The 68,593-nt window shown below is 33.6% G+C and overlaps 1 long non-coding RNA gene across 2 annotated transcripts; it reads right to left on the reverse strand.

The window, feature by feature from the left end:
- Window positions 1-30,702: 30,702 nt before the first annotated feature.
- On the reverse strand, window positions 30,703-39,109 carry LOC143231493 (uncharacterized). 2 transcript variants are annotated; one of them, XR_013016947.1, is made up of 3 exons: window positions 38,714-39,109; window positions 38,136-38,177; window positions 30,703-31,204 (listed from the first exon to the last, which is right to left on the reverse strand). It is a non-coding gene; the product is annotated as an uncharacterized LOC143231493 (long non-coding RNA). The 2 variants fall into 2 exon arrangements; XR_013016946.1 differs by lacking the exon at window positions 38,136-38,177.
- Between the last annotated feature and the right edge of the window lie 29,484 nt (window positions 39,110-68,593).

Here is a 68,593-nt window from a genome sequence, read left to right on the forward strand (position 1 = left end):
TACCAGTGTTTTGAAAGAAATAGTGAAAAAATTTGTAAATAAATAAAAAAAATATGTTAACCACACTTTTATATGAGCATCACAACTGAGGCATCAACTCACCGTAACATTATAACGCCCATACTTAAAGGGCGACCATGTTTGTTGGTACGGGAATTCGAACACATGTGTAGGTAAAGTCAATAGCTCTTCTAGAAATGAAGATTTTAATGTTTTTCATAGCAGTGCAAAAACAATTGGAACAACTTTTTCATTCACAAAGCGGTTATGAAAACAAAATCTTCAGATCCAGGCAGTCATTACGATGAGGTTGGATACGTTTCCTAGTATTTTTAACAATATACCACACAATGATTTGATATTGACAAAAGGCTGACATGTGTCCAGCCAAACTCGAAACTGTTAGCTGTTTCCAAGGGAAGGATGGCCAATGGCAAATGTTATTGATATTGCAGTTAACTACATACATGTCAAGTCTTTCTATATAGCTTTAACTGACTTTCTTGCCTTTAGTCTAATTAAATAGGGTCTTGGAAACTGATGTTCATGGATGATGAAAGGTCTTTGGAAGGTGTGTCAAGACATGATCTGAGAGCGGTCTTATCATCCTTTGCAGCAACTTATTTTGACATCGACCATTAATGTATGAATACTAATGTTCACCAGAATGAGAAAAATAAACAATCGAGAAGTTATAAAAATACAGTAGGCAATTCAGTGCAATTATACCTCAATAAAAAAATACCAATTTTGTAGTATTCATTATTCAAATAACAACTGAACTTAAATACAATGTGCGACTATTAACAGACGCTGATTTAGGTGAATAAGTTTCATATTTCAGACCATTAGATAAATTTGTTTGAATCTCGCGCTCATCTACACAAGAGCTGTCTGCACTAGCCGTTCCTAGTTGAACAGTGTAAGACTAGAGGGAAGGCAGCTAGTCAACTCTTTTACCAAGTAATAGTGGAATTAATCGTCATTTTAATACCACCCCCACGGCTTAAAGGGTGAGTATGTTTGGTGAGATTCGAACCCACGACTCTCAGATTGCGAATCGAGCGCTCTAACTACCTGGCCATACCTGGCCGCCAATTAGACAATATCTAACCGACCAAACAACAATGAATGAAAGATTCATAAAATACTACTATTTGGAGAAATGCCTCCCCCCCCAGTGGCACAGCAATATGTTTGCGGGCTCACACAGTTAAAAACCAGGTTTCGATACCCATGGTGGGCACAGCATAGATAACCTATTGTGTAGCTCTATGTTTAATTCCAAACAAACAAATAACTTTGGGGATTATGTTTTTATTAAATGCAGTCAGTTGTTTACTTTAACACTTTCTACCAAAGATTTGTTTATCATTCTAAATGAATTTATCAAATGCTTTAATGGGGTTCTTATTAACTGATCAACTGTGTAGGTGTTGATGAGTACGTGACACGACGATGATATAAATGGCGGCATCCCGAAGTAAGGTAAACGCCATCACGTAACGTACGTTGATATTTTCTGCATTAAATAAAGAATGCCATTTATTATGGTCCATAATAACGCGTACATTTGAAGTGCTATTACATTTTCAATCACTGTAATTATCACTATTCAACTACCTACGGAGTAGATAAGTACAACAGTTAATTCAACCTTCGACAATGAAATTCAACCTAGCCTTCGCTTCATAAAATTGTTGTTATAATTTATTTTCACAAGCAGACAGGTGTATGTATCACTTGGAACAGTACATCATAATTAATCTAACAAATAAGGCCACTAGATGAAAGAAATTCAAATTTTATGCACAGACTCCAAAGAGGACGCTCGAGGCACGATCATTTGTGTGAATTAGCATCCATATTTCCTATAAGAAACTTTTATCGTCTGGCAACGTGTTGCCCGCAGGTGAGCGCTTTGAAGGATCTTACAAAATGGCCGGGACTTAACAAGGGCGTTAAGGTCATCGTGTCTTAATATGTAAATATGGAGATATCTATATGCAGTTTACCTCTATAAAGTGGTTAAAATCCACCTTCTTTAATATGAAAATATTAAGGGTCATCTTTAAGTCATTTGAAAAATAATTCTGATAGAACGTTTAATTGGCTAAGCAGCTCAAGCTAAACAAAATGATTACACAAACCAAAGATCTGATATGGTTTTGTAGTTAAGGCGATTGACTTGCAACATGATAGTCTTGGGGTTGAAACCCTTCGCTGAACATGCTCGCCCTTTTAGCTGTGGTAGCATTATAATATAACAGTAACTCCCCCTCTTTATGGGACCCGACATGGCCAGGTGAATAAGGCACTTGACTCGTAATATGAGGATCGCGGGTTCGAATCTCCGTCACACTAAACATGTTTGCTCTTTAAGACGTGGGGACATTATAATGTGACGGTCAATCTCAGTATTCGTTGGTAAAAGAGTAGCCCAAGAGTTGACAGTGGATGGTGATGACCGGCTGCCATCCCTCTAGTCTTACACTGCTAAATTAGGGATAGCTAGAGCGAATAGCCCTCGTGTAACTTTGAGCGAAATTCATAAACAAACCAAACCAAACAATCTTTATTAGTAAATCAGTAGTAACCGAAGAGTTAGCGTTGAGTGGTGATGACTAGTTGTCTTCCCTCCAGACTCTCACTTCAATATTAAAGACGACTAACACAAGTAGCCCTTAAGGACTTTAGCGCAAAACTCAACAAACATACAAGTACACACCACCCAGTGGAACAGTGGCAAGAAACTTGAAATCGATATCGGTGGTGGGAAAATCACATATAGCCCCTTGCATTGCTTTGTGCTTAATTACAAACAAATAAAAATGCAAACACAGATCGAAATACTTTCAATAAGGCGATGTTCAATATTCGATGAAAATAATTACTTCTTGTTGTTAAATTTATTTAAGCGTGAAGTAAAAATTACAGAAGAGATAACATTGTTTTATAGAATTAATATATAACTCACTGACACAATAATAAATATCTGAAGTGGGAATTTTTATACGTAACGTGTTGATATAAAAATTGTAAAAAATATTTGAAGCTTGAAATAAGTATTAAAAATCAAATTTTCATTCAGCAAAATGCTCGTCATCTTTACCCTACTGACACAGCGATGAGTCTACGGATTTGCAACACTTAAAACCGTGTTTCGATACCGGTGGTGGGCGGAGCATAGATAATTCATTGTATAGCTTTGTGCTTAACTACAAACAAACAAGTTCTTCGTCTTTATGAAACAACAAAACAAAATCCATACCAAAAATGGCTGGCTGTTAATTTTTAAAAATGTTATGGAATAATTTTATTTATTATCTGGAATAAATCCACGATTTTTATTGTCAGAATTCCACTTAAAGATGAAACGCTAGTTTGTTTGTACTTAAGCACAAAGCTAAACAAAGGGTATCGAAACTCTGGTTATAGCGTTTTATGTCCAGAGATATACCACTGTGCCACTAGAGGGCTGCAATATGGGGTTACTTTGCTAAAGAACTCGTACGTATAGATATATCACAACTCATGTATTTGTTTACATATATTGTAGCCATATTTGTACAATAACATAAATATTTGTTTTGTGTTCGTTTTATTAATATATATGATGAATAAATTAATTAAAAATTAAATATTATCGAAAATACAAAGACATCATTAAAACATTCCGAATGATTTACTTGTTGTTAAGCGCATATTCACACAATGGGCTGTTTGTACTGTGCTAACCATGGGTATTGAAACCGGGGTTCTAGCGCTGTAAGCTATCAAACTTACAGCTGTGTTACTAGGAGGCCCATTTGAGGTGTTTTTGATTAATTATAATAAGTTTCTATTAATGCACACCAACAAACAACAGCAAGTAAAAAGGTGACAGTGGATAGCAACTCACATTAGTTTAAAGATAATGACCATATCTTTCAGAACAGACCTTTACTTTACAGAACCAACCAGATTCCAGATTCTTTAAAATATGTGGTAATAGTTTTCCTCTCTAAAGCATTGTTAATAGCTTCTTTATAGCGACGCCATGTAATATAGATTAACAGTTTCTTGTCATCATCCCGTGCAATCGACATAGCAGTTTCAAGCTTATTGTTAATTAACTTAATGTCACGCGACGCTAAACGCTCTTTAATTAGAATAATTTCGTAAAATTCATCATATTTGGGCTGAAAAGTTCTGAATGAATAATAACAATAACCGTCTACCAGTATGATAATTTTGAAAACTTGAGCTAGAAACTACTAATCTAGTTGCTTGACCTAACCAATTCTTATGCATGTGCACTTTTTTCATTTATAGTTTTACTGTTCTATATCAGCCGTCTTTAACCGAAATTATAGAAAAAAAACAAGCTATAAACGGTCCATTTTTACTTTCAAGTAAAGTAAACCTGGCACAACCAGTTGATTAGGATACGACTAACAATCCCAGGGCTGCTAATTTGATTTCCCATCCAATCATACATATATCGCCTTTTCAGCGGTTAGAGCATAATAACGGTCAGTTAAAAAGATTGGTAAAAGAGTAGCCCAAATTTTCGTTTTCCAGCTTACATGTTCACATTTACAAAATGTCTTATAAAAGTATTTGTGTAATTAACTAGTGTAAAAGCCCATTGAAAATGACAGGAAGACATTTAAAACCAAAACTATTTTGTATAAAACTGGCAACACGCCAAAAAAAGGAAAGAAAAGAAATTTAAAATTTCCTTTCACAGGAACTAACCACATATTGCTCCTGAATCCATTATGCATACGGCGGACATGGCTAAGTGGTTAAGGTACTAGACTACTAATCCGAGCGTCGCGGTTTCGAATCCGCGTCGCACCCAATATGCTCGCTCTTTCACTCGCGGGGGCGTTAAAATGTTACGGTCAATCCCACTATTCGTGGGTAAAAGAGTAGCCCAAGAGTTGGGGGTGGGTGGTGCAATCCCACTATTCGTGGGTAAAAGAGTAGCCCAAGAGTTGGGGGTGGGTGGTGATGACTACCTGTCTCCTCTCTAGTCTTATACTACTACTAAATTAGGAACGGCTAGCGCAGATAGCCCTCATGCACCCTTCTGCTAAATTAAACAAAAAAACAACATACATAGGTAAAGCTGCAGTAAACATGTTTGAGCGATACATGACATTTTGCATTGGCGTGATCCGTTTTTGTTAAATAGCTTCGTACACTTGTATTTGCACCAAATAAAACTCCTAATTGTAGGTTAAAGAGAGTGTACCAAATTAAAAAAGTTAAGTATGTTTTCCTATCAAATTAAGTTTTCCTACTTTTGGTGCGAAGAGAAAGAAATAGGAAGAAACCCAAACAAAACTGGAATGTTATATCATAGACATTTCTTGATGGATTGCCTTGAAACTTTGTATATTAAATAAGAGTGTGGTTGAAGAAATCCGTAGAAAATCTCTGACAATTTGGACCACAGTCTGAGATAGAGAAGGTAAAAAGTCGTTAAACTATAACCCGTTTTAATAACACAGTGTTCTGCATAAAATTGTTTTGGTCGCAAGATACAATATGACGTGTGTGTCTTAATCATAAATTAAATTTATTGAACAATCATCTCTTGTTGCTTTTTAATCTGAGCATAGGCTGTGAACTTTCTCTTTTAAAATGTCATTTTAAATGATTTGGTAAGTTAAAACAAGAATAAGTAACTCAAATCATTGTAATTTGAAATACAGTTACGCTGTTAAAAGGCCCAGCATAGCCAGAGAGTTAGGGCGCTCGTCTCGTAATATGAGGGTAGAGGGTTCAAATCTCCGCCACATCAAACATGCTCGCTCTTTCAACTGAAGCGGTGTTATATAGTTTTCAATCCCATTGGGTGCTGGTGACTAGCTGCCTTCCCTCTAGTCTTACACTGCTAGATTAGGGACGGCTGCGCAGATAGCCTTCGTGTAGGTTTGCGCGAAATTCGAAACAAATAAACAAAATACTCTGTAAAAAAATAACTAATAAATTACAACAATAAATAAAAGCTAAAATAATGTGATTTTTTTAGCAGTAAAGTAAAACAGCAGGATAAATCGATGAAAATTTTAAAATACAGACGACACTTTTAAGCTCAAATGGTCCATAGGGAAGATAAAAAAGACATATAAATCACTTGAATTTATAAATACTACGCAATAAAATACATACATTTAGTTGTATATTTGTGAATGTTTTCAGTATTACAGTCTTCATGGAATTTGTTTAGATCTAGGAAATACGAAGACACAAAATAACTTTTTTCGTCTCTTTCTCCGAAAGAATTTTAATCCTAACTAGTTCAAGGTTGGTCGGTAGTTTTGGAAACCAAGAATTTTTTCCAATTGGGTGGCTAGGTTAGACGATCACCATATAAAACAAATTGTTCAGCGACGGAGATTCGATTTGTTTATTTGTAGTTAAGAAAAAAACCTACATACAATGGGCTATTTATGCTCTGCCTATCACGGGTATCGAAATCGTGTTTCTAGTGTTGTAAGTCTGGAGACATATTTCTGTGCCACTGAGGGGGGGGGGAGGTCTGAACCATGACCTACAGATTGCGAATCTAGCACTCTACGTAGCAGGCATGGAAGACCCAAACAACGGTTTTTCCGTAATCTCGAGAAAAACATTTTATTATATGTCACTAAAATATTTAATTTTAAATTACTTAACATAGAACTGACATTATCGTAGTAGAATAAATGTTCAAAACGTAACTGAGAAGTGTATGAATAAAATTTGTACATATTAACATTTATGTAAACAAAAGTAAAGATCAGATGGCTGTTAGAGGCTATCTATAACGAATGGCCCCTGAGCACAAAAGGCATTAACCCCTGGATTCCGGCTTCAGCAGTCGACACCTCTTGGGAGGATCCCGACAATACACACTTGACAGGTGTAACGGATTGATGTATGAGAATCGAGGGATTGGGGGAATTGGTTAATGTACCATGGTTTGCTTGAATAACAGGTCCAGTTGGCATCAAGCTGTGCCAAATGTAGATTATGGAAGGAAAAGATACACTTTCGTAGACTGATAACACGTATATTTTGTGGTAATTATTCGTTTAAATAATTAAAATTTGGAAAAAGACTGAACTATTTCGTGATGACGAGAAACCAACTTGAAGTAAAAATGTAATTAAAATAAAGTGCTAATACTAATGCCAGCCGTCTTGAGAGTACAAAAACTGAACTGTTTTATTTTAGAAAACTTATACTATTATTTCACTGTAGAATTCTTTGAGTAATTAATATATATTAATAATACTTTTCCAGATATCAAATAGTTACTATCTTCGTTTTATTACTCATGTATGGAAATCTAAAAATACTAAATGCGACGGCCTGGCATGGCCAGGTGAGTTAAGGCGTTCGACTCGCAATCCAAGGGTCGCGCGTTCGAATCCCCGTCGCATCAAACATGCTTGCCCTTTCAGCCTTAGGGTGTTATAATGTGACGGTTAATCCCACTATTCGTTAGTAAGAGAGTAACCCAAGATTTGGCGGTGGGTGGTGATGACTAGCTGCCTTCCCTCTAGTCTTACACTGTTAAATTAGAGATAGCTAGCGCAGATAGCCCTCGAGCAGCTTTGCACGAAATTCAAAAAAACAAACCAACAATACTAAATGATACCAGGAGAGTTTTTAAGTACTATACAAGACAGTCTTGCTAGTATTACAATGAATTTCGTTCTAAATACCAAGCTGTAACAATCTTTCTGCTGCTGAACCCATGATAATATATTTAGATTTATATGAAATACTTAATGATCATATTTACTCTTGAAATAATTGTTGTTGTCGTTGTTGTTTTGAATTAAGTACAAAGCTACACAATGGGTTTTCTGTGTTCTGCCCATCACGGGCATCGAAACCCAGTTTTTAGCGTTGTAAGTCCGCAGACATACCGCTGAGCTACTGAGGGGCTTTGAGATAATAGTTTGATATAAAGTAAGAAACGAGCTAAGTGAAAAATGATGGTGTAAAATTAAAAAGCACTAGCTGTATATCTTAAGTGCGTGTAATTTTTGTTTCAAATGGCTTAGAGTTGAGTCTATCTTACACTCTTTTGATAAATATTAATGAAAAATGTGTACATTGAACAACATAGAAACTGAAACATTTGTAGGAATAATGAAACGAGCTTCAGGAAGTACGAGAGTTGTTTAAAAAGAAATTTTAGTTTCTTTCTACTTAACGCTCCAGATTACAAGAAAACTAACGTTCTTCAATGATGTTAAGGACGTGGATAACCAAACTTCACTGATCTGTATTTTTAATGTTACGATGTTACAAATACAACTGTTTTCAGCTATTTAATGGATACCAATGTACTGAAAGGTGCAGATCTTCCTCGATTGGGAAATATACGGGTAGTTGGTTAAGACTGTGCAATATGGAACTGTTCTGTATCTGATATTTACGTTTGTAACTGTCACAGCACATTAGTTTACCGTATAAAACATGTAAAGTGGACTTGTTAGGAACTACGAACACAATAAACCTTCTGCACCATTTGCACGTGTGTTAACTACTGGTAAAAATAAAAATGTTTCTTCCTGTAAGCACTCCATTCAATATACACACAAAGAAAACAGGCTTGGTATTTTCAATTTCATGAGAAACAAAGAACTGAAATAAATGAAACTATTTTTCAGTCTTTCTCTGTTAAACCGGTTTCGCAGTTTTAAGAAACTAATTGTTCTCAGCCTAGGAAAGCAATTTTATAGTATTGCGTGCCATGTCTCAATATAATGCGTATACGTATATATTCTACACAAGTGAATTGTTTTTATTACCTTGTTACACACAGACAGACAGATATAAACTTCAGCTAATATTCGTGAAAAGTTGGCTTACAGCCATAATAATATACTTCTCTATATAGATCTATTACATAACGATAAACGACTCAGAGGGTTTAATCCCTTTATACGATCATTTAAAACTTCTTTAAAGCCTTACTAAACGGTTCAAGTTATTACTTTTTGTAAATTTCTATTTAATTCAAAGTGTTTAATATACAGTTCAACTATGGATGAGTGCCACGAACACTCATCCATGAGCCGGTCAACAGTTTGATTATGAGACCTCCCCTTTATATTGCCTGGTTTTGATGCTAATATCCACCTCTCGGTTCTGTCAGGAAGTGATGGATAGTCCGATCACGTTACCATGGCCACAGCCCACAGGCACTAAAGACCAGAGCTCCGTGAACAGAAAAGAGGATGAATCGTCATTCTCTCCAATGTCTGTCTTCAGTTTTTTGCTGAAATCAATGTAGTGTAATGGAGTCAAATTGAAGAAAGAAAATGACAACAGAAACTTGAACCTATAGAAGTAGCTCAACCTTTTCTAACCTTCTTCCTAGTTTAGATAACTATCCTTTAAAATAGCAATTAAATGCACAATGTAAACTTGTACATGCATCAAGTACAATGACCTATGAATATGATGTATAAACAATAATGAAAATTGAGTTCTATTTTCGTCACGTATACAGTTAAATCATTCGATAGGTTATTGTGACGCCACAACACAACTTCGTACACCTGCACTATATTAATAGATGTGTGGAAAGCTTCTAATTATGTTAATTCCAGTATTTATCATGTGAAAGTTCGACCATCACTGTTTCTATCCCGCCTTCACTCGCTTTTATCTTAAGAATGTAGTGGAGTTTTCTTAAAGGTCTGTAACCTCACTAGTATGATCCCTGAGTCTGCTTCATGTACTGTATTTTCAGACGTTTGAAACAGCCAGATTACATTGTAGGCTTAACATAAAATACAGCCAGATTACATTGTAGGCTTAATATCAAATACTGCAAGATTTCATTGTAGGTTTAAATAGTTCGTTAGTTTAAGTTTAAACGTTACCAATGCCCATCACTCGCCTTTCGTTTACTGATTTATAACTTTATCTTATGTAAGTGCTTTAACATTTTGAGCCATATAATATTAAACAATGAAAGATAAAAAAAGACGCGATATATGCTATGCATTGTGTTGGAAATATGTCTAATCGAGTTCACGAGTGATGTTGTTAAACACTTATGCCGATTACTCTCAGAGCTATCCAAACACTGATAAGATTCAAGTGCGTGCTTGAGACTCCACAATCATAGGATAACTAAACCTTTTACTATGCGTACCGAAAGCTTGCTCAGCGAAATAATGAGGCACCTCCTATGTAAAAAAAATAGGAGAATTCCGACCCTAGAGAAAGAGAATCAATATAGGTGTTGATATGTAAGTTACAAATTTGAATGAGGTTGCGGATAGGGAGACAATACGTAGTCATAACTATAGAGAATTCACAAACCACACAGTTTTCTGAGTTTTCTCACACCTCAAGGTATATGGAAGTGTTTCTCAGTCACGAATGCCTCCAAGCACTGTGGAAGAGACAGGGTAAGTTACGTCATTATAGAGATATAACCTGATTTAGAGATATGTTATAACCCATAGAAAACAATATGTCATTTGTTTATTTAGACAACGAAATCAGAACATCTAGGAGTGGAGGCTTGGTATTTTATGATAAATTCAGGCAAAGAAGCTGTGTCCGTACTCAATCAGTTCACACCGTAACAGAAAATTGAGTTGGCTGACGAGGCAACCAACCGTGTAGATGTTGTGCACACTGTCATTTCCTGCCTTATTTTATGTATATTACATGCTTACTTGGCAAAGGCAGTTACGAATAGATGACAGTGAAATAAATAATTACGTTTAATAACAAAATATCACATGCGTTGAGTAACTGCATGGTTTTATCTCACTGGTATTTTTACTTTATTTTCATGCAACACCGAACATTACTGCAATGTTATATGACGTAAGACTTTGAAGTGAATCTGCGTTTAAAAACACTGGTTATGTTTATGCAGTTTGTTAGCGCTATACGTATTCTAGAATGAGCGATGTATTAATATGCAGCAATGATGAAAGAAGATCGGAAAAGTAACTGGTTCTTCCAAACCAGTCACAGGAGTACTCATTGATAGTACTGGCTCTCCTGATTCATGCATTGTAAAGAACTCTAAGTAACCCTATCTTGTAATTCTTATAGTTCTGTAGAAAAAGCTGATTGTTTGGTTGTTTATTTTAGAACAAAGCCACTTTAAGCGATCTACTATCTCTAACGTGGAGAATCGAATCCAGGAATTTAGCGTTGTAAGTCAGTAAGCTTACCAACATCCCACATGGGAATATGTGAGAGTGTTAGCTTATAAAGAGTGCCTGTAACCACGCTGGTTGCAATATGTTAACTATTTTTTGCATTGTTTTAGATTCTGTCCTCGGGTAAGGATAGATTTCTTTCTATTGATACTACTTTATACATCATTTATTTCTTTAGTGGGTAGGGATTACATGAATATATCTATTTGTTATTGGTAGTTTGTATTTATAGCATATTTCATGTTGGAAGGATAGAGAAGTACATATGTTGATCAACAGACACCACTCATCAAATGTATTACATCCTATGGAAACGGCTCGGCATGGCCAGGTAGGTTATGGCGTTCGACTCGTAATCTGAGGGTCGCGGGTTCGAATCCCCGTCGCACCAAACATGCTCACCCTTTCAGCCATGGGGGTGTTATAATATGATGGTCAATTCCACTATTCGTTGGTAAAAGAGATGCTCAAGAGTTGGCGGTGGGTGGTGATGACTAGCTGCCTTCCTTCTAGTCTTATACTGCTAAATTAGAGACGGCTAGCGCAGATAGCCCTCGAGTAGCTTTGCGCGAAATTCAAAAACAAACAACTTTATGGAAATTTTAGTATTTTAATCTATTGATTTTGATTACTTTTCTAGCTTGGGGCTGAGTGCCAGTTCAACTTACCACAGGCCATTCAACTGACAGGTTCATATGAATTCATATGCTTACTTTACACTATTCTGTCACAAACAACGACTTTTATGCTTCTCTATGCCAAGGGATAAATCTGTGTTAGAAGCGTATGAAGTGAGATATCTAAGTCAGATTATCTAGGACGACTCATGGACACCGTGCTAAGATGGGGTATTGAAATTCCTGAAAACAATAAGAAGTATGTCCTGTCAGCTCTTATGAAATAACCAAGAAAACTGACAACAAAATGCAGTGACAGGTGAACCAAGTAGCGCGTGAGAGTGTTATCAACTAGAAGTCAATTTTAGGTGATCATTTTAGACAAAACATGTTGATGGCGTCGCAAAATAAAACAAAAAAAGAAGAATGTATGTTGAGCTATTAGAAGCGATGATAATTATAGATATTCCGAATATTTCCGTTTTAAAAGTTTATTTTTACGTTTATTATTGTTGTTTTTCGTTGTGATTTTGTCGGCAAGAACAAATGCGGAAATCCGCATTTTCCAACGAAGTTAATGGTAAAATCAGGTTCATCATGAATAACCGACACGATATGCTTTACGGGTTGTTGCACAGAAAGGGAGATTTCATTCGTGCAATTTAATATGAAAATTTAGAAATATTTGTCAGTTTTATCAAACTTACTATTTGCTAGGGCCGGCATGGCCAGGTGGTTAAGGCGTTAAACTCGTAATCTGAAGGTCGGGGGTTCGAATCCCCGTTGCACCAAACATGCTTGCCCTTTCATCCATGGGAGCGTTATAATGTGACGGTCAATCCCACTGTTCGTTAGTAAAGAGTAGCCCAAGAATGGCGGTGGGTGGTGATGACTAGCTGTCTTACACTGCTAAATTAGTGACGGCTAGCGTAGATAGCCCTCATTTAGCTTTGCGCGAATTTCGAAAACAAACAAACTATTTGCTGACATCTAAGACACCTTCAAAGGCACTGTGATATATTTTGTTCTGGCTGTTTTTGTGTAATGTCTTTCGTCTACCTCGTTAGTTTTTAGTGTACTTGAAATACAAATGACTAACATGCCGGGCACTTAGTCTGAGAGTCCGTGGTTCGCTTTTCGTTCTGAAAAATCACATTCCATTCTTTGGGACCGTAAGTTCACTAGAAGTGTGGTAGTCAAATTCTATTATTCCCTCAGAGTAAGCTAATATTTGTAAAATTAATTATTGAAAACGCAAGTGACAAGTTTACAAAGTTTTCATTTGTTTATCTACTTAATAAGGCTCCCTGCTTAATTAACACTTTGCATTGGTATTATTATCAAAGGATCAGTTTAGATTTGATATGCTTTTGAGCTGCATAGCTATTTAAAAGAGCGCTTGCATTTTGTCTTAATGTATAGCACATGAATTGCCGTTGCTTTAAAATGTAGCTAAGATGTCAGATTCCTGATGGTATGTATTCCATAATTTGGCATATTCCTCATTTAAGACTATTTGGGTGTTATGTGGGTTATGAGACAGACTTAACTACTTTATCGATAGTTAGCTGTGTTATATATGTATATACATACATACATAACAAGTTTATTTCAAAGAATTCTTATATACAGAAATATTATAAATTATCAGAAGCTTCTTTCTTACACGTAAATTAATTTTCTTAAGTTAGTTTAAATTGGCTGATTTTATGCATTAAAGCACTTTAAAGCATACAAGCACTTTATATTCCTGTTAAAACTGTTTTTGTCTTTTGTAAAAAAAAGTCTTACAGTCAATGATGACATAAACAGTATATTTTTTAAAATTTATAGCAGTTATTATGACCTAAATATAAGCACCTCAGTTGCATGGAACAATAATTTAGAATATGTGTATGATGTCCACAGTAACTGTTGCATGTCCTATTTTACTCTGTACCGACAGTTACGGGAGATGAGTATTGGTGTTGCCCTGGTAACAGTTTTTCATATTGTCAATTTGGTAAACAAGGGAGTACCACAGTTGACTACAATTTTAAAATATGGTAACCAGTGTCTATATGATATGACTGATATGACTTGAAATAATTTGCAATTTCGAGCTATGGTTGTAAGGACTGCAAAGTTACTTTTATGAATATATACTCTATTTATATAGAGATTATACACAATGAGACTTATGTTTTATTTCACATATGCCTTAAAACTGTTGTTATTGTGTCCTACATCTAAAACTTTAAAATATACGGAGTGTGAAGCAGGAGAAATGTTACTGGCGGTCGCTTTGATTACGTACACCACAGTTTTTCATAGAGAGAGCTGTTAAGATCTAAGGAATGGCCCAGCATGGCCAAGCGTGTTAAGGCGTACGACTCGTAATCTAAGGGTCGCGGGTTGGCATCCCCGTCGCGCCAAACATGCTCGCCCTTTCAGCCGTGGGGGCGTTATTATGTGACGGTCAATCCCACTATTCGTTGGTTAAAGAGTAGCCCAAGAGTTGGCGGTGGGTGGTGATGACTAGCTGCCTTCCCTCTGGTCTTACACTGCTACATTATGGACGGCTAGCGCAGATAGCCCTCGAGTAGCTTTGTGCGAAATTCAAAAACAAACAAGATCTAAGGTTTATTTTTAAGAGAGAAGTTTTCATTCAGTTACTGACGCGTTATATATGCTATTTTAATGCAATTCCAGCATTGCATTTCTGGTTCAACTAATGTGGTTTTCTTCTAGTAGGTTGGATTGTGTTTTACATGGTTAGTTGTGTTTTTTGGTTTGGTGCCCCCCAGTGACTCAGCGGTATGTCTGTAGACTTACAACGCTAAAAACTGGGTTTCGATACTCGTGGTGGGCAGAGCACAGATAGCCCATTAAGTAGCTTTGTGCTTAATTCAAAACAACATTTGGTTTGATTTGTTTAAAATTTCGCGAAAAGCTACACGAGGGCTATCTGCGCTAGCCGCCCTTTATTTAGTAGTGTAAGACTCAAGATAAGACAACTAGTCATCATCGCCCATAGCCAATTCTTGGACTACTCTTTTACCAACGAATAGTGGGATTGACCGTTACATTATAACACCCCTACGGCTGAAAGGATGAGTATGTTTGGTGTGACGTGGATTCGAACCATCGCCCCTCAGATTACGAGTCGAGTATCTTAACCACCTGGCCATGCCAGGCCTAGATTAACTGTATCTGTTACTTTTTGTGGTATTTCAATTTATTTTGCTTTCCTATAAAGTTTTCTTTTAAGTGTGTTTGCTGTACTTGTAATATTTCATAAAAGGTCCTGTCAGAAAAGAACTACATACTATGGTGAAAATTAAAAATCAATCCCTTAATAATTATAGATAATCAAGTCGACTCTTACCATATTCTTAGTGAAGGTAAGAATGCGTCATACACATTTTTAGTGAATAGTGATTCTTTACGTATGTTTCATTCGGTATTAAAATGATTGCTACTAGAATAAAACAAACACTTTATAGTTCTGATAAAAGCGTTTTTGTCATTTGTCGTTCGATGGCTTTTAAATTTTTTTCATTTCGATGAATGCATCAAAATGAAAGGGTGCAAATCTGCCGTAAAGTTCCATCATAATTTAATATCCCAATAACAAAGTCATAGATATATCTATATTTTAATATTTTAGTTACTACTTTTTGTAAAAGAAAGTTAAAAATCTATTATGGTTGTTTTTTGTTGTTTTTTTACTTCGCATCCTCATTTTCCTTTCATCCTGAATGGAGGACTTTTGTGTATGTATTGCACTTTCAAAGTTTTCATTATGAGTCTTTGTTATTTTGTGAAAATGTGTTCCTTTCTGGATCCTATTACGTCAGTAAATTCAGCCAGTTCAGACTAAATATATTAATTTTTAAGCTTAAACACTGAGTCCAAATAATCGTACTTTTTCATTACCTTCTTTTCAATCAATTTATAACCATATCCTAACACTTCATGATAATGCATAGTGATATATTTATATATTTCGGTTTTGTGCCACACAGTGCTGGGGTCAAATAAATATTTACGTTTTTTAGTACCCTGTATATTTGTTATTAAGCACAAAACTGAGCAATTGACTGTTTTTGTCGTACTTACTGCGAGTATCTAAACCAGATTTTTAGTGCTTTAAGCTCTCAGACTTACCACTGAGCTACTAGAGGGGGTCCGTTTACTAGTATACATATGGTCTAGTATCTTTAGTTCATCACGAGCACATTTAAACTCGATCTTACGAAATAAATTTTTGAACACACGATTACTGTCTACTTCAAGTATCTACCATGGATTTGTTATTCTTATCCAGAAATAACGTAGTGGTTAAAGAAGAAAAATTATGGCTGGGGATTTTATTTGTTTACGACCTTTATGCACATAACAAGAAACGTTCACTGTATATGTTACTTGCTTTAAGAATTAAATTTATGGTATATCAGAGTGTATTAAACTTGGCTTTTGGACTTTTTTTTTACGTTGCGTGCAGAAATGTTCACGCACCCTATACAGTGAAAAGTATTACAAATGTGCCACCCACTGTTTATGCTATGTTTAATCTTGCCTTATTTTTAAGTTGTAAAAGATGAAAAGGTCAAAATGTATTGATGTGCAAAATATATTTTTGTTTCAATTATATAAGTATAGGAAGACACGTTTTTCTAATTTAGACCATAAAGTACACGTATAGCACGTGCATTTCTTACCTTATCACGTACTTCTTGACAATAGCTTTTATTCTGCGCTTAATTTTTACGGTGTCTACATAATGTAGCCCTGAGCGCTAATGTCAGCTTCCTGCTGGCACCTCGACAGCAAGTTATTAATCCTGAGTATGTATAACTTCCGGAACCCTGGGGTGTGAGGTGTGCAGCCGTGGGTAAGAGAATCCGTGTTTTCTCAGCAGGGAGCCAACAAGCAAGAAATGTGAGCCTCCCTTACGGCGACAGGTGCTACTGGCCTGTTTTCTTTCCTCGAGATGCTTCATTTTTAGAGACCGAAGTATGATTAGAAACAGGGAATACGGAATACTGATATATATATATATAATACTTTTGTGTGTGAATTTGATGGAAACAGGAGAATATATGTAATTTTTTTAGAAACATGCATATAACGAATGAAATGTCACATATCCTACTTAAATATAAATGCTCAGCAATCAGAAATTCAAAATTATTTGAATACTTTGGCATTCAAAGTCCTGTAGCTCCACAGAAGAACCTATTACAATATATTTCGAACCCTAATTTCCCTTTTCTTTGTACACATAAGTAGTGTTCTTTTTAATGTTGCATTGGAAGATCATAAATTTAACATCTCGTATACCAAACTAATCAAACAGATATTATTATATTTTTATGTGAAAATAAATAGATATAATCAAGGCTTTGTTGTAAAACACATTTTACAATAGGTAAGCTGTGTCTGTGTTCTCTTATAGCAAAACCATCTCAGGCGATCTGCTATGTCCACCGAGGGGAATCGAGCCCCTGATTTTAGCACTGTAAATCTGTAGACCACACAGAAGGTAAACAACATAGTTGGGTACTTCTAACGAGGAGCGGAAAGCTTCCTGGTAACGATCATGGTAAACAGAGAAAGATCTAAACTGGTATTTAAAATACTTTTAACTGGAAATCAGTAGTGGACGAACTAAAACAAGTCTGAGAAATTATTGTATTTGACCTGTACAATAAATCAAAGCGAAGAAAAAAGACGTGAGGATACTTGGAAAAATTACAGTATTATTAAAAACAGTATAAGTAAGTTTATGTAACCTCAGTCTCTGTGATGACAAAAAATAATAAGGAAAAGATCATGAAAAGTGATTAAGTGTGTTTCGTAGGAAAATTAGACATAAAATAAAGTGCCTGAAATATTGTTATACGACATACAGTCATGTAAAACAGTTAGAACGCCCTATGAAAGCCTGTGTATTTTTGTAACATTTTTGGATATATAGATATTTAATCTCAAGTTTAACAATACTGAGAGATTATATGAATATAACTAAACAATTAAAACTGAAGAAAAGACTTTTCAAGATTTTCTGTAAATGTAATTCTACAAAAATGCATATTCTAACCGGGGAAAAAGTTAGGACGCCCCCACATTTATTCCCACTTAAAATGGCTCAACTCACACACATGTGTATCACACCAGGTGCACATGATTAGATCGTTACTCACGATTTTGAATGAGGCTTGCCCTATTTAAACCTCAGACATTTAGTTTGGTGTGCTCCTGACTGTTGAAGTGAGGGCGAGCACCATGGTGAGAGCAAAAGAGCTGTCTGAGGCCTTCAGAAAGAAAATTGTAGCAGCTTATGAGACTGGTAAGGGATTTAAAAAGATCCCAAAAGATTTTGAAATCAGCCATTCCACTGTCCGGAAAATAGTCAACAAGTGGAGGGCTTTCAAAACAACTGCCAACATGCCCAGGTCTGGTCGTCCAAGCAAGTTCACCCCGAGAACAGACCTCAAGATGCTAAAAGAGGTCTCCAAACACCCTAACATGTCATCACGGGACCTACAGCAGGCTCTAGCTACTGTTGATGTGAAAGTGCATGCCTCTGCAATCAGAAAGAGACTGCACAAGTTTAACTTGCATGGGAGGTGTGCAAAGAGGAAACCTTTGCTTTCTAAGAGAAACATCAAGGCCAGACTGAAGTTTGCCAGAGAGAATGTAGACAAAGACCAGGACTTTTGGAATAATGTTCTTTGGACAGACGAGTCCAACTTGAATTATTTGGACACCAGAACAGAAGACATCTTTAGCATAAACCAAATACAGCATTCCAGAAAAAGAACCTCATACCAACTGTAAAACATGGAGGTGGAAATGTCATGGTTTAAGGCTGCTTTGCTGCAGCAGGACCTGGACAGCTCATAATCATAGAATCCACCATGAATTCTACTGTGTATCAGAGTGTGCTTGAGGAACATGTGAGTCCATCTGTGAGAAAATTAAAGCTGAAGCGGAACTGGACCCTGCAACACGACAATGACCCAAAACATACCAGTAAATTCACTAAGGACTGGCTGAAAACTAAGAAATGGAGAGTCCTGGAATGGCCGAGTCCAAGCCCAGATCTTAATCCCATTGAGATGTTGTTGGGTGATTTGAAACGGGCTGTACGTGCAAGAAACCCCTCAAACATCTCACAGCAGAAAGAAAAGAATTCTGCATTGAAGAGTGGGCCAAACTTTCTTCAGACTGATGTCAGAGACTAGTAGATAGATACAAGAAACGTCTCACTGCAGTTATTTCAGCCAAAGAGGGTAACATTAGCTATTAGGGGGTAGGGTGTTTTAACGTTTTCCTCAGTTAGAATATGCATTTTTGTAAAATTACATTTACAAAAGGTCTTGAAAAGTCTTATCTTCATTTTTAGTTGTTTAGTTATATTCCTATAATCTTTCAGTATTGTTGAAATTGAGATTAAATATATATATATCCAAAAATATCACACAATTACACAAGCTTTCATAGGGTGTCCTAACTTTTTCACATGGCTGTATCTAAACAATTTTAAAACGTTTTTATTATTTTCTCACTTCGTACCTTCCCTATTCCCTGAGCTATTAAAAAATTCAGATTAGATTCCGTTATATTATTAGAGAATTGGATTTTAACAGTGGTTATAAATGGGCAGTAAGATAAATAACATGATTATTGGTGATGGTCACGTACAATATACTTCAGTATATGTACTGAAATTATCTAGTGTTCTAGCTAGGGAAAGCAACTAAGATGTGTATTTTCTGTACTAAAAGTAATATTTAACTTCTTGAAAGTAACGGAGTGGTGAAAAACTTGTTAAAAAAGTGTATATTCAGTCTCGATATAGTTTTATCCATCACTTTTAATGAAATTAGAAAAAAAAATACAATTTGGGTAATTATTTGTCTAGACAAAAACCAGTCTTATGCAGAAGAAAATGACATATAACATTTTATCAAGATTAAGCACTTGCATAATTACCCTTAAGATTGTCCAACCATAATGAACTTGGCGAAATCCTGCTTTTAAATACTTTAATTCACTAACAATGACATTGTTTTACAGTTTATCAAAGCATAAATATTATTAAAGTTAATTTTGTTGAATATATGTATGTACCTAGAAATGCTGAATTTGTATTTTTTCTTTCAATTTATTCTGGAGAAACTTTAAAATCTTAGGAGGCTAAATGAACAGACAACTAGATATATAAGTAACAGCTGAAAGTATGAAGTTGGCCTTCAACATAATATTCGGAATGTTCTTAGGAAAAAGTGAAAGGAGTAGATGGTAACATACGTCAAGTGTTGAACTTTTAAAAAACACTTGTCTAGCCTAACAGCAGGTAAACACAATATAATGAGGAAACCACATTACCCTTCAGTCTAACCATGTGGTGGAAAAATTTGAGGTTCACGACCCTGCAAAAGCAAGCTTCGGCGATGAAGGGTACGAAAGTTTTATAAAAATAAACAACTTGTGTGTAAGACAGCTGCAAAAGTGATTGACTTGGAATATGTAGAAAAACCACTGATGATGATTTTGTTTCAATGGATTTGTCGCCTTGTTAATTGTGTTCAAAGATTTATCTAAACCCTGTTTAATCAAGCAAATATGTAATGCATATAAATAGCAATGCGTCAAACTCTTTCTTCGTGCTGTTAACTTATATCAACATTAATCTGTCGTGTCTGTTTAAATAATCATAGTCAGTATTATAAGCTCTACCAAATTCAAGATTTGGTTAGTCGATAAGAAAGTGAAATTAAAAATTAAGTTTAGAATTTAGTTATATATACATAAATAATATGTGCATCTGTATAATATCCTAAAATTCAAGACTATATATATATATATATATATATATATTACTAAACTAAATTTATTAGTCTATAAATGAGTTGTTTTGTTCTGAAGTGCTTTTAATTAGGTTTTACGTAGATTGAAGTATTTTCTTTAACTTTTTTTTTGTCTAAAGAGCAATAACAAATAACTTGAAGTTACGTTAGTGATTTATCTATAGAAATTTTAGCCGCGGCATAACAGCTCACAGAACGACTCGGAGTTTTTCAAGTGAAACCTTTTGACTCATAGCTCTGTTGCCTCTTGATCGACTTGAGATCTAATTATCATTTTGGAATTAGGAGGACAATTCTATCGCTTGATGTAAACAATCACATCCAAGGTCTTATACGTTAATTTACTTTAATTTTGCCTAAAAGAATTGCAAATGCCGCGGCTACTGAGGATTCCCTATTGTTAAAGATGATGCACCCCATATAAAATTAGTATTTTCATAAGGACGTAATTATCATTTCTTCAGACAACTTACATTCGTGCACGTAAAATATAATCTTTTTGTAACAAGTTTAATCCCAACTACTTTGTGGGAGTTTCGAACTCGTGACCTTCAAGTTGGCCTCCGAGCGACCCTAACTTCCAGGGCATGCCAGGCCTGCTCTTACCATATATTATACAATACAAAAATGAATATAAAACTGCGCAGTAGGAAGACGTTATGATTATTTTGTCAGTTTTTTTTAATAAAGAAGATGAATTAAAAAGCTATGCATGACAAGCCACTTCAAGATAAATTGTTGTGCTACAGATTTACCTAATGTGTAGCAGTTTCCTTTGATTTATCAATTTATCATTCCGCTTCTGTAGTTTCTTTCTTTTAAGTTACACATGTATTTTTGTTGTTGTTATATTTTCAGTAAAAACAATTTTTTACCTTACCGTCATTGTTTTTTTTAACACAAAGTTGCACAATTGGTTATCTGCGCTCTGTCAACCGTGGAAAAATCGAATCCCATATTTTAGCGTGGTAAATCAGTGAACTTTTTGCTTATTAAGCAATATTATATTTTTTGTGGGATATTGCATACACAAGGCTGTGTTTGTTTGTTTTTTGTTTGTTTTTGAATTTCGCACAAAGCTACTCGAGGGCTATCTGTGCTAGCCGTCCCTAATTTAGCAATGTAAGACTAGAGGGAAGGCAGCTAGTCACCGCCAACTCTTGGGCTACTCTTTTACCAACGAATAGTGGGATTGATCGTCACATTATAACGCCCCCACGGCTGAAAGGGCGAGCATGTTTAGTGTGACGGGGATGCGAACCCGCGACCCTCAGATTACGAGTCGCACGCCTTAACACGCTTGGCTGTGTAAGTTTACCATTGGTATCAGTACTTTAAAAACAAACGTTTTCTTTCAAGCAAATATTATGCATACAATGTTAAAAACATTTGGCTCAGTTTCAGAATTTTTATTAGTAAAATGATATTAAAATGTTTAAAATTTATACTTTTTATTGATTAATTTTTATACAGTTAAGTAAAAATTTACCATATAATTGTACATTAGTGTTGGATTGCAGCGAGCGAGTATTTGAAGTTAAAATAACACAGGCCTGCGAATTTAAACTTCATAAAGGTTATTTTGGTTTTAATATCGGATTTTCCATAATTCAGTTATGTAGCTTTCGAATATGATATTGTTTTCCTGTCACATAAGAAATTTTTACCAAGCTGGAAGAAAACTCTCATTTAGATATAATTATTATTTTGTCTACCCCACTGTAGATATTTTATTATTATATTTAGGTTTTAGAACAATCGATAAGGCTCTCACGTCGCGATTGGTTCCGAGAGATCTATAGCCAGTGGTTGTCAATATTTTATGCGATACAAAAAGTGACCCGAGTTCAATTAAAATTATTTACTTTTGTCATAGTACATGTGACGCTTTGTGAAAAATTTGTACGTGTTGGAGAAAAATATATTTTTTTTTGGATTCAGCTTACAAGAATGACTATGGGACATATAAAACTTTCAAGATAATAAAACCACCGTGGACTTGTATTATTATATGTTGTTTACATGCAGTTCTGATAATCATTGAAATTTCAGGTCTCTGTTCGTGGTGCTGGAAAACAAGGAGCAAAATACTTATAAGATTGTAATTGTGTATGTATTGAGGTATAAATATGGAACACAGTATATATCCTTAACTTTTTAATTGAGAGTTGACCGTATAGTTAGCATGTCAAAATGTATGCCTGAGTGTTCATGGTTTCCGTCCCATCACCTAAAAAATATAAGGAGAAAAACACCCAGCACTTTGGAACTGCTTACACATCATAAGAGTGGCGGTTATGTTTCGCTATTCTGTCACAGTAGCCTAACGAATGACGATGGGTGCTGTTGAATAGCTGTTTCCTCTGTAGTCTGTTAGTTCAAAATTAGGGACTTCTAACACACATGGCCCTCCTGTAGCTTTTCGCGAATATCACAATCAATCAATCAACTTTTGATTTAGCTACTATCTACCGTTAATGAATAAACACATAGCTACGTTTGAGGAAGGAAGTGTAAAGACCGACTATTAGAAACTTGGTCGAGTTTCATCTAAAGTCAACAGGAAGCCTCCACTTCTGCACTGTTTGAAAGAAGCTGTCAAATGTGTGTTTTTGACGTGCTTATTCATTCTAGGCTGGATCGTTCTAACTTGTATAATAATGGGGCAGTACAGTGGAAGATTTATCATACGCTGAGCTTTTCACTTGTTCTAAATTAGTTTATTAAAACTGATATTCTTGACTAACTAAGCGAAAATTAATAAACAGAAACTTGACCCAATGTAAAATAATACAAAACAATAGAAGTCAGTGGATAAGGGACTTAGTATCATATAAAGAACACTCCCCATGAAAGGAGAGAAATAGAAGCTAACATAGGAAATAACAAAAGAACTAACGTAGTATTAATAAGCAATGAAGAAATAAAATGAACTTAAAGTTTTTGGGAAATAAGCGAAATATAGCAGACACTAAATATACAGTATAAAGAAGTCAGCTACAAAAATAAGAGAAAATAAAAATAACAAGCATTAGCGATTTACGTGTGAAAACAAAAGCTGACGGAAGAGAATAACCAGTAAAAACGTCCTTGAATAATATAGAGAGCAGAAATGAAAATAAATAAAGTTGCAGAATATTTTGAAAACCGAAGTAAAAATGACATACAGTTGAATTAAACAAAATGGTAAAAAGTGCAAAAGAAATAATCAACGTTTTCAAGATGATAACACGGAAAATAAAAAAAAATACTATTGAAGAAAGCAAAGTTTTATGGTAGAAACTGTGCAACAAAGTTGTATATTGAATTATACAGAGTAGAATTAACAATAATAAAGGCAGTAAAAAAGTACGTACTATACACACATCGAATAGTAGAGCCAGAAAAACACGTGTGTTACAAATTAATCATGTAGTAAATAAGACAATGTAATAATAGCTACTTTATATGAAATTTCTGCATCTTTTTGGTTTGTTTGTTGTTAAGCGCAAGACTACATAATATGTGGTGTGCCCACTAAGGTTATCGAAACTTGATTTTTAGTGTTATAAGCGTTAACACTTCCCGATGGGCTACCGGAGGGGGTAGTTTTACATCTAGTATAGAAAGAAGTTCATATTTATTTAGGGCCTCCGTGCAAAATAACAAGATAAATATACAATTTCGAACACATTAATAATTTAATAACCTGGCTTAGCGTGAAATACTTTTGGTGTTAAAAGGTCAACATTACAAACTTTACTTTGAATAAGTCCCAGTTTTTCTATAGTTTTTAAAAGTGGTAAAGCCAGTAGGTGAATTTGATTATTTTTCTGTGTTTAATATGAGATGCACAGGCTTTACCTTATTTTGTTTAGTACAAAGTCTTTCAATACTCAGTGTTCGGTTTTCGTGGCCAATTTCTCATTCGTACATTTTTGTTTTCTTCTGCTCGCACTGTAAATTTACAAAGGAATGACAAATACATGAGTCTTATAAAGTTATTTTATTTCTCGACACTAAAAGAGAAAATTTATTTGTGAATAGTAAAAGTATGTTTCCGAAAGCGTTCTGGTTACCGTATTTCTCACTTTGAGATTCATCACTTTTTTCCTTTTTCTAAGAAATTTCTTAATATCACGACTACATTTATATAAGAAGTTTAATGAACATTCAGCCTTAATTAAGAGAGAATTTCTCAAAATTTTCTCAACTCATTGATATGAATGAATCCAAAAAATATGTACATATATATATAATTATAGTAAAGCACATCTTTCTTTTGTAATTTTTAGTGTTGAAAGGGTTAAAAAAACTTATATAACGTTTACGATGATGAATTCATAAGAAAAGGCGATTATACGACAAGTGTAATTCTTCCGTGTTTCTTTGTGTACAGTATTATTTGTTTAAACTCCATTAACCTTAAGGTGACCTAGGAAGTAAAGTGTTAATACCCACACTAGCTGTTCTGAGCTACAATTCATAAGAATGAAAAAAGAGAATTAATGGTTGGAATTCTTCAAAATACATACACAAATTATTTGTTTGTTTCAGAATTTTCGTGCAAGGCTACACAAAGAACTATCTGATTATACATATATATCTGATTAATTTTGTACTGATAAACTTATCTAATAGAATAAGGAAAGTTGACGGCCACTGTCTAATCGCCCAACGGCTTCTAAGTTTGGAGCACTTATTGCAGAAACGGGCGACAAACCAGGTATCCTATTACTCACAGACTGAACACGCTAATAACTAGGTTGCTTGCTGTAAGTTAAAAAACAATCCAATTACTATACGCATCGAGAAATTTTGTTAAAAGCTTTGAATATATTATTTGACTTTTTCAACTCAAAAGCAATTACCAATAAAACAAAAATATGAATTGCCTTCTATTCACCGAATCATGTGTTTTTCATTGTTAGTTCCAGTTGACTAGTTGAGTTGTACGCAAGATCACGAAATGCATTGGAATTTAGTTTTGAAATAAATCGGTTTCGTAAAGTTGTTTTAGTTGTGTAGTTTGTCCAGGACGCTTAGTAGAGAACAAAGTAACATTAGATATAAGTATCGCCCTTGAATAAGATTGCAGCTATTACTACCAGTCAGCATCTATAGACATTTTAAACTTGTCCCAAGACTGGAAATTTATTGAATAAATATTAACAAGAAAAGTTGAAAAGCTTCAGAATATTAGAACATGGCACACGTTCTCGAATATACATGCGTTTCTTAAGATATGCATTTATTGGGGAAAAAATAAAACACACATGCTATATTCTTAGCCAGTTAGCTAACTTTTGTTTTATCAAAATCAATCTGGTGAAAGAATGCTTCTTGTGGCAAATAGGAAACCAATAAAGACTGTACATTCTGACAAGCGTCTCGATATTTTGTCCATTGGTGGCAGGCCGTGAAATCTAACTCAGAGTTCGTCATTCATGAAATCTGGAGGTCAAAGAAGCTGAAAGGAAAGAGCAGATCGGTTATCACAAAGAGGGGAGGGATAGGGAACAGTAGCAGAGAGATTAATGACGTTTGAACCTACCGGTGATTGACAGCTAGAATCTTCCACAATATTTCTGTATATATAGCCCATGCTGAACCCCGAGCTACATTTGCTCAGTTTCACACTCAGTTATTCAACGGCAGCCTTCCTATTATTTGAGTTTGAAGTTCGGTAGCCTCAATATGTCTATATATAGTTTCGTATTTCCATTTACATTTTTATTTAATGTGATACGTGTGCTCTAAACTCGAAATCGAGGAATTTGAAAAAAAGTACTAAGAGTAAACTAATTAATGAAGGATTGGCATGTTATGAGGCATATTTTATAAAATTTTTATGATTGTTTCTAAGAGAAGCAAAATTCCTGAAACATTCTTGTACTTTTAATGATTAATACTATGTCATTAAACATGATATTCCAAATTATTGTATTTAAATGTTTACATATTTTCCAATATGTATTATGTCATAGCCTACAGGATAAAAACATTCTCCTATATCAGTAGCGTCTAGACTGCCGTTAAACATATACAATGACCTATTGAGCATGCTCTGCAAAGAATCTCATTGAGCTTTAATATAAACGCACGCCAGTTAATTAGTTTAAAGATTTTGATGCGTATAGAAGATGCCAAAACATAGTGAATTAAGTGAACGTAATAAAGGATAGATTGCATGTTCCTGTAAGCGTGAGACTTAATTTGTAAAATAAGTCCAATGAGCTGCTATCACGACCACCCTGTTGTATGGTATATCATTTAACGGCATTAGAAATAATGTTTGTAAGATAGTGTTGTTACTTCACTTCTTGACTGGCAGATAGGTTTCTTGCTTATTTGGCGAGTACTAGTTGTTTGTTATTAAGCGTAAGGCTACACAAAGGGCTATCTATTCTCTGCTCTCTACAGGTATAGAAACCTGGTTTCTAGCAGTATAAGTCCGCAGACATTCCACTGTGCCACTGGAGGGCATTTGGCGAGTATTAATTTGCCGTTGTTTGCGAAACACAGTTCTAACTATTTGTCATACACACTTTGTTTGAAAACTCACTTTACAAGATCGATTCATTAGAAGTTCACATAGGTTTGCTTGAATTGATGTCTAATACTAAGTGTGAGTAAGAGGTGTTTAATGTGATTTCAATGGAATTTCTTATTAACTATCAGCTGAAGAATTGTCGCCCCCGGACTTTGACAGAGTATTGGTTCTTCAGGTGAAGTAGGCTAAAGTTGCAATTATTCAGGTGATTACAATAAATTGTGTGTATTTTGCAATATTGACGAAATTAATTTTGTATCTTAAGCTAATTACGTGTAATGAGTTATTGCGTAAATTAATCTTGTATTTTTTGTAAACCTATTAATAAAGATCTATGAAACACAAAATCTGATTTTTTAACATTTTTGCTACCCTAGTGATAGAGCTTATATTAACTGTAGGTTGGGGTGATCATTCTTCAGGTGATTCCTTACTTCTACTATTATCTATAAAAGTTTTTAAATATTTCACTTTAATGTTCTTTTCCTGTTTTCCTACTGCAACATGTGATTGTGCTTTTTCTTCGGTATTTCAGATAACAAGGGTAGTTTAGTATATTTATACTTGAATAGTTCTGAAGTAATTTCGGGTATTCTTAATGCAGATCGTAGGATTTGGTTTTAAATGCATTTTTTGTTTATTTATTTTCTTTTTTGGAGTAGTTTACAAGGTGTGGCAAGCATATCAGACTGGTGATAAAGATGACTCCAATTGTTCATCGAAATGATATTTTAAATATCTTTTCAACAGATCATCAGAACTTTACAATACTATACAGTGTTTCCTTTCACAACATTATCTATGTAGTAACTGAGTCAGAAGTTTTGGTAACGTCTGTAAATATCATAGCAGAAAGTTTGAATAACTTCTTTTTCCTGCTTCTTTTTATTACATAATAACTCAAAAACTAAATCAGTGGTGTCAACCAGTTTCACTGAGGTAACATAATTTCAAACTGAGTATCCTTTATTATAATTATTATTAATAATTAGTAGCGTAATTATACAAATCCTAATTTTAACGTAAACGATGTTATAATTACCTCTTGAAGTTATCTTTTTTTTACAGAAATTTGATGTTCCTTTAAAACGCTCAAGAACAGGGTGAAACATGAATTACCAACTGATAATAGATAAATGCTAAATATTGTTGTTTGGAGTTCATTGTATTCATAATTTGATTATAAATAAATCTTCCTATGTCTATTGAAACACTGCTTCAAAAAAAGCAAACAAGCAATGAAAAACTTTTCAAAAAAAGGAAGTAAATATATAGATGGCTAATATCAATTATTCAAAAAACAATGCAAACAAGATGGTAAAGATAACATTTACCTCATATATAGATAATATCACAGGTAAGAATTAACATATAGCAATATATATATGACTATACAATCATAATTCAGTTTAATTTATCGTGTTGTTTGTTAATATTCTATTACTCTATGTACTTATACTATTATGCAAAGCTGAAGTAAATGTTATCCCTATTATCTTTTTTTGGATAGTTTTTGAAGGATTGATATTAGTTACTTCCTTTTCTGAATTTTTCTTCACTTGTTATATTACGGGTATAATGTAAGTTTGGCAAGTTTTGACTACGTTATTTCCAAAGTTCACACCTTGTTACTTGACAAATTCATAAAAAAATCTACTATTTTTCGATATTCACTTAACCTGATTTGAAAATAATGCCATTAACAAAATTGAATTAGTCCTCCTGTGCCCAAATGTTAACCACGTGAAACTCTTCGAGTTGTATTTAGGGATTATTTCAAAAATTCAGAACAAATTTTCCTACACTTGTTGGCTCGGCATGGCCAGGTGGTGAGAGCACTCGACCTGTAATACGAGGGTCATGGGTTCAAATCCCCATCACATCAAAACATGCTCGCTCTTTCAGCCGTGGGGGCGTTATAATATTAAAGTCTATCCCACTATTTGTTGGTAAAAGAGTAGCCCACGTATTGGCGGTGGGTGTGATGACTAGTAGCCTTCCTTCTAGTCTTTCACTGCTAAATTAGGGACGGCTAACGCAGATAGCCCTCGTGTAGTTTTGCTCGAAAATTCAAAACAGACAAACAATTCCGTACTTGTCAACTGGAAGGACGGTTGAAATAACAATGTGGGAAAAAATTATACCAAACACATTTCACAAACTACTTGTATCCATGGTTTGCAAAACAGCAATATAACAAAAGTCAAGCGTGCAACTTTTTATTAGTACAGTGTTCGGTAATCCCCTCTTTTGAACGACATGTTATGATTTACATGCATTGTCTAATTTGTTAATAGTTTTTAATTAAATGAATTTAATTAATCCTCAGACTTAAAACGATGTAGACTACGTTTCGGTAAAATGTTTACCTGTTGACGGTATGTACCAGAAGTTTCGAAAATGTAATTTACTTGAGCTGGAAAACTGTGTTTCATTTATGAGAAAGACACTACGGTTATCTTCGCCAAACAGAGATTGCAAGTCGAGGGCCCCTACTATGAGGTCTTGTTATGCCAAACTAGGAAAGATCATTTTTCTGAGATAGCATTAAGACAAAGATTACATGTTCGTAAATAGACATTTTAATGTTTCTTGAATATTATTTGTTTAGAGCTTATAATAAGTTAGTTTTAGATTTTATAATTATACGTTGTATAAATACGAGATAATGGGTCTTGAATAGACATATCGCGAATGTTATGAAAGTTCACAAATAATTACGTATTCGTCATAATACCACAACAATACTTAGATCCTATTTTAACGAAGTTTCTGAATAAAGTTTGTTAAATATAATTCTGAACCCTTGTTCATTAATCACTGAAGACATTACTGTAATATTGAGGTGTTTCATTTCACATGTTTCTTTTTATTTGCTTTCGAATTTCCAGCTGACTCCAGTAAGTAGTCTCTCACAATACTTAGTAATGCCCATTATATTTTATTGCCGGAATGAAGCTAATATCTTTGTTATTTTACCTATTATATTATAATAACGTCAATATTCACAGCACAATAGAGAAATAAAATCACGGACTCATTCTATCCAATCATTACTTTTTTAAGGCGACTCTGAAAATGACGCTTTTTCGTCGAACGACGCAAGTCCTGTTCAAAGATGAACACAATCATGAAAAAAGAAAATAAATGCTCATGACTTTATATGGATGCAAATGGTTGATATAGCATAACATAAAACTCTTCACTCCATACATTTCTGCTTATGGTTGATATAACATGAAGCACAAACTCTTCATTCCATACATTTTTACATGTGTTTGATGTAGCATAACATACAAAAATTTTCACTCCATGCATTTCTACATGTGGTTGATATAACACACAAAACTGTTGACTTCACACATTCCTATATCGAAATCATCGTTACTCATTGAAATAACTACTTAATAGTTTTATTTAAATACAGATGATAGGTGGAAAAAAAACTTGATTTTTTTGCCCCAATACAACACCAACACTTGCAGAATAAAGAGTCAAGTTGGTTTTGTCCTGTCTCTTACGCACTTTTATTCTGTGAAAAATGTTACACCATTCTCCGCTTTTCAATGGTAAATAAAATCTGTTTTCTGTTTGTTGAAGTTCTTATGATTAAATTTTTATGAACAATTATGATAGCAGAATAGTTAAATAAATATCTGAAAATACATTATTTTCAAGTAAGTTATTCTTTTCTTTACGATTTAAAGTATATATATATATAAATGCTTGTTTATTAAATCTAAATATATATGAGCTGAAATACTTGAACGTATCTTAACAGAGGGTTGAAATTAGAAACTTGGGCATGTACTTTTTTTTAACAAGTTTGTAAAAATGTTGCATTAAGTTACCAGTATACCATGTTGTTTCAATGTTCAAGCGAATTATCATTTTTTTATGGTGAGCATGTGACATGTACGTTGTCTTTATTTCTGTCACTGTAGCTGTTCAAGGCTTATGAGGCAGTTGATTGGCCATCTGCTTCCCTCCGTCTTCCAATATCACCTGTAGGGAACAACAGATGCAACTTTATTACTTTCAGTTAAAACTAATGGCTACAAAGACCTACACGTATGTTCAATATAATTGGTTTTCGCTTTAAGCTATGTTTTAATTTATATTGGTTTCCTCACAAACAGTATAGCATGTAGCTTTCTAGCGTGTAGAAATATTGGCAGTGAAATACAAAAAACGAACAAAAATACAGTAAAAACTTGAACTTAGAAAGCCTTTTAAAAGTAACTAAGTTGCTGAATATGTCTTTTGGTTCTTTTTTTTTACGTGTCTATTGAGAAATCATGAAACTAAAGAAAATGTTTGTTTTATGAGCGTAAACGCAAACTTTACTAAATTCGCAAAACTACATTTTATCGTTATTTTCGAAGCAAACAGAGTTTAATTTCGAACGAATACATAATTGAAAATCTCAGAATTTAAACCCACAAATTTGATATATCGTAAAATGATGTAATAAGGGCAAAATCTATATCAGTTAACTTTACTATTAATTTTAAAGAAACTATTGGTTGAAGTATTACAACGTTTACTGATATTATATTTCGTTTGCTCTTTATTGTATTTGATACTTGAAAAGTTTAGTCCAGTTTATCTCCTTTTAAAAATCTTTGGTGTCTGGTGAATATTTTACGCTCGTTACTTTTAAACACGTGAGAAGAAACATCATTCATATTGTAAACGTTAGTGCTTTTAATTTGATTTTCGCTTAGTACAGTGCTCATTGCATATTTTGTATTTGTTTTAGAGGTTTTTTTATATCTAAGAAAGTACTTTGGTATAATAATAAAAGTCAATCTTTTCTGCAAGACGTTTGTATGATAAAGTTGTGACTATTGTGTTTATTTTTGCTACCTGTCTTTCTAAACACATATTTTAATGTCTCTACCCACCCCAGAGCTGTAAAGAGGGACTACCGGTACTTCTTGATTTTCATCCTTATTTTGTTTGGTTTGTTTTGAATTTCGCGCAAAGCTACAGGAGGACTATCTACGCTAGCCGTCCCTAATTTAGCGGTATGAAACTAAAAGAAGACAGCTAGTCATCACCACCCACCGCCAACTCTTGGGCTACTCTTTTACCAATAAATAGTGGGATTGGCCGTAACATTATAACACCCACACGACTGAAAGGGCAAGCATGTTTGGTGTGACGAAGATCCGAACCCGCGACCCTGAGATTATAAGTCGTGTGCCTTAACCACCTGGCCATGCCGGGCCGATTTTCATCCGTAATCACCTAGTAATTGATTTACTAAGGACACTTGATACATTTTTGAAATATTTCGGACCATAAGATGATCCTATGCGACCCATCTGGGCTACAATATTTAGATATGGTTGAGCTAGTTATACATTGGTTTTATTCCCTTTCAAGTCATAACTTGAGAGAAGTGTCGCTGTTTACATAAATGTGTTCTTAATGATGCAGATTTTGGTATATATGTGCAATGTGATAACTTATCTGTTTCTTACATATATATATATAATATTAATAAACTTTTGTCTGATGTACATAATATAACAAGAATGCAACTGCATGGGTAAACTTAAAGTTTACCCTTCTCAAGTTGCTATTATCATAACAAAAAAGGAATTATAATAGCTTAGAAACATGCCAATCACGTCCGTATCAATAGCATGAAGCAGCTAACATACAGAGGCAGTTGTGCTCTTTTAAAAGAAGACGTAATCTCCCTCAATTGGCCTCATGTTCGGATTTATTTGGCCTTTTGGTGAACATGAGTTCGATACGGTTGTCACCAACAGTTCAGCCGTCAAGACTGGCAGTTTAAAATCTCCCTTGTGGATAAGCAATGGAGTTGTACTGAGAAAATCAACATAAAACATATTTCATCCCAGGTGGTCTTTTATTTTACGTTTGGGAAGCACGGCATTCATGTACACCATTTCATCTTGTTCATCGAGTGGGCTTAAGCAAGTGAAATGTTTCTGAGTCGAGTCACAAGCTTCCATATTCCAACCATCTACCACATTTTGTACCTTGTATGCACATGATGTTGTCAACCGTAGAAACGTTTTGTCCGGACATGTCAATCAAAGAATAACATGGTGTTCTGATCAGAAAGCAGGATAAGCTTTTTAAACTCGCTAGCGGTTTGGAATAACACCATGTCTTGCCAGCAATAGGGGAGGGGGGCATTCACGGAAGTTAAGACTCTTTCTGCAACCGGAAACATGTTGTTTTTTCTTGCATGCACGATTGAAATTCAACATCAGACTTATTTTACATACCATTTTCTTTGTTTTGAACATTGTGCCGAATACACCTTATTCCTCTAATCCGAAAAAAAAAATAAAGATAAACACGCGCCATACATGTCTGTTTGTTCTTCGTGCAGTTTTTAAAGTAGGTGATTTAAATGAACCCTAAAGAATGTTCAGTTTTGTACTCAATATTAAATAAGTCGCATGGTTTGCAGAAAGAATACGGTTTCTTAATCATACGTTTTGTACTGATATCTCTTATCAGATTTATCTGCATCGACACTTTAACATGAGTATTCAATCAGACGTACTAGTATCTGCATGTTGTTGTTAACTACCAATAGGTGAAACTAGCCTAATGAACGATATGAAAGCTCTGGATAATTTTGCATAAAACTAATACTGTTCTTAATAATGTCGATCCACGCTTATTGAGATGTTGCAGATGTACGTTACTCCTGAGTGACAAACAACGAGTAAAACTAAGCACTAGCATGTAATTACACAACACTTTTTAACACTGATAACGAATAGCGTCAACTGTTCAGTTTAATCGAAAATAACTACTGTTGTAGAGAAGAAACTGCAAAATGTACTTTGACATGAGTACTTCATGATGACAAGCCATGTACAAAGTGAATGTACTTATTTCATATAAAACATTATGTAACTACGAACAGGCAGCTCTCTCAGAGGTTCAGACAGGCCCGGTGAACTTTTATTTTATGAGGCCCTTTGCTATAATAAAGAAAAAGGCATATAAAAATAAAATAAGAATAACCATTACCCTAAAAGAAAAACGAAACATAATTTGAATATTTTTTTTAAATTTGGCATATGTCTATTAACATTAATTAGCATTTAATTAATGCTTTTCTATCTCTTTTTTAGCACAAAAAGAATTCACAAAACTTAACAAATGAAAAAAAATCCACAAAAACAACTCTCTAGATTTGAGACCCCCTTTGTGCTTGAGGGATGGGCCAAATGGCCCTCCTGCCTTCCTGTTTAATTGGTCCTACCCTTGAACATAAGTAAAATAAAAGTTGTCAATAACAGCGGTGGTGAAACAGAAACACGGAGTGATAACAAAATTTAATTCAATAAATGTTGGCAAAACCTCGGGTTCAAATAAATACATTAGGTTTCACAAGGAAGTTTCTATTGATTATAGAGTAAAATGAATCTTTTGAACGAAGTATCAATGACTACCGTTCGTTAAGTAAAGAAATAACAAAACTGTTTTTGTTTGTTTTGTTTTTAATTTCGAGTAAAGCTACACGAGGGCTATCTGCGCTAGCCATCCCTAATTTAACAGTGTAAAACTAGAGGGAAGGCATCTAGTCACCATCCCTCACCACCAACTCTTGGGCTACTCTTTTACTAACGAATAGTGGGATTCAACGTTCATTATAACGCACCCACGGCTGAAAGGACGAGTACGTTTGGTGAAATAACAAAATAAAAATAAAATCCAAATGACCTATCGATAAATTTTTCCTTTCGCTATATTTGATATTATTGTTTTATCTACAGGAACTATCATATAGATGCAATACTTAGTACAATGTACATATTACAGTTTTCTTAACTTATTAACTGAATTTGTGATTTTATTTTCATTATAAATAATATCAAGGAGCACTTCCTAAAGACGATATACATCCTAATTTTACTCTGTTGGCCTATATATATAGCTTCTATTTCAGTAGGCATACTATAAAACTTGAATCGAAATATAATTTATTAATGTTCCAACAGTTAATGTACTCTAATATTTGCTTCTCGTGCGAGTTAGTTTCTTTTCAATTTTCATCTTTCCGGTATAGGCACAATTTTCACTTTATTTTTTATTTTTTTACATTTTGAATAATTATTTAATAAATGTAAGAAAAACAATAACGTTTCATGGCAAATTCAATCAAATATATATCACAAACAACTCAAATTTGTCCATTTCTAGCTTCAAGAAAGTCAACATTTGCTGGGAAATAAAAAAATTGGTTATTGAATCCAAACTGACAAAATACTCAGGGTTTCCAAAAGTCTGCTGAGAATTTATTTAACTTTTCATTTCACAAACCGAGTTGTGGGGCTTCTTGCTAGATTCGGTTTACTATGTTTGTATTTTTGAGTCATGGTTGGTATACACAGACAGAACATTTGTGTAACGTGAATTAAGTGACTAAGTACATAGAGTGGGCAAACATTTGTTGCGACATGCGTTGGAATTCAGTACAAGAAGGTTCGCTATATTACAGATCAAACAATTTTATCACAGTCATTAATAAAAAAAATCGCATACTATTGTAAAAGATGCAATCTAGAATAATGTTTAAATCTTCTCGTAACTACAGATTAACAAAAAACGTGCAAAAGTTTGAATTAGAGTCAGGAATGTACAAGTGAGTTAACACCATGCAGCATTCTAGCACGATATGATTGTTACAAAGTATACTGGGGCCCGGCATAACCAGGTGATTAAGGCACTTGACTCATAATCTGAGGGTCGCAGGTTCAAATTCCCGTCGCCCTAAACATGCTCGCCCTCTTAGCCATGTGGGCGTTATAATATGTGGGGCAATCCCGCTATTCGTTGATAAAAGAGTAGCCCAAGAGTTGGCGATGGGTGGTGATAACTAGCTGCTTCCCTCTAGTCTTACACTGTTAAATTAGAGAAGGCTAGCGCAGATAGCCCTCGTGTAGCTTTGCACGAAGTTATAAAAACAAACAAAGTATTATGACAACTTAATCCTTTTTCGTGATGCTTCTAAATATAGATCGACCTCTGCAGTAATCTTGTATTTGTACAAATACACACGCACACACACGTATACGTATAAATGTACTCCGTTTTCCCAATATTATTTTATCTACATGAATTTCTAAAAAGAGGCAATCATAGTATAAAGATTATGATAACGAAACTAGACTCTGTAAAGTGATAAGAATTTGTAATATAAGTCTCAGAAAATCTTTATCATTATTATTATTATTTTAAATGAGAATGAATTACATTTTTTCTCCTTCTTAAATGATATTCAGTGTGATACACTGTGGCGTAAGTCTAAGATACACATAAACATACGAAATGAAGAATAATTATTTTCAGCCTAATTAACTGTCAAGTACGATTTCTAAATCTATTTTTTGTGTTTCACATAACTGTTATTATGAGTGCTTCATGAAGACATTACCAAATTACAACTTCCAACTTTACCAGACAAAAGTCGATTAGTGTCCTGGTTTGTTGTGCGAATATTTGATCTGCGACTTTCCCATAACAAAAATTAATGTTTCTGGCCATTAAAGGTTAACAAACCGACAAATGAGTAAACAGAGAACACAACTAGAAAAATGTGACATTCCTAACATAGAAGTTTGAAAGTGTTATTATTTAGCGTAAGAGAGTTCAAGATGTACACCATTAATTTTGTAGCTTAAAATCACTTATGAACAGTAAGAATATCACAACATTATGTGTATACAACGAAACATCTTAGTATCTTACAACAAGTTTTTTATCTATGCATGAAAAACCAAACTTTACAACTGTAAAATAAATTGTTTGTAACCTATCCTGAAATTCATCAAATGAAATCATTCTTAATAAAATTATTAAAAAGCCAATGAAAACTATGTACCCATAAAAAAAGATGGTAATATATATTACAGAGTTTGTGCAGCATATTTAGAAATTATAACAAAAAACATTCATTAAGTGAGATAATATTCCAGAATTGAATCGTATTCTAATTCAACTTACAGTTTCAGTCATTCTAAAATTATAGTAAAAACAATGGTAAAAGTAAGCATTGTTAAATGTAATAATTGATAAGTAAATGTATTTTCTAATATAAAATCGCAACTTTGGATATTTGACAGTTTAGACAGCTTATTTATAATTGTATATTGTATTATTTAGTCTTACAAGTACTTGGTGTAAGTCTTTAACACAAAGATGTACAAAATTTACTTTTGTCCTGTAACATATTTATACATATGATTGCCTGATGTTATGTACTGAAACTATGATGAAGAGTTTCTCAAGCTATATATTTGACAGTTGGCAGTAAACACAGTAGGGGGCCTGAGGAAGTAACGAGAAAAAGCAGTTACTGCCGTGTTATTATAATAATGTCTTGTAGGTTTTACGCTTCTGTCAGACAATGAAGCTTTTACGATAATTACTTTATTTCACTTCTCTCCTCCCTGCAAGTTATGAAGTTTTTCGGTTGGTGATAATTGGTGAAGGGTGGTTAGTAATTAATGTTTAGGAGTGGGGAAGCTCCAGTTATCATAGCAGTGATAGATTTTTGACTTCAACATTATCTAACACAGTTATCCTAAGTGACAGCCCTACCTACTTCTTGTAAATCTACCCATCTGTCTTCCTGTGTTGGTGCTGTCTAGCAAGTTACATTATTCTATATTCATTTTCCTACCCATTAGACTTTATCTATTGATCGATTATTTTGTGGTAATTTTTGCTACAAATTCAATATAATGCTGTATCTTAAAAAAATTGTTAGGAAGTTTATTTGTAATGGTTTGTACGATAAGGAGTATATAATATACTTTATTCCAGGACGCACGTACGTGTTTTCTTATAGCAAAGTCACATCAGTCTATCTGCTGTATCCGCCGAGGGGAATCGCTCCCCTGATTTTAGATTTGTAAATCCATAAACTTACCGTTGTCCAAGCCAGGAACTCCAGGACGCCATTTGAATACAACTGCATAAGAGAAATATAAATTGTTCACTATTCACCAGTCTTGAAAAGATGTATGTTACAATGAATGTACAGGGTACAGAATAAACGTGGCAGCTGTTGTTAAATGTTGCATTTAATATGATCTGTGTGATTCAACTATTGTTTAGCTAAACTGCTTCTTGGATATCGTATCGAAGTACAGCTAGATGACATTACTAACCATACGTACTTGAGGTAAGATTGTGACCACCACATATTATTCGTCGTCATGGCTTGTAGCCTACACGATTACATACTTCTGATTATTAATAAGTATTTTTTTTTGTTATTGTACATATAACCTGATATTAACAACTAACTAGTTTTGCCCTGCTTTCCTTACTGGCAGCCGAAATATAGGATAAAATTAGTTAGAAGTTAGTAGCAGGCTATAGAAATTTCAATTATTAACTAATAATGACAATTAGGTGATTGTATAGCCTAGTAACCATGACAACCTGTAACCATGTATTCTTTCGTTTACGTATATTCTTTAATACAATATCAGATTTCCTTACTCTTTCTTTCCATCTTTGTCCGTGTTCTTCACTCATGTTTTATTCAGTTGTTTTCACTTTAATATTCTCTCCTTTCGTTAATTATTTTTGGTTTCTCATTTTCGTTAACTTTCCCTCTCCAACTCTTCTCACTATCTGTTTGTAACTCACCCTATCTATCTCTCCAGTTCCTCTAAATTAAACCCCTAGTGTTTTCAATTAGTAGTATCATCCAAACATTTCATTCGTCACAGAGTCAGAGAATCAAGCTGTGGTAGGTACCTCGAACTGTCAGCCGTCCAGCCCACTGGTTCCGGCTTCTTCCTGTACTGGTGTATACTGATTAATACAGCCGTGCAGTGGGCTGGCACCAAACGGATCTTCATTAGTTCTGCCTGCACTCCTCACAGATTATTGATTTACTGTCTGAAAAATAAAAGCGAAGAATAACGACAAAGTCTTGCTTAACCATCGCAGTCAAAATTTGACAAAATAATTGTGAAAATGAAACCAAGTATTACTGAATATATAATAATTTTTGTTAAAAACAGAAATTATTAAACTCTAAAATACTGATACAGAATTAATTATCCGTTCTTGCTGTTTTAACTTCAACGCTTGTAGACTAATAACCCCCAAAGAATATTTTTAAAAAATCATGTTTCTACGCATTACCTGAATTTTCTTTTTCTTTCAAGGCGCAACGTCATAACAGTTTTTTCACTAATGTGAAAATAAGATGAAAAATAATGAGTTATACTTCTAAAAACGATTCAGAGGTCTTTTATTTTGCTCTCTAACATATTAAAATAAAACATTTGAATGCTGCGAACCTGTTTAAGAACTTTCTTTTGGTACCTTAAATAAAACTATAAGTTATTAGCGTCTCAATACTTTAAAGACATTTTAAAAAGGATAAATATACAATAACTTACTGTCATATTTAATTTAAATACATTTTTATTATACCAAGTTGTAGTAACTTTCAATCCTTACAAAGTTATTCTATTCAGAGAAAAACCACGCCATTTCAAAAAACAAGCAAAGAATAATTTAAACAGCTTTGCACAGATATTATACTGGTCTTTGTTGTTGTGTAAAAATGAGCAGATATATATATTTTTTTATTCAGGCCTAATGGATTTCGTCTGGAAATGAAGGCTGAGAATGAGAAGGACTGGACACTTATAATGATTATTATGTCCTTGAACTTTGAACTTAATTGTTTCAAAGACAATTTAAATGATGCATGTTCGGAACAAGTAGAAGATAAGCTTAATAATAACCAATCATAACTGATTAATTTGTTTTAAAAATAAATGCAAAATTTGAAACGTTTTCTCAGACCAAAGTAATTTAGTTAATGTTTAACAGATTCCTTCCCCGTAGTTTCATACTATTCTCATAAAACCTGTGTAAGAGACTTAATGTCCTGGACAAGTCCGTGCCATCCACAACATTGTTTATAAAGTGGTAGTTGGTTGTAGCCCTGGAGAGACGTTTTCAGGGCCTCACAACCAAACAGCGGGTTTCTGCCGTCACATATTGGGACAGGTCAGGGAGGAACGCAAGAGGTCCAGGCAGAACCGCAGGGTTCAGGCAACGTCTCCTAGTTGCGACTGAGTGGGTCGGCGCCAGACCCTTGGAGGCCATCAAGTTAAGACAAAGAAATGGAATTCGAGGCACATAACCTGTCCCAGTGATACATGAGTATGGTTTTCCTACTATCATATTGGGAGCGGCTGATCTAGTCGGTCGGTGGTCTCGACAACGGGTGGTACACTGGGTCCTCTAGTGACATTTCTTAGAATTACTTAAGCAAAAGAAATATGAGCTTGACTTCTCTTTCTTCACGAGTTCTAATATTTCGATAAGGTTAAATGTGTCACTCGTTCGCTTGGATATAGTTCAGTCCGATGTATATTACAATAATATGTGACGTTTTATTTTATACCTGTGATAGATTATTACCATAGAAATGATATTAAATAAATTGCAAATAAAGCAGCGCCAAAGCAAAAGTTGATTAAATGAAAGACGTTTTTTTAAAAACATTCAGTAATTTTCTGTATCTATTTTAGTCAAACTTAAAGTCTTTGTCTTTTTTAAAGTAATGTTTGGTCAGAAATATAACCGATGTTTTATTTTGTTCGTTACTATGCAAAAATCTAGATAACGGGTTATCTGTATTCTGCCCATTGCAAATATTGCAATTTTATACTTAGAGTGGAAAGCTCTCGGACTTGCAACTGAGCTGCCTTATATACATATATAAGTGAGTGAAGATAATGCATAATCGATATAGGCCCGGAATAACTTGGTGGTTAAGGCACTCGACTTATAATCTGACGGTCCAGGGTTTGAATCCCCGTCACACCAAACATACTTGTATTTTTAGCCATGGCGGCGTTATAATGTTACGGTCAATCTCAAGTGTTGGTGGTGGGTGGTGATGACTAGCTGCCTTCCTTCTAGTCTTAAGCTACAAAGTTATTGACGGCTGTCGCAGATAGACTTCGTGTAGCTTTGCCCGAAATTCAAAACAAACTATATATTCAACTTCACATTATAATTATTTTACATATGAAGTATTAGTTAAAAATAAAATAAGAAGATAAAAATAAGAGAAACATTCAGTCAGTGTGCTATTTATTCATGTACCGAAGATTTTCGAAAGTCTGAAATATATTTAAAAAATGATTTAGGATAAAGGTGACGGATACGTTTCTCTAAATGCCAGGACAGATTTTTTATCTCATACTTCTTTAATAGTCTCTTTTTCTTCTGTATTTGATTTTCGTATTTGAAACGTTCACTCTTTTTTTTTTTTCCATCCCCACTGGCACAGCGGCATGTCTGTGGATTCAAACCAGGCTTCGAATCCCGTGATGAGCAGAGCACAGATAATCCCTTTTGTAGCTTTGTGCTTAACTACAATTTTTTTTCAATATTTTGTTTTATGTCCTTAGACTGCCCAAAAGAACTGTTAGGACCCTTGGAGGGTATTCAGGTTAAAAGCCGGAAACAGAACAACATCATAAGACTGACATCTAAGCGCCTGGTTTCACTAGCACCACATTCAATAACTGTCCTTTTTCACTCCCACCCACCACTTACTTACCTCACTGTACTCTCAAGGCTACAACTTCTTTTTGCCACTGTATAGTTTGTGCGACAGGAAATGCCACTGAATGAATATTTCACATGCTTCGATTCAGATGTTTCTAGCTAATTTAATATTTTTTTCCATCCATCCACTAATATTATTATTTCATTTTTACTGTAATAGCAATAAAATATTTCCCAATTTTTCAAATTAAAGCAACTGTTATGATTGTCCAGTTTAATATACAGAAGGTTCCTTCTGCTGGTTGATAACACGACCTACAAAAACTTGGTATACGCAATGGCGGATTTAAGGTTGTGTAGGCTCAGGAGCTAATAATTTTTGTAGGCCCTACATTTCATGTAATCTTACATAGAATAAAATAATCAATGGGCCCTCATTTGAGATCATGGGCTCTGCGGATGAGCCCTCTCTATCCCCTACCTAAATACGTTAGTGGACATATAAAAGTTGAATACGCTAATATTTAAACGATTTCAGAGCTTCACAACATCCACATCGTTACATTCAACCAAACAGTATCTGACGACAGTATCTACACTGTAGTAATTTTCACTGTCAAATACTCTGTTTTAAGACATTACTGTCCACTTATCTCTACCTGCTTTCCATAGGTCATTTTATTTGCGAGAACAATGATTTTCCAACACCTTTTCCAAAAGTCTAATTGCACAGAAATACATAAGCGACTTGACCGGTATATTTTCATAAGTAATAGTATGAAAACTCCCATTTCATTCCCCAGCTGCTTGAGGAATGTAACGGTTGAAAGAATATGTCGTGGAAGCAACTTGTGTCGTTTTTCCAAACGGAAATTCTTTTTGATTATTATGTGTACTAATACTTGGTACATGCAGACGGCTTTTATCATTGTTCTTTGTATTCGCTGTTTCTCACCTGTTACAAGACGTCACGTTTTGCTTAATACGACTGTTCGACGATTTGTTCTAGGTCTCGTTCTGGATGGTCACGGTGCTCCAAGTTGGTACAAAATCCTTTGTTTTCCAGTACCATTAGATATAAGGGATATACCCCTATTGTAAATTCTAAGCTCTTTATATGAACACATCCTTATGATATGATTGTACAGATGTTTCGTGTTAAAAACATAATTATTTTCATTTTTCGATGGCATAACAATACCTACAAAATGCCATTGTCGAAATGTGTTTCTGATACATCCGGTTCCACCATGACTTTATCTAGGGTCTGCTAGTATTATGGCTAGTTGATTTGCATTTTTAAAATCGTTTGAACATAGTACACTAAAACCCTGTATAAAACAATCTTATAAGAGATTAACTATCATTATGAAAAAAAACAACACAAAAAACATTTAGAACACTAGCCACAGTGTTCCATTTAGAACACAGGAATGTTTTAGATTTGAGATTTGTGTAGTCGTAATTATTCTTTTCAGAAGAAAAATTAACTAGGGATACCACATATAGAAGAGAAATTACTTCAATATATTTCATAAAACTTTGAAATAATTGTGTGTTTAGAAAAACTGAGTTATTATTTGTTATCGAAAGTGTTAAGTTATATCCTCTAAGAGCGTCAATAAATTTGTTATATATAGATTAAAATTCATCAGAATTTCCTTTCCTTCTATAATAAAGATTTTTAAATTAACACTTTATCCAACCTCAGTTGAGCCTGCATTACGTCAAGTAAACAATCACATGAAGATATACAAAATTTCATTTGTTCGTTTGTTGTTAAGCGCAAAGCAAAACAATGGATAGCTTGTTTAGCTTGTACTCTGACCATCGCTGTATCGAAACCCAATTTATTAGCATTGTAATTCTTCTGCCTTGACCCTGAGCCACCAAGGATTATAATTTGAGAGTGATATAAAGAGTCGCTAGTTATAAACTCTACAGACAGAAATCAGAGGCCAAATGGAGTCAATAAATAATATTAAGATAAAAAACCTGTGAAGAATTTGCACAAGTTGTTAATTGTATTTTAGCTTAATACAAATGACTAAACCTGGAGTGTGTTTTGTTGCAGCATACAGCAAAATAGTTAATAAATTAAGGAATATATTGAAATTGAAATTACTTGTTGTTTTTAAGTTTATAAAGATATAACAGTGTTAACAAAAAACATGTTACTCTATGGTACAACCTACTTTATGGTAATGTAAGCGACGTAAAAAAAAAGTTTTAAAGTGGAAAAAGTATTTCATTTAGTACAGGTTACATGTAATGCATCAGCTGAATATACACATTTAACTATTATTGTCTTGTGATAAATGTTTTAGGTGTAGCTACCGGGAGATTTCATGGTTTGAATGCTGGTATTTTTTGTTGCTTTATCTTTGCTATGAAAGAAAACAGTAAATTATTAAAACATTAGGCTAGTAAAGATCTGGTTTCTGTACGCACCCACTGAATTAAATAATGTTTATTATTTTCGCAAGAATCCAACAAAGTTTTGTTAAATAGCAAAAATAAACCAGATTTAGGCACGACGTTTATCATTCCTGTTTATACTGACTTATAATAGTAAATTAAAAGTAAGTCTTCAACTTCTTCAAGTAAGTGACCTTAACAGTTTAACACCGTAAAGAAAACAATTAAATATTTCACACCTAAATTAACCTGATATTTCGGTCTTTGCAAAAGGAAACTTTTGGTAGCTTTAAAACTAAAAATTGTTCCATCAAGAATTTATTAAGAAACACTTAGATAATCATTCGTTTTTAATGAAGCCTCTGCTTTGTTGAGATTGATGACCTTCGTTTGGTAAGCTTCTTTTATGATGACGATAAGCGCACGTGTATCAAAACGTCATATCTTAGGTAATGATAACAACATAGATTCTCTATTAAAATTCTGCTATAAATTATTTTGCCTTCAGGTTTTTCAAATAAATCCTCTTTGATTCAGTTATTATAATTTTCAAAATATGGTGAACAAAAAATCTGATTTTGTGTGTGTGTGTGCATGATACGGAGACTGATTGGTTTGTTTTGTTTTGAATTTCGCGCAAAGCTATACGAGAGTTATCTGCGCTAGCCGTCTCTAATTTAGCAGTGTAAGATTAGAGGGAAGGCAGCTAATCATCATCATTCAGCGTCAACTGTTAGGCTACTCTTTTACCAACGATAGTGGGATTGATCGTAACATTATAGCGCCCCCACGGCTGAAAAGGCGAGAACATTTAGTGTGACGAGAATTCGAATCTGCGACTCTCGGATTACGAGTCGAGTGCCTTAACCACCGGACCATGCACAGCCCTGTGACTCTTGTATCAAAATACATAGTTTACGATCATATATAAAACATTCTTGCTATTTTGTTACAATTTATTTATATAACATATAGCTGAAGTTCCTTTATATATATATACATAAACTATTTCTTTGTGCCTTAATTTTGTTCTCTAAGCGTACAAACTTTACATCAAAGAGTTTAGTAGGTTAAAGTTTATTTTCTGTTTTATAGAAATCTCAATCCAGTTAAGAAGTTTTAACCAAAAAGTTGATCGTTTGATTGACTCGTGTTTAAGTGAATGAGGGAATTGTATTCTGTTATAACTCTGTCATATGTTGGCAATGGCACAAAAATATAATCCATGTACGTTAGCTCATTGATACCAAAAGCACACAGAAGAGCCGCCAACTTCGATCTTTAGTTGTTTTCCCTTGTATGCATATTTGTTTTACCAGTTACTGGTCATAGCATGGCTATTTGTTTACTATTTGCGTTGCTAAGTAACTTGCGTCATTAAAACTGTAATAGGCAGTACTAAACGCAGTAGAATTACGATTACTTACTTAGGTAGTAATAAATATATATATATAGTTATAAGACACAAATCTTATAACAGGAGGTGTATTAAGTACATAACTTAGAACATATTTTTCTCATTGTACCAACAAAAATCTTAAAAATAAAATCATTGTTCTAGCAAAGATTTTGAAAATAAATTCCTATATGTTAAAACTTCACCTGTCTGTTAAATAAAGTCATATCAATATAAAATGTTTAGCCCTGTAATAATATAAGTTAACATCATTATCGTAACGCTATTAATGTTTCTTAATAAAGTTATCATTATTCATTTGAAAAGTCTCCCGCTGGTACAGCGATAACTCTACAGTGTTACAACGGTAAAATCAGCGATTCGATTCCCCTCGGTGGACTCAGCAGACAACCCGATGTGGCTTTGTTATGAAAATAAAAAACACGCACACACATTAGCAAATCAAATGCAATGCACATTTTTGTTCCTAATATTTTGGGTTGAAGTAATATTAGTAAAAACAACTGACACATCATGAACCTATAACGTATAGATCTCCCCATATGGTCTGTATCGTTTTTCATGTCTGGAACTCAGTAAGGACTTTTCACTCAGAAACCTAATACTCGCTTGGCTACATAAGTACATCATCATGTCACTAGTCGTGACTGAGACCAGAACAATGGTAATAAGGTTGTTATTTGTTGTTTATTCAAGGTAACTGAACTTTGTTTGTGTTTTAAGTAACCAGACACTTTCGATCACATGATTACCAGCAAGTAACATGCATAACCGGTCTATAATTTACTTAATCACTAAGCATTTCGATGATTACAAAGATATACAAATTTGATACAATTGTTCTGTTTTCAGCTGTCTTAACCTCCAAGCGAGGTTAAGAGTAGTACTTCTAAAGAGACTTATCTTGCATATATGTGAAATTTATATAACAGTTATTTTTTGAAAATGATAGAGAAACTATTTTGGCTCAGTATTTTTTTTATTAAAGTTATTAGTTTCAGATTCAGGTCATGCAAAGTGATTTTTTGTTGTCACCAAAAGCATGGAATGACAACATTAGTCGATTAATCTAGCCTGGGCTTTAATGATGAGAGAAATAACGGGAGTAATTGAAAATGCAAAGAACTAGGAATAATGTTGACTTGATTGTTTATGTGGCTCTAAGCTCAGATCCAGATAAGGAATTTAAAGATTTGTCTGCACTCATAAATTTTTACTTAATTCGCTCTGGCTTATGCTGGTTGAAGTGCTCCTAGCGGATATATTTTCTGTGTAAATAATCAGTTTAAAATCAGAATTAAAGATTAAGTTAAACATTCAGCCAAAATTATTAGACAGGTGGTATTTCAAAGTTTTATTTTAACAGAAATAAAACACATAATTTTATCGAATCTTTCACTTTAAACAAATATTTTTGTCTCCATAAATCAAGCTAATTATGTAGAAGTCAGGAATATTATAAACATGTTAAAATTTACGTCCTTTTTTTAACTAAAAATTGTAAAATTATCTAAGGTTTCTTGAGGCTATACGCTGATTTTGTATAGGATTTTGAAAATCCTGTGCGAGTTTACTTCATAAACTGTTCATAACTTTTCATCTAGATTGTACTAGCTAGTACCGTATTTACTCTGATTTTTTAGATTAAATGTCAAGAAATTTTAAAATAATACCAATGAAATACAGACATACATTGATACTTTATTGTTGGGTTCCTATATTTATTTCTAAAGCTAGAAATTTCTTCCTATAAATAATAATAAAACAGAGAATAAAATGAAATCAACATTGTTTTTTTTGGGTGTTTTTTTTTTTTACTTTGGGATATCAAGTATTAATTATTTAGAATTTCGTGAAAAGCTACACTAGGACTATTTGCGCTAGCTGTCCCTAATTTTGTAGCATAAGACTAGAGGAAAGGCAGCTAGCTACTCAACACCACCCGTTTCTAAGTCTTGGTCTTCTCTTTTTAACTTATGTATCACTTACTTTTATTGGAAGAAATTTGTTTTGTTTTGAATTTCGCGCAAAGCTACTCGAGGGCTATCTGCGCTAGCCGTCCCTAATTTAGCAGTGTAAGACTAGAGGGAAGGCAGCCAGTCATCACCACCCACCGCCACCTCTTGGGCTACTCTTTTACTAACGAATAGTGGGATTGAACGTAACATTATAACGTCCCCACGGCTGAAAGGGCGGGCATGTTTGGTGCGACCGCGAATCGAACACGCGACCCTCAGATTACGAGTCGAGTGCCTTAACCACCTAGTCATGCCAGGCCGCCGCCGCCGGTGAAACAGCGATAAGTCTACGGACTTAAAAAGCTAAAATCCTGAGCTCGATTCCTCGTAGTGGACATAACAATATGAAATTCAGATGAGTATGATAAATGATAACCTAACTATAAGAAATAATAAATTATTAAATTTGTGTGAAGTAATCACAATGAAAGTAATTTTTCTTGTACTGAAGTCAAAATAGAATAAAAAAAGTTGTAAATAACACGATTAATAATGTCATATACACAGATAAAGAAGCTACACAAAAGGATATGATACCAGATGACAGATAAAGAGGATCTTTGACCTGCAAACACGATGGATAGTTATTCCAAAAATCACTACTCTGGTGTTACATTTTTGTGTATAACGGTTAATATATTTGAATCCAATCTTATTTTGTTTTATTTCCACAGAAGGCATTTAATATTTAATAAACATAAGAGAAACTTAGAGGTTTCAAAGTCAGTTCGATTTTCAGACTGAGGAAAAAAAATGGCTACAATTAAAAGCTGGCCTGGCAAAAAAAAAAAAAGATTTTACTTCGCCTGCCTTTAATGTTATAACCAGAATACAAATAGCAAATCGAATTCATTATTCAGTCTATAACCTACATTCTTGGAATGGAGATGGATTTTTCAATTTCTTAATAGTTTGTTATGACTATTGGTCCACTTAATATCACATTTTCCTTGAAAAGACATCTACAGTTCTTTAGTGTCATAATTCACAAATGTATTATAGTACTCTATACCCTCGAACTCACTGACTTGTATGACAGCCATGCTATGAATAAAGCTTAATGTCGAGAAACAATATAACATGGAACAAAGCAATTTAATTTGCAAATGCATGACATTAAGTCATTAGTTTAGGAACTTGGCAAGAGATGGCAGTATTAGATTCAATTTGTTTGTATTTGTTTGTTTTTTTAATTTACACAAAGCTACTCGAGAGTTATCTGCGCCAGCAGTTCTTAATTTTAAAATAACAGTCTAAAGGGAATGCAGCTAGTAAACATCACCCATCACTAACGAATAGTTGGATTCGCTGTCTCATTATAATGTTCTTAAAGACTGAGAAAGCGAACGAAGATGTTCGTTGTCGGGTTTCGATTCTGCGACCATTATCACTAAACCCATGCCACGTTACCAGTCGTGTCAATAACAGTGAAAGACAATGGAAAAGAGAAATGACTAATCCACCGGACGACCAGTAAGAAAACTAATCGGGTTTGAAAGAAAGATAAGCATTAATGAGACTATAGGGACTGGATATAGTAAATATGAAGAAATTAATGAACAATATACATTAAGGAATTAATATATATTTATAAAAAATATACATAACAATGGTGTCAAATATATGAAAAATAAAACCTTTATCGAATTCACAACTCATACTTGAACACAACTACTCACGCGGGAATGTCAACGGAAGTTTGTTGGCTTTATCATGAATATTTGCGACCAGTTACTTGTCTGAGTATCACCATGATCACTTATGGGGACCAGCTCAAAGAAAGCAGATCATTAACCACAATCAAGAAGATGTCCCCTCTTCTGCCTCGGGCACTTGCAACCACGAAATCCCAGTTAGAAAAAAATATTGTTTAAGCATTTAATTGGGTACAATTTATATTTTAGTGATCAGTGAAGCTATTTACGGCCATATGATAGCTGTGGAAGATTCATCTTTGATTAACTTTCACATGTAATTAATTCATTGTTATCATGTGTTTTTTATTCTTATATTGCACTATTTTTAACAGAGTTCTCGGACAACTTCTTATTTCTCTCAATCGTTTCACTTCTGTCAATAATCTGACCGATAGAATGGATAAGAAATAAAATAGGCCAAGAAAGCACTCAAACCAAAACCAAACGCATGGGTGTATGAATACATTTTAATGCTTATTCCAAAAATGTCAACATTTGCACTTAGAATCTTTAACTTAAACGGATTCTTGTGTGCACTTAGGCTAAATGACCAAGTCATAGATTGAACTATAGCAGTTATTAATTTCGAACCATAGAGAAGACAGCAGACTCGCTGCCACAGTGTGTTTGGCTGTCGTTTATGAAGCGCTCACATCTAAATGTACGGATCACATAGTGCTTAATGGTATGACTTCTTGAACCACCTGCAAGTTTACAATGCTAATAATCGGGTTTCGATACCTGTGGTGGAAAGAGCACAGATAGCCTATTGTGCAGCTTTGCGTTTAACGACAATTAAAAACCAAACCAAATATGTTGTACCACAACTCGTAACGAAAACCAATAGGTAATTTCTGGCCCTCAAAGTTCATAGAAATATTTTTGATGCACTTCAAATCTTTGTTCTTTATACACATGAGATTTTCACATACACAATGTGCATTTTTGTGTGTAATATATACTATAATAATTATGTTTTATTTCCTTAGTTAATTTATTTTTCAAGTGTTCTTGTTTGTCTTTGTTCTTTATACACATGAGATTTTTCACATACACAATTTGCATTTTTGTGTGTAATATATACTATAATAATTATGTTTTATTTCCTTAATTAATTTATTTTTTCAAGTGTTCTTGTTTGTCTTTTATTTGAGTTTGACTTTTTGATTATATTCTTTCACATATTGTATTCGTGCTTTGGTTTTTGTACAACTTTTATTATATCCTTTTTTCTTTATTTTTTTGTCAACAAAAATTATAAACTTTTCTACTTCTATCTTTACCTCCCCTTCCTTCTAGTAGCTACTCGCTAAGCTTTCAACGCTTAAAACGGGGTATTGATACCCATGGTGGGCATAATACAGATTGCCCATTGTGTAGTTTTGCGAAGTTTTACGTAAGTTGACGATTCTCTTTTTACGAAAACAAGCTTGAAACAATAATCAATAAAATAATTAATTTACAGAACCGATTCTTCAATGTCACTGATCATTAATAATAAAACCATATTTCACTGTTTTTGAAATTTATGAAAGTAATACAAGTAGACTTACTTCAGATTGTTTGTTTGAAGTTAAGCACAAAGCTACACAATGGGCTATCTATGTTCCCCTCACAACTGTACCGAAACCTGGTTTCTAGTGTTCTATGTCAGTAGGTATACCACTGTGTCACAGGGGGGCTTAAGACTATTAAATATTTAAATAGTTTTGCAACATAAAATGTCTACCTTTTGTAGGATTTAGCACTTATGTCAAGGAAACTTAAAAACTGATAAAAATTAAGACCGTTTTTCTCATATGCAGATATATAGACTTCATTCTATTTCAATAATAACAATAATAATTAATTGTTGCAACACAAACTACACATTATGTCAAGTTAAATTATATTTATTTCCAATCCAATTCATTACACACGTAAAGCAGTTTATACAATTTCAGCATGTGTACTTTCCAGTTTGTTCTATAATGTGCTATCAGTTAGAATTTCTTTGTTATTTAAAAACTTTTGTATCTATTGTGAAATGTTCTGAAGTCTAGTTTTAATTCTTTTAATTGGAACTAGAAGTCATGTACGTTTTAGACCGGAAAACGTCTAGTTAGTCACTAATCTTAGGAATATTAAATTGATTATATCAAAACATTTGAATTATAAATATACACCCTACTGTTTACATTCCAAGATTTATCGATTGTTTGAAAGTTTATGTTGTCAGTGGACCACTGGAACTCACAAATTAATATGTTATATTTATTTTTGGATCTTTCATTAAATATAATTTATATATACGTGTTTTCCGGTAAGTCAGAGGTACGTTTACGAGAGCAAAACTATGAAAATATTCTTTATTTGCTATTAGAGGATCTTCAAATGTTTTAATAATATTTTCATATGAAGGATATAACAAAATATCATACTTATGATCTTTCCCACCAATTTATAATTAGAAATGAAATTAACTGCATAAAAAAGGAGTTTGCTCGTAACTCTCACAAGTATCTAACTTATTAAGTTTCATTTTACGTGTGTGAAACTGTCTTTTTTTTTTATTGGAGAATATAGTGAAGCGAACAGAACTTAGATGAAAACTTTTACCTGAAAAATACATTTGGTGGAAAAGACCATGTAATTTTTAAGATGCTTCGGTAATTGTCTGTCTTAATGAAGTATTAGAAGTTTAAAATTGTAAACATGGTGTTACAGCATTATATTTTGAAAATAACGTAAAAGAGGTTTATTAAGTATTCAAAACTGTCAACGGAACAAACTGGATCTCCTTTGAAGAAATAAAGATAATTAGAATAAATACAATCGTTGTGACGCTGTATTGAGATGAGATAGAAAACAAAATTAATTTTATTTGGTTAGCCTGAAGAGGTTAGATATATATTTATATTCGTATGTGTCTATTACGTACGCACATGTGTGTCTGAGACGTAGATCTTATTTGTTTGTTTTTTAATTTCGCGTAAAGCTACACGAGGGCTATCTGCGATAACCATCCCTAATTTAGCAGTGTAAGACAGCTAGTCATCACCACCCACCGCTAACTCTTGGGCTACCCTTTTATGAAGAAATAGTAGGATTGACCGTTACATTATAACGCCCTCACAGCTGAAAGGGCAAGCATGTTTGGTGTGTGGGGTAGTCGAACCCGTGTCCCTCAAATTACGAGCCTAGCGCCCTAACCACCTGGCCGTGCCTGGCTTGACGTAGATATAAACACAGGGAACAAATGAACGTATTTCATAATAAAACATGTTGTTTGCTCTGCCTGACAACCTGAAATAGACTATTCCTGGAATGCATTTCCTTCATATAGACTCAACATGGAGACTGGTTTTTCTTCCCGTCGGACATGTGATACTGATGTTTTAACATAACTTAATAAGCTGAAACACACTTAAACAATGTGAAAAATGGCAGATTAGCAAAAACAATAAATAAAACAGAAGTGGCAAATGTCAACCATCCGTAAAGAAAGCTACCACGAACAGATCACACAACGGGTTTAAAGGGCAAAACAACGAAAACAAGTGACGCGAGTTTTGCATGAAGACATAATGTAGAAGCAAAATACTATAGTATATTATTTAAATTCTAAACGTATAAAAAGTAACACAAAAATAACATGAGAACAATAAGTTACCAACGGCTTGGCAATAATTTTTGCTAAACTTTAACAGGAGCCAGAATGAATTACAAGTTTCAAGTTTGTTACTGCTTTGAAATCACAACAGTTTATCATTATTATTCATTAAAGGGACAACTGGAAACGAACAACTCTGGTGTGAAACCAAATACGCTTGTATTGAATGAACAATGTAGATACGTGCGTGTAGCGACATGTCGTTGAACTTTTAACTGGAAAAGCTTTTTCCTGAACACTTCGTGCGTAAACAATTGATCGATAATATCCTAACATCTTCTGTCAAAGTAAACTTTTTCAAGGCTGCAAAATTACAATTCTATTTATTTTCCAATTTAAATAAATTTATATAATTAGTTTTTGATTCGCCTCTTTCGTTTTCCTTCTTACATTACTAATGGGTAAGTTCGCAAAGAAAACAACGTCTCAAAAAATAATGTAAACCCGCGAGATATACCAACAAGCAAAGCATTAGTTCACAAACGGGATTAATTGTGTAACATGCGAGCTCGACTATTTTTATCGGTTAACTACTTTACTAAATCTTTAGCGAGTCCGGTTGAAATGTTCGGAAAAATCCGTGGAACTTGTAATTAATTTTAGACTATTTATTGATGTTATTTTGAGTAGATAAATGGAAGATAAGTCTAGCTGTGCAACCATTTTCAGTAACATTATATAGTTCATTGTTTAGAAATAGTTAGACTTTAATGTGATAATTAATGTTTTTACTAATATGCTAAATTTTGAACTCTTTACTTGAAGAGTCACAACTTGTGACTGGTACTTTAGTTTCTATTCATTGCGTTATTACGACTGATAATTCTGTTGGCTATTCGAAATTCCGTCAAGTAAGCGTAATGTTCATGTTTGTGTCTAATTATAACTATAGGTGAATTAAATTATTTAAAAAACTAATGATAGCTTTCAGATTCAGTGTCACAAGCTACAATTTATATGCATTAATCTCATTTACTAAAACTTCTATTGTAAATATCTCACAAGTTATTGTACTGAATGCGTAATGTTCAGACAGAAACTTGTGGTGAAATCGAGTGGATGATAAATTACGTCTCAAGTCTATACACCCCTGACTCTTGCCACTATATCAAATATGTATGTAGGTGTGTCAGTATCAATCAACCGTGTCAAGGGGGGGAACCAACCCCCTGCTGAGACCAAAACAAATGAGCTTCTGGCTCTGACAGTTCCAATGTGCCTGTATACGCCTGTGTATTTAAATCTGAGACTCTTTATGTGTGGCGTCAATCACTGGGTGGTTTCGGCAGAACACGCTAGACACTATCTTGCCTCAAAGAATACTACGTACCTTTAATTGGTTATGTTAACAAACACAAAAGAACAGAAGTGCGTGGTAAACAGTTAGTGATATGACTTTGAAGATTAAGCCACACACAGTGTTGACTATTTTGATTATAACTTAAACTCATCTCTCTGGAAAGAAATATATATATACTTACTATAATTAGATGAGCTTACGAGAGTTTTAAGATTTTATTTTGAAGGTTTCATGATAAACGTAGTTTTACTTAGTGTATATAATCCATATAGTTTTGTAATGGGCCCAAGTAGCTACTGTGCTTTATCGTCTTAGAAAGCCTAAATAACATCAAAAGCCTCCTGAACTGTTAAAGCCCAGAACATACACACTTATACAAATATTTGGACAGAAGCAAAGACAACTTTCATATGATGGGAAACGTATAATTGTTCAGTTCTCGTTTAGTATATTTACCAATATACTGTGGGTGTTTTTTTGACAACTAGTTGATTTATTTAATCTTAAATTCAAGCTGAGGAAGTGGGTTTTTATGCGTTCATCTTCTTCATGGAAAGCCAGCTTAATAGATTTTAGTTCATGTGTCTTAGCCAATCAGGGCGCTACTACACTACTTGAGACTATTTTTTTGCCTTACTCCCTGTGTTCTACAAATATTTCTCGGGGTTGCATAATTTGGGTGGCAACTGTTTTCGTTTTCCCATGATGAAGGAAACTGTCAGACTACAGTCACTTAAGATGTAATATTTACATCTGAAGATCGTTAGAGTTCTACTGAAGTTTTATATAAGCACAGCGACTTCATGTTTTTTACCTCGTACATGGAAACTCGCAAAATAAATAAGATAAACATGAACAAAAAATAAGATGTAAACAAATCCTTCTTATGAGTTAATGCACACACACAAAGGAAATATAATGAGGACATAGAGTTGACGTTACGAGTTGCCACACTGGTATAGTATATGTTTCTTTCATTATAAAAAAATTCCTATGCTCTATTCCAATAGTTTTTATTAAATTATGGAGAGTAACATTTCTTACTTATTACGTAAAGTAAACACACTACTTATATGGCACTATATTAAGGTATGTTTGTGTTATTTCAATTTTGGAAAAGTAAATAAAGCTATAAAGTCCTTATATAGCATAAGGTAGATTGTTTTTTGCTGAATTTTTGTCAAATTGGAAGACAATTACATGTTCAATTATGGAGAAAAATCATCTAGAAACAAACTGCAACAAAAGTTACGGCCTAGCATGGCCAGGTGGTTAAGGCACTGGACTCTCAATCCGAGGGTCGCGGGTTCGACACACCAAAACTTGCTCACTCTTTCATCTGTGGCGGCGTTATAATGTGACGGTCAATCCTACTATTCGTTGGTAAAAGAGTATCCCAAAAGTTTGCGGTGGGTGGTGATGACTAGCTGCCTTCCTTCTAGTCTTGCACTGCTAAATTAGGGACGGCTAGCGCAGATAGCTTCGAGTAGCTTTGCGCGAAGTTCAAAACAAACAAACAAAATTTATCTAAGGCGAAATTATTTTCCATATATAAACATACATACTCAACTACATCTGCTTCTTCATCCTTTCTTCTTTCGTTTTCTGTTTACAAAACTTTGAGATTGTTTGCACTTAATGCTATTACTAGTTCTTATATATTTTTTATTTTCAGAATTAAGTTTATTGAGTAACATTAGGTGATAAGTTTTTCGTGTTAGATTATAAATACAAGATTGAGTAAATTCATATGTTTTTGTGTGAATCAGTCTTCATTTTCCATTATAATGTATACATTCCGATCCGTCCTCCGTTTGCCTTTTTCGACTTGGTGTGTTTTAATGATCGAAAGATACAAGGTTCGATCCCGCTATAGGCTGTTGAACTCGCAACACACTTTCAGCTGAAAATATATTATAAAAGTGGTTGTCATTCTTGCTTTTCGGTCAGGGGTAGCAGTGTTGCCAACATGCTCCACTGACTGGTGACTTTCCCTGAGGTCAGTTGTTCTAAATTAGGAGTTGTTATTCCTGAATCTGTTACCTTGCCGTTTAGCCTTTGTGTTGCTTAAGAAATTAACAATCACAAGTGCAACACAGATTTTTGAAAAGTACTTGATATTATATTACAATTTTATCATTTGTTTTTGAATTTCACGCAAAGCTACACGAGGGGTATCTGCGCTAGCCGTCCCTAATTTAGTAGTAAAAGACTAAAGAGAAAATGGCTGGTTATCACTATATAATGCTCTCACGGGGCTGAAAGGATGAGCATGTTTGGTAAGACAGGGATTCAAACTCACAACTCTTATATTGCGTGTCAAGCTCCTGGCCATGCCAGGCTACAACACACACACATAATTTCATATGATTATCATTATTATTATTTATTATCAAGTAATTTTCACTTTTGCTTATATGTCTCATCTGTGCGCATAGTAACACTTAGAAAAAGGAAGCACAGCATATTAATTATGATCATTATGACTTTCTCGGGAAAGAAAAATTCAGCTGGTTGAAAATATGCTGCTTTTCAATCCAATATTGATAATGAAGTGCATTATACTATATATATATATATGTAATATGTATATATAAGACTGACAGCGCATTCTTCATTTAAAAATCATTAACAGATAAATCTTACGAGAAAATACAGTTAAATAATTATAAACATATCTTTTCAAAGGCAAGTTTAGTAATGGAATACATTTTATTATACAATTGCCTGTTTTATCTATTTTTTTCTCACACACACATATGTATGAATGTGCGTGTTATCTTGTGCTTATAAGTTACTATTTTAGCTCTGACTTATTCAGTAAGCTTACTTTTCATTAGAAGCTATTAGCTAGGTGAGATTATTAAGCACATATATTACTCGGAAAAAACCCGCAAAATCTTAAGACACCGTTGTAAGAATTATACATGTATGAATTAAATTGCATAATATCAATATGAAACCCATACTGCTCCCGCACTAAGCTTAAGCCTTAATCTACTATTCATGAAATGTATCGTTCTGAGATAATATTTTAATCCTAATATAATTAATATATATTAGCGAAAATAATTACATTTTACTGAAGTTAAATAAATAAAATCATGAAGAATCACTGCGTTAAAAACAGCAAATCCAAACCTATGACTAATTGTATAATTTGTTATTTTAACCGAAAAACCAGCCGAAATAAAAACAAATTAAACAAAATACGTTGCTAGGGTACATTTTATAATCCCACTTTGTAAACTGTACCCTGGAGTATTTACAGTTGATGTAGCGTTTCTTGTTCAACTTGCTTTTGTTTCGGGTTGTTTTTGATCTAAAATAGTAAATTGTTTACATACACACACACACATATATATACATGGCGGATTAATTTAACTTAAAGCTGTGTACATTCAAATTTCCCCATACATCCTACTTAATTCTACCCTTGTTTGATATTATTTTAAGTTTTATTCCTATATATTTATTGCGGAAGGTTATACTATGATATTAAATATAAACACACGATGTGATGAAAACGTTTAAAGACGTAATTAGACTAATTTTGGAAACATGTGTACCTGTGTACCTTCGTTTGTGGAAAGTTTCAGTTGTCAAATCCATACTACTTCTTAAAACATTCGATCTCGTTTAAAAAATAGACTAGTCACCAAGAGGGTTTGTGTACTTCTTAAATTACATAGAACTTAATACTAACTTCGATACATTACGTGGTGACATTATTGCTTTTGGTTTCTTTTTCAATTTTTAAGAGCATATAAAATATTTTCAATAATTATTCAACTTTTATGTGAAGATTTAAATCAATTTTCTTTGAAAAATAACTGACGCATAATTCTTCAGCTACAATATAAGAATCATTTAACGCAAGAGAAAAATCGTACGATTTTACGAACCCGCAACATAAAACTAAAACAATGTACACCTGTCACTCAGTCATCAAAGAAATGTCTAGAAATCAGCATCGCCTTACGTGGCCGCCCAAACCTTTCACCCAATCGACGTGAACACAAGATTAACGCCATGCCATCCATCATCGCCAAATACTAGAATACTGGCAATTAACGTAATCTTGTTAGTACTTCTATTTACACAAGTTAGCAAACAAAAAAAAAAAAAAAAATATTGACGTAGACTTGATGACTTAAGGCAGTGGAAAGATAAACCATGTGAAACTGCTTACTTAAAGAAACCTGAGGTCAAAATGAGAAGGACCCTTCATGACCTTATCGCAATCTCTAAGAGTTCCCTGCCCTAACTTTATCTACCGGATGAATTCACTCCCCAACACGACTCATGAATCGGACAGAAAGCATGCGTAATGTCTGACGACAGGCGTCTCTGAAGTAAGTGAACCAAGATACCTTGTTTTTAGCGCAAAAATTTGGATAACAAGAGCTATCGAGAAAATTAAAGGAGTAGTAATTTCTGGACTTCTACAGTGTCACAAAGAGAGCAGTGAAAAGCGAGCTTTAAAGCTTCAAAATATTTGATTAAGTTATGTATTTGCTAATTTTGTTACTTATTTCACTGATAGCTTCCGTTTTACTTTTTTTTTCTAAAAGCGTCATCGAAATCTGATTTGTCAATTTAAAATTATTTTAATAAAACGATTGAAATGTATCAAAATAAAAACCGTGTGACAAAAAACATTTTATACTGTGATTAAATATCCGTAATTTCAAATTGCAAGAAATGACGTTAAATGATATTCTAAATGATTTGAAACAAGTGCGATTTTTGTAAGAAAACAACCATTTCTATAAAATTTGGAGTAACGTTCTTGTTTACTAAATTTATTTCAATTAAGTGCCAAAACGAAATACTAAGCAAATTAAAAGTCCCATAAAATTATACTGGTATAAAACATCCCATTACTGGACACTATAGCAATTGTAATTAATTTATTGTGTTTTTTGTTATAGTCTAAACAAGATTTTGACCATCGATTATTTTTTATTTAATAAAGAGGTTTAAAGATTTAATAAAGGTTAAGATTAGGTTGAATTGAAGTGTGGAAATATGGGGAAGGAAGCTTGTGCTTGTATCATGGATCTCGGGGACTGTAATGATTCATGTTTAGCTTATTCTGCTTCAGAAACAGTCTGGGATGCTACAAAGTTAGAGCCACGAATTATGATTTACAGTTACATGTATAATATTAGGATTTTAGTTACTCAGTTTGTTTAATATGGGTACAGATATGTTTTAATATAATATTAACCTTGATAGACGTCAAAAACAAAATTTTAAATGTAACGAAAAGTTAATGTTCCTTTTTAAATATTTCAGAGACACATGCAAAAAACTTAGATATTACGTTACACTACTGAAGGTCACGGGTTCGAACTCCGTCACAACAAACATACTCGACCTTTTAGCTGTGGGAGCGTCATAATGTTACAGTCAATCCTACTATTCGTTGGTAAAAGAGTAGCCCAAGAGTTTGCGGTGGGTAATGATGACTAGTTGCCCTCCCTCTGGTCTTACACTGCTAAATTAGGGACGGCTAGCACAGCTTTAGGCAAAATTCAAAAGCAAACAAACGTTAAACTAATAATACAACTAAACCTCGAAATCACTTGCTCGAAGCATCAGTATCATAACAGCCAAGCTTTCGTAGCAAAAAAAATCTTAAAATATATCTTATAAGTGTGATAATAAAAACATAGTATAAGTTTTACTAAAACATTCAGTATATTCGTAATTAGAACTATTTTTATTAAATCCATTTATTAAAATTTGCCTTGTTTAAGCTAGGAACATCATAATCATGAGACTGGAATATTCAGAGAACTTAAATTACCAAGCAGCCAGTATAATCTAGAGATTTGCATAATTATGGAGATGTATTCAAAGGTTTTTATAACCATTAGTGTACCCATGGTTGTAGCACAATTATGTCAAAACTGTGAATATGATGACATTGAAATTTATACAATAAAGAGACCTACACATTCATTATAAAAGAACATACACGGAATAATATAATCATAAGACTAATATAATCATTGGATGTTTAGAATCTTAATTATGTTCTACTCATGGTGTTAATATAATTAAAGTATGTATTCAACACTAGATAAGATATAAACTTATGATTTGCATAATTTTAAGAGTTTTATAGTTTTACAGGTCATGAACATCGTAAATATTCGTGTGTCTGACTTAATAGCGTAACTGTTATAATAATATTTTGGCGGGTATTCATAAGATTGGCATGAATGTTGAATTTTGGTATAACCACGGGATTGGTATACTTAAAATTTATAAATATATGGTTTGAATACTTGGGCGAGTGAATGATATCGTCATGTAACTGGTGCAACCGAAAAGGTAACATACTAACATACTAATAATAATAATTAACGGATTTATGCAATTATGGGAATATGAGAAGCTTTGTAATGATGTAACCGCAAAACTAATATAATAATGAAGAATATATATGTTATTTATTTTATTTTATAATCCTAGGGTTTTTATAAGCATTAGAATAGTATAATCAATTGATTGTTACAATAATAGATTTGGATTAAACGTGAGATTGGAATTATCCTAAGTCAGTGTGTTGAAATATTTATAATAGTTATAAGGCCAATGAAAGCAGGGGAGTGATATGATAGCATAATTGGTATAATAAAATAGTTTTTCTCGTAAGATTTGTTTTTTGAATTTCGCACAAAGCTACTCGAGGGCTATCTGTGCTATCCGTCCCTAATTTAGCAGTGTAAGACTAGAGGGAAGGCAGCTAGTCATCACCACCCACCGCCAGCTCTTGGGCTACTCTTTTACCAACGAATAGTGGGATTGACCGTCACATTATAACGCCCCCACGGCTGAAAGGGCGAGCATCTTTGGCGCGACGGGATTCGAACCCGCGCCCTCAGATTACGAGTTACACGCCCTAACACGCTCGGCCATGCCGAGACTATTCGTAAAAAATTGGTATAGTGTAAAAAGGGTTAAACATGAGAATGATATAATTATTAGATCGTTACAACGATGGGAATGGTGTAATCATGGTGTTACGATATTAATGGAATTGGTTTGACCATAAAATATTTATGTTCATGATATAAGTATGATATTGAGACTGATATTAACACGGAACTTCTATATTACTATCATTAGATATGTATAATTATGGGATATATATATAAGTAATAACATTTAAATTATAATCGCAGATTCAAATTACTTTAAGGCACTTATTTTTATGTATATATATCAATGAAAAAAAAAACAAATGTTTCTTACTAAAATCATTATGGAATTGTTTAATTTTGTGAGTTTTTGTTAATTTATTGATCAGGGATGCTCACGAAATTTACATTTCATAGCAATCGGACTGATGTATCAAAGAAATTGGTTAACGACCAGTTAATATACCCACATGAATTGTATGTTTATTAGAATGTTTAATCTACGTGTTGCGACTCTTAACGACTTGAAAAATCATGAGGGTGGTGTGACAGTACTGTTGGTATAAACGATAAATTGGTGTAGCTATGAGAATGATATGAAAATACAGTATGTTATTTGTTAAAAATTTCATGCCTAGCGTAATCCAGATATTAATATAAATTTAGATTTAAGCAATTTTCCAATTTACATTATCGTAAAACTTGTATAACGATGGTACTAATATAACCACACCATTGATATATTCTGGAATCACAGATTCGTAAAACTGATATAAACGTAAAAATGCTATATTCCTTAACCTTCTAACAACATTGCGGCAAGTCTGAAGGCATGGTCTTGATACTCGTGATGGACACACTACAGAGATAAATCACTGTGCAGCTTATGAAGAAACATGATCATGGAATCGGTTTAGTCATTAAATAGTTACAATAATTATAAGGATATCCAAAGCATGGGTGAGGGATGTTCCCCCTAAAATTTGAGTTCTTTTCTCTAGAAATATAACTTAACTTACATGAAATTTAAATGTTTGTTTAAAAAATTGGTAGTTAGTGAACTTTCAAGGATATTGGAATGGTCGTTTACCCCTCCAACCTCACTTGACTGGGCCCTTGATATAAAGTACTGGCTCTCCAAATTGAATAACGACATAAACGGTATTAACATGCATTTAGAATGATAATGGGATTGGTAAAAGTAAATAATGGCCTTAATATAACGGTAAGAGACAATTTAATAACTAGTTTATGAGTGATTTGTCCTTTAGGTTACCATAATCATGTGTTTGACAAATTTAGAAGATTATCATGTTCGTGTTAGATGAATAATAAATATATTTGTTGATGAATTATAATATTTTAATTGACAAATATAAAAAGCACTGAATTGAGAGGAGTGGTAAGGAGCTACGAATGACATAACCATGTAACTGGTATAATGGAAACATCACGTAGATGAAAAGAATGGTATAATTATGGAGTTGTATGAAATGAAATGTGGTATTATTATGAATCTGGTATAATTATGGGACTAGCATGTGACTGAAAATTTTATTATCATGAATATTAGATAATCATAGAATTGGTGAACAAATAAGGTTATTATAATCATGGATTTTATTACTTGGTTATGATCAAGTGACTGATATAACAACATGCTCTGTACAAACGTAAAGTTGCTATAATTATAGGACTGATATATCATGTAAAAGGAATAATTAACCATAAATTAGCTATACAGTCACTGAATTGACACAATCGTGAGGCAAGTATAAACATAGGATATATCTGGGATTTATAAATCTGGGAATATCGTAATGATAGTATTGCCATAACAAAATATTGAAATAATTATATGATTTTTTCATCTTGATATTGGTATATTAATTATATTAATGTAATTATATGACTGGTACATTTGTTTAAGAGGTAATGTCACTGAATTGTTATGATAATAAAGATCTGTGCAATCAGAGAACTCTGGTAATCGGGAAAGTGTAATTTTAAACACATTGGTACAATCTATCACTTAGTTAGTATATATGATGCATGTAAAATGCATAAATATACACGTTTGATATAATAATGGATTTAGTATAAGGCTGGCGTGTTTGTCAGATTGATAGAATCATGTGGTTAGTACAGTTACAGTGTTGGTATAATAATATAAGATAGATTCACTAAGGTAAATGATTAGCTTTGACTATGACATTATCTTTGAACTGAATTGAACATGCGATTAATACAAACTTATCAGACACATAAACCTTGGTCTGTCGCAATTATAAATTATGTATAATACAGAGATCAGTGTATTCTAGGATATTCGTGTAATCACGAGGAAAACAAAATTATAGGATTGGTAAATTCATGAGATTAACATAACCAAAAGTAAAGGTTATCATTCTATTATTACTAGTGCGTGATTTGTATAGTTAAGAAACTTATGTAATTTTGATATTAGTATAATCACGAGACTGTTATTATCAAAGAATTGAATAATATTACGATTTATAATATCATAAGATTGGTGAGACCATAGATGTCGTCTAATAATAAAAGAACACTGATAATGGACTGGAGTGATATAAAAAGAAGGTTGGTATATTTATAAAGCTGACATAATTATGGAATTTTATAACAATGGTTCTTATTTATTTATAGGTTTGTTACAATAAAAAAATAACTTTTTCTGAGATTACAAAAGTCGTTAGAATGGTAGGGCATTAAGTGTTGTGTAATTCAAGGATTAAAATAACCACTTGATTGCTACATAAATAGTGGTAATAGTAGTATGTGTCTACATATTACAGATATGTTTGATACGTTATATTAAAACGATTTTGAATATACAAGTAAGTAAGTCATGTGATAATCACTGCAGGAGTAAAATTACAGTGGAATAGAATGTACTACAACAAATATTGACAATAATGTGGCCCCGTAGGTAGTGTCATGCCTCAAAAAAACTGATAAAGGTACAACGTATCAGCCCTTTCCGATGCAAAATATTCATACATTCAGATCATAATGGTCTGTTTAGATCGGGAATTTAAAATTTCTATGACTAAGAAGTCCATTGTAATTAATGGTGATGGAGAATAAAGTATTATGATTCAAATTGGGGCACCAGAATCATCCAGAAAAAATCTTCAACGCGTTGTAGCTCAGTCGTGGTAATCAAAGTGCGTTGTATCGTAACATGTGAGAATTTACGAGCACAAAAGTCAGCGGCCAAAAAAAGAACATATACGCATGCCCTAAGTAACATATGCAACACAATCAAGAGAGATCTCTGTCTGGAAAAACGATATACGTCGCGTGTCACAAGTTGCTTCCATAACATATGCATTTAGCTGTCGTATACCTCAGATATGATGGCGTATGGGTGGAGCCTACGCATTTCTTTGCGGTCGGGTTGTTGGAGCGGACGATGGAAAACTATTACTTTCGTACACTAGACAGATTATAGAAAGAAGCAGGAGTGAGGGGCTTGATTTGAATATGACAGCTTTACGACAGTGCTTTTTGCAAAAGAAATTACCTTCAGAGCTACTGCCAAAATGTACGGTCAGAATATAGAGAATGACCAACTCTAAAATCATTCTAATATAACCTTTGTAAACTTCATACAAAATTAAGTCTGATAAAATTATGGGACTCTTATAATGATTATATTGCTTGATCAAATCGAATAATATAATTATAAGAATGTATAAATATGGGTTTTGTATAATTATTATGCTTGTATAATCACTAGGCTATTAAACTCAAAGACAAGTATATTCAGGTAGCTAGTATAATAAAGGAACTGATATAATAATGGGTTCAGCATAGTATTGATAATAGTATAAACAAGCAAATGGTATAAGCATTTACTTTTTTTACGATTGTTAGATTGTATAATAACTGGATTTGTTAGATAATAAAAATGTTAGTAGTATAGAAGTATCGTAAACACCATATTGGTAAAATCATATACCTGATGTAATTTTAAGATTTATATTAATTAATTACTGAAATAGTCATTAATGTTTTCATAACTGGTCTAATCTAGGAACTAGTATAGTTATTGTACTGTTATGATCATAGAAATGATATAAGTAAAGGCATGATATTAGATTGACAAATCATATAATCGATATAATCATACTGTTGATATGCAGCTGGTAAAATAAGTTAGTTATATTTATTGAATTGATGTATATAATTGTCTCTTCATGAGACTGGTAGAATATCAAATTTTTATTGGCATTAAATTTTACGAGGATGATATTAGCATACTTAAAGAATTCAAATACTCAGGTGAGAATACAAATGTTGTTATCAGTACAATCATAAAACTCGTAACATTTTAACGTTTGAACCAGTTAATCATGGGAATATTATATTCGTTGATACAATCATGACATTGTCACAATCAAGGTACAAGTATAATAAATTAATGGGATTATTATGACATTTCGAGTTGTGTAAATGTGAGATTGATATACACAATAATATCGTGTTAATTAATAAACTGATATATCTATTACAAATTTATAATCAAAAGAAATATTGTAATTATAGGACTGCTATAGCACCAAAATAGTAAAATCATGGGTTTCTATAGTTTTGTTTTTACAGCATTTCCATGTGCAAGGTAGTAAAATGGTATTAATAACATTATGAACCGATACACTGGTGTCAACGTATAAGGGCGCGAGCATATTAAGAGAAGAAGATTGTTGAATTGTGTTATCTTTAAAATCATCTTAAGTAAATACTATAGAAATAGGAGAAGAAATACGTAGAGTTAGTATAACGTATACATCTCTATATTACTGATGTAGTTTAATAAAAGCACATATCATGACGCTTTGGATATATTTTGTGCACATCATAAATATAGATATACTGATTTTAAATAAATGTTTAAAATATCTATTATAGCTTTATTTTTACTTTTACGAACTTCTATTCTTAAGTAATATTAATCTTTCTTTTACTATTTCGATTTTAAAAGCTATTTGTTCTATCAATGATATTCGTTCGAAGAAGTTATGAATATTAGTTATATTAACTTTTCGTTATCGGTATGGAATCATCTAAAGATTTCTTCAGTAATCCTCAAATAATTTCACTTGCCTTAAGAAAAACCGATAACAAAAAAATATTAACCTGAACTAAAAGTTAGTAATTTTCAAGTAGAAACTTTGTGAAAAATTAGTTCATTTAATATATTTAAGGATAGAGTGCAATATTTAATTATGAACAACCTGTTTGTTTGTTTGTTTTGAATTTCGCGCAAAGCTACACATCTGATACCTTTTCAAACGGTAAGGTAGCAATATACAATGCCTTTGTTGTTGTTTTTTTTTATAAAAGTAAATTAATATGTAGGATTATACACAGTAGATTGTTGCCCGATGAACGCTGCGGTAAGTGGACACAAAAGCTCGCAAATAAAAGTACTTAAAGTCCACGTATAATTAATGTCGCCCCCCGCTAGTACAGCGGTATGTCTTCGGATTTATAACGCTAAAATCAGGGGTTTGATTCCCCTCAGTAAGCTCAGCAGATAGCCCGATGTGGCTTTGCTGTAAGAAAAAACACACACACAATAATTAACGTTACACACAGTATCTGATGAGTCCTGGTATTGTGCGTAAAGCCTTTTAGGCATTGGATATAACAGATACAGTGTAGATGACACATTATAACATGTTCTCTTTTGCCTTAACTCATTGGTTCTAAGAGCGTATTCGCACAATAACTGATCTCATTCCTAAAGAGCATCCTCGGGGTGAACATGAGTGTTGCACTTGCCTCCGTAAATCTCTTCCAATACCTCTAAACAAAATGGGCGCAATCGAACGAAATAAAACCTTCTTATATATTATGGAGTTTATCCTGTGACCATTATTGCAAAATAATGTCGAATTCGATACTAAGTGTAAAAACTAATCTTAATATATGACACTCGTTAGTATTTGTTTGTTTCGGAATTTCGCGCAAAGCTACACGAGGGCTATCTGCGCTAGCCGTCCCTAATTTAGCAGTGTAAGACTAGAAGGAAGGCAGCTAGTCATCACCACTCACCGCCAACTCTTGAACTACTCTTTTACCAATGAATAGTAGGATTGACCGTCATATTATAACGCCCCCACAGCTGAAAGGGCGAGTATGTTTTGTGAGACGGGGATTCGAACCCGCGACCCTCAAATTACGAGTCGAACGCCTTAACCCACCTGGCCATGCCGGGCCCTACTCGTTAATGATTTGACATTACTTGAAACTAATCAAATTGGATCTTAAATGCACCTTTATTCACTTACTATTGTTAATTTAATAAAGACACTTAATAGCAAAATGGTTTCGTTTCACTAATATATTAATCACATAAAATATCTATATTTTCATTTCATCACGATTTTATTCGGTTGATCAGAAATAAATGTCGGAATTCTCACGATGACATTTAGAAGCTAAATATTGAGTAACTTATCGTTGGTTGGTTGGTTTAATCCAATGTTTGTCGCATAGAAGGTATCTTAATTGTATGCTGTTTCAATTCTGCTCAGAGTAAGTTTCGCAACTCCCAAGGCAACATAGACAATAAGGACTTTCGTCTGAATTTCCTCTACGACTTCAAATTTGGACGAAAATCTACCGAAACTACACGGAACATCAACCAGATATTCGGCTAAAGATCTGTTACTGAACGTACAAGTTTTCGACATGGAGATGAAAGTTTTGAAGCCATCTTTAGATTAAAACACTTAACGGAAGCAGTTGAGACAGACTCTCGCACAACAGTACGTAAGCTTGCCGAAAAGCTGGACACAAGCATTGACAACCACCTGAGTGCTATTAGAAAGACGAAAAAGTTGGATAAGTGGGTTCCACATAAGCTGACTGAAGATCAACAAAATCGGCGTTATGAGACCTGTCAAGGTTGATGCTCCAAAAATTGAACGAATTGGGAATCAAGGCTCTGCCTCATCCACCTTAATTCCCAGACTTTTCTCCTACAAATTTTTATTTCAACCCTTTTGACAACTTTTTGAATAACAAACGCTTTCAAAACAAGGCAGTTGCAGAATAAGTTTTTAGGGAGTTCATTGACCACAGAAACTCTGATTTTTACAGCAGAAACATGAACAGCATCTTTACACGTTGGCAAAGGTATGTTGAAGCAAATGGGACTTACTTTGATTAAAACATGTTTTAAAACGCTGGTGTATACTTTACAAACTTCGCAGCTCAAAAATGTCATTTATTTCTGAACAACCTAATATATCAGCTAATAGCTAACTAGAACTCTCGAAATAAATACTGATACGGACAAATAATATGTGTTCAGTTCTTTCGATACACCGATAAAGATAGGCCTAAAATGGACTTACAGAA

This window comes from Tachypleus tridentatus, chromosome 11 (assembly GCF_004210375.1).
Source record: "Tachypleus tridentatus isolate NWPU-2018 chromosome 11, ASM421037v1, whole genome shotgun sequence".
Lineage (NCBI taxonomy): Eukaryota > Metazoa > Arthropoda > Merostomata > Xiphosura > Limulidae > Tachypleus > Tachypleus tridentatus.